A 72,089-nucleotide genomic window follows, 5' to 3' on the forward strand; every position below is an offset into this window, starting at 1 on the left:
TGAAAATAATCCAATACAAGGATAGCACAACACCAACAGAACCCTGGGGTGTTGTATAACATGTTCATGATGACTGTGCCCAAAACATAGGCTAGCAACGCCACTGTAAACAGACTTTCATTGTCCACAATACATGTCAGCACTAACACTTCCATCATGCTTATGCCCAAATACATACCATTATTGCCACTATGGAGCACATTCATGATGGTGATGCCCATTAGTACATGTTCATGATGACTTTATTCATGATCTACACCAGGATGACTCTGTAAAACACTTGTTTATGCATGATATGCACAAATGTGTGGTAGTATTGTCACTCTTAAACATTTTCAAGACGCTACTGAAAATATATTCCACCACTGTCACTGTACATCACAATGAAGTATGTATGTTAAGGATTTCAATCAGGCGACACACACCTTGGTCTAGGCCTCGTATGTAGCACACAACTGAGATGCTTGTCTCCTTATTTTATGCAGATTCAGTTTGAGATGGTACACAACTCTTATCACGTCCCCTTTTCAAATACCCCGGTGCACAATGGACCATGAATCAGGCTGGTTGGTAAAATGCAATATTTATGTATTTTAAAATTCACAAGAAATCAACCTTTTTTAATCTCGGCAGCAATCACCAATGGGGTGATGATTACAATGAGAATGTGAGCAATGCACCAGGTTTAACCTTCTAGTGGAACATATACACAGCACAGCGGAATAGGAACACTTTTTGGTTTAGGAAAGATAGCACCCAAGTTAGAATTTACCCCTGCAATGTTCACTCAACCAACAAATAATACATTCTGAGTAGATAAACAGAAGCAGCCAATAATCAGGAATAGGAAACAGGAGACAGAATCCAAATCTGACATTCCCTCCCCAAATAAGAGAGAAAAACATATTTTAAACCCCTTGCAATGTTATGAAATGATACTCGGAAATGGACAAATAAATAATGAATGTGTGTTAAAATCCTTGAAGCAAATATAATTCCTCACTAAAGCAACAATGCAAAGACACTAACAATCACAAAGAATGGATTACCAAAAGAATACAGTTTGAAAACGAGTAGCAAGTTTAAAACATGTTTCAACAAAATGACACGTGTATCATGACAATGTAAAAGTTGCATTTTTTCAAACAGTTTTTAATAGTAATGTGTGAAATACGCTGATTTGGAGTGCATTTTTGGGCTGGGACAGTGGTCAAAGTGTACAAAAAGAAGTAGTGGAACTATGTTCCCTACTGGCCGGCACCGCTCCCCACAAACCCCATCGCCACACACCCTCCCACACACAATACAAACCCCAAAACACATGCTCCTGCTGTTTAGGAGCACGCTCAGTGCAGTGCACTGAAAGTGAAAGATTCAACTTCTTCCTTCACTTTTATTTTAAAACGAAACCATTCCGGAACGGTTTCTTTTTAAAATAAAAGTATAAGAACTGTAAAACTTAATTAAAAGAAGAAGAGGAGCACCGCTCGTGACCACTCCGGCGCACTTCGACCACTGGCTGGGGGATAGAGGTATATCACAAGGACAATATGAAAGTGAAAATAAGTCTCTAGCTGGTAAATTGGAGGAGTTATACAAGATATAAAAAGTTGCACTTTGATCAAAATGAAGCCGTGAAATAAGAAAGGAAATCAGTTGTGACAAGAACAGTTTTACTTTACAATAGAGTTTTCAGGCTAGGCCACCAAAGATGGACAAAGTAAGAGCCAAGGTTGATTTGCGACTTCAACCCCGCCACCCGAGCGCCCAACCCCTGCGGAAACCAGTCCAATCACTCGAAATCTGACTATGGGTTTAGGATTACATAAGACAAAATGGAAAAGAGATGGCGCTAGCACTAGAAATCAAGGGCTGGGTTGTAAAGATAATTCTGACAGTTTTACAAGTTATCAGGATAAGGATAGGATGACTTAGAGAGTGGGATAAGGACCAAGACAAGACAAGGTATACTATGGATTTCTATGGGTTGGTGATTTATACTCACAGTTCACTTTTGGTTTTGAGATTTTTGGACCGTCAACAGGTTCTGGTCACTACACGGCAGCACGCCTGGCAAACAGCTGGCCAGTTCTGGTCACCGGATGGCAAGGACTGGAATGGCAATTCTGGTCACTGGATACTTAAGGTGAGCTGGATAGCAAGATGGCAGGATGACAGTGGGCATGCAGTTCGTGGGCAGCAAGCCAGGCTGGTTCAGGATGCAAAAGGGACCACAGCTTTCCCCTTTTTAATGGGAGATTAGTGGGTTTTCAGATTTGAGGCCTTGCTGGGAATAGGATCAGCACTACTTGGGTTTGCAGTGGTCTCTGGAGTAGGGTCAGCAATGCTTTGGCCTTGTAGTGGGTTCTGGTATCTGGATGGTGAATGGAACAGGTACGCTGTGCAGGAACTTCAGGAAGAGTGTCTGTCTAGAGTCTTGTCAGGGACTCTTATTTATAATACATAGTGACATCATCAAAGTATATGGCTGGGCAGGGTCTGCTAAACACACCTCTGCCAACTGGATTGGGTAATCAATGTTGGCTGCCTCCCCTAGGATGTGACTCAGTGTAGGAGGTTGCATTTTATAATGTAAAAAGACTTCCCACAGACCTTTTTTGCAAAAATCAGTCATAACAGAATTTACACATTTGTGCATTTGCAGCACCTTAATACATGGCATAATCAGGTTACATATTTTATGTAGAGCATAGCAGTCCAATCCTACAATCTGTGAGAAATTGATTTGTCCTTTTAATTATTTCTGGTCATTTTGAGTATGAAAGATATGGCCTAAAATTCCATAACTTTATACACATATGTGTATTATCATAAGGGATGTAAGTATAAAAATGTGCATTGATAGCATGGATACGTTTCTTATAATCCACAATACTTTGCCATTTCTATTCCCATGGTGTCAGGGAATTCTACAATGTCTTAAATAAAAGCGCATGAAATCAAATTTAAACTGTAGTATTTTCGCATTTTTACAAAGACTTTCTGCAGAGATAAAAGTCTTTAAAGTTTATTTATGAAATGGCAGTCCTTTATCCTGCACTGGACCATTTTGTTTCTTTTTCAGCTACCACCAACTGTCATTTCCTTCAGAGCAAGGTGGGGGTTTTCCAGCAAGAATAATGGTTTATTGCCCCTTATCCACTTTGCAATTTGATGTCCAGAATTTCTATTGAAATAGTCCCCTGCCCAGAATGAAGTCTGATTAGTATGGGAAGTTTCTTTGTCCTGGTCAGTCACAGTTTTCCAACCTAGCAAGTATCACGTTTGTGTCCTAGGAGTTTATGGTGGCTCCCTTCTTTAGGAGAGGCCTTAGCTCTGCAAACTAGAATAATTTGTTTTTGAAAGCTTACAAAATCTAGCCAAATCAGTTTAAAACCTTTAGTTTCTTTTATTTGGTCCTGAATAAAAACAAACAAGCTTGTGGAATAAAAATAGCCCATATGTGTTTCCCAGCAGCCAACACCTTCTCATTGCTAGTGTCAGATCTAATGGGCTTCTTGGCAATGGAATCCTCTAGATCCGTTAAATCCCCCTCCTCCTTCTACTCACCTGATCCTTCTGAAGTAAACTCGACCCTCTTGTCTCTTTTCCCTCTGCAAGCCTTCTTTTTCTGGAAGAGATATGGCCTTCCTCAGAATGAAGCTACCGTGTCACCGGACAATGACGGAGAACAGAGGACCCCCTTCTGAGAATGCCAGAAACAAGAGGAAAAAAGCCAGCGGCTAAAAAAACCTCTTGTATGAAGATTGTTGTAGTTCCGCTGGAGATCGCAGTAGGAACAAAGCAACAAAACCAACAGGGCCTTTGTGGACATGGCGGGGAAAACAAGAAACAGCAGGAGAGCTTCACAAGGTAAGTGTCTGGAAATAACAAACCCAAATCCACTGGGGCACAGAAGAGCAGAGCACCATAAAAAATGGAGCACAAAGGTAAAGATAGATAATACACAGGAGAGTAAGGCACAATGAGAGAGACCAGAAGCAACCGAATTAGAAGGGCGGAAAGCAAAACGAAAAGAACAAGGGACCGTAGCAGGGTTGGCGACAGGAAAGAATAACAGAGACGGGTGAGGGGCAGCTATCAAAAAGGACAGAAGAGCCAGAAAGGAATGAAAGCGGAAGAAAGAAGGCAGCAGCAGCTGCAAGCGGAAAACTAAGGAGCGTTAACCCAAAGCGAAAGCAAACTCTATGGGTTGCAACGCGCAGTCGAAAGAAAGGGTGGAGCTAAAGTAGGAAGCAGAGAGAAAGCGGACAGAAAACTAGACCGTCAAGATGATGGCGTGGGAAACATGCCAGGTAACTCAATGGTGGTGAAAACGCCATGAAGACCACAAGTGCCAAGAAGGCAGGCGTATGACAGCTAGTTACAGACAAGCTTTCTTTCAACATATTACTTTTCCTTTAAAACTGGCATTTATTTTTCTTTGGTTTGCAAAGCCCATTTTACACATGTGGTGAAAAATGCTAGCATTTCCTTTCAAATTCGATTGTGCCATCTGACTTACCAATATTGTCTTGCAGCCATAGTTAGTTTCTTGTGCACAACAGTCTGTACAAGGCAAAGGTCTCCTGGAATGGACATGTGCGCAGAGCTATGATTTCTTTTGCAGGACTCATTCCTTTGACATTTTGTAGCACAACATAAACCGTTTCCCGTGCACGGCAGAAAGTGAAGTTTCTTGGGGCTTTTTTTTCCAGATTTGGCTTAACAAAGCCTGTCATTCAGGGGTTGTTAGGTAGAATTCTCACACACGTGCTAAATTCCCTGTACCTTAGAGCCCTCCAGCTCTTTTGCTATATTTTGGGGCTTTGAACTTTTCATTTTCAATGTGATTTACTTTTGTGTTCTTTGGTTTTGGAGTTTTAAAACAACTCCATAGGCATAATCTTTTTTCTGTGTGTCACACAGCACCTTCAGTGCAGTGGCACAGGGATATCTTTCAGACTTCCCAATGTTTAAATACCTTTTCTGGGACTGACTACTGTCTCCCAGAGCATGTAAAGTTAAATTAACTATACTAGTCTCTTTAAATTTACTGACACAGCGCACACTATCTTCCTATAGAGTGCTGTAGGAGCTGCCTAGCTTCCCCTGAGTCACAACACTCATGTAACACTCAAATATGACCCTTTTCTACTTTAAATGGCTGGTGGCAGTGGTTTAGATCAAACTACCATGATTATTCTGTGACCGTGAACAACGGTAGATAAAAATTGGGTCAGTTGTTCTTCAATGTGGTGCCCCAGACCTTTCTGTAAAAACAGGCTCCGGTCAACTTTTTTGCCATTTCTTTTAGGAAAGGTCCTTCTTGTGTTTGTCTCTGCACACCAAACCAGATTGGGTCCCTTTGTTTGTTGGCCTTTGGCGGGCTTTAGTGCTGAAGCCCTCCTCTGGCGCCAGAGTTTCTGGGGTGGACAGGATGTGAGGGAAGTGCCCGAAACTCCCTGTGCTTAGTCTCCTAGGAGACCTGAATGCACTCTGGCGTGATTGGCTGGCTGGCTTTCCAGCAAGTGGGATACGCATACTTTCAATACTGACAGTTGACAATGAAGAAAAATACTCCCTGTTACATAATTATATTTATAAATCCTCTCAGTTCCCTTCTGGTTCTTCCTTTTCTTATTCTTAGGTTTCAGATGTCTCCTCTATTTGATTCTCTCTCGGCTCCTCAATTTGTTACAAAGTGTGCCTAGGGTGAAAACTCTTTAGCTGATTAATATGGACCCATTCCTCTTCTGTCATTTTGCCTTTGGGGATGCAGATTCTGTAGGCGACAAGTGAAATTTTATCTACAATTTGAAAAGGACCACGGCAACTGGGCAAAAATGTGCACTCTTTGGTCCGGTTCCTTTGGAAATTGTACAAGCAGATCCTGTCTCCTACTTGGTATTCCTCTTTGGTTGTTTTTAGATCATATTGAGTTGTCATGTCCTTTGCAGATATTTCTAGATTTCGCTAAGCGTACGCAAAAGCATGTTGAAGGTGTTTTCTTAGATTCTCAACATACTCATGAGTTGTGGAGGCGTTTATCAGTGTCTGCTCCTGTGTTCTATAGAGCAAATGCTGAGGTAAAACCATCTTTTGTCCAGTCATCAGCTCAAATGGAGAAATCTTAGTTGCAGAAGAAGGTGTAGATCTGATGTCCATCAGTACATGGCCCAACTTGGCCCAGAATCTGCCACAAACCTTTTTAGAATGCTCACAGTGGTTTTAGTGTACCTCTGAACTCCACCACTAGAGGACAGCTGTATGCAATGTGAAGTTTCCTTTTTACCCCAAGTATCTCCCACATCATTGTCATCACTTCGCTGGATAAGTGACTAGCTCTGTCTGACTAAATCCTTTGAGGTAGGCCAAAACACAAGAAGATGTGATTGATCTTCAGGGCAGCTGCTGTTTTGGCCTTGCAATTTGGGTCTGGCAGACATTCCACCCACTTGGTAAACAAGCATGTTATGGTTAACATGTACTTGTTCCCCCTAGAGGAGCGAATCACAGACCTGATGAAATCTACTTGTAAATCTGACCAAGGCAGTGTCACCCCCCTCTTCTGGAGGGGAGCTCGGTGTGTGAGTGATGTTGTCTGAGATTGTACACACACAAGATACCCCTTCAGGTATTGGTTGAGGTCCTGCCCCATGTGTGGCCAGTATGCAACCTCTCGCAAGATTTCTAAAGTAGTGTGAAACCCCCGATGACCGCTGTAGCCGCATCATGGGTGTGACTTAGCATCAGGCTTCGGAATGAGGTAGGGACCACCCACCGGTCAAAGCCAGATATGGATCTCCTTACCAAGAAACCGTCTTGTATTCAGAACATTTTTGAACATTTCATCAACACTCTGAGGTCCTCTTTCCCAATGTATTCAGTATCCATCAGGGGAAAGTTCTCAGAGTCCTCAATGTGTTGATAAAATGTACCAATAATCGGATCCCCTTTTTGTGCCGTGATTAAATCAGAATCTGGGGTCTCCTTACTGCATTGGGCAGTTGAGAGTTAATTGTGAGCGTTTGTCTGGGACCTAGTGATAGCAGTGACCTGGATTTCCCCCAACAGGGACATGATCTCAAGGAGATCTCCCTGGATGGCTCTGGTTTTGGCCAACTGATCCGCTAGGTCGTTTCCAGTTGTGTCTGGTCCCTCTATTCTGGAATGACACTTGATCTTCTTCCAATAGATGGTCATCCCACTAGAGGTGACCATATCATCAATATTTTGGATGAGCTTTCCATGTTTAAGAGGTTTGTTGTTAGCACATAGCATGCCTCTGGTTTTCCAATTAACCAGATGATCCACGAACCCGTTCCGGACATAATCTGAATCAGTGATTATGACCAGTTTGTGGAGTTGGTGTTGGACGGCAGTGAGGATGGTCTGATAAATTGCCACCAACTCTGCATCTGACTACTACGGGAACCGATTTTATACCCAGCGGAGGGTTCCAGGGCATCATTCACTGAGGCATTCCCAACGCCGGCCACCAGTTCCTTTTCCCCGTTATTATCAACATGGTAGGAGAACCTGTCCACACAAACTGTGGGGATTCCCTCGCACTTGTCCTCTCAGTAGACTTGGTGCAGGGAATTCAGGTATGCCTCCATGTTGTCCTGGGTTTTAAGACTTTTGTCCTCGAGACAGTTTTCTCTGGCACAATCATGCAAGTCAGCCAGACCTTGCGCGAGGGGACTCTTCTTGTTTTGGCCATATCTGACCTCCACAGGAAAGCCTTGCATTGACAGAATCCAGGAAGTAATTTGGTAATTACTCACATTTCCGGACTGGATTCTGTCACTTTGGAGGTACTGCAAAGGCTGATGAGAAGTCCCACTATGATGTGTTCCCCCTGGATGAACGAGCGCTAATTTTTCAAAGCCCACACCGTTTCCAGGAGTGCCTTCTCACAGTCGTTGAATTTTTCATCCATAGAGGATAAAGTCTTGCTTGCATAGGAGATGACTTTATTGAACTTGTCATGCTTTTGAAATAATACTGCTGTCAAACAGGTATTTGAGAACCCTGTCTCCAAGAAGAACTCCCTGTTTTTGCCAGGGTTAGCTAGACAAGGCGCTTGTGAGAGGCTTCTTTTGAGTTTCTTTACTGCCTCAGCTTGTTCCAGACTCCACTCCCACTTGACCCCCCCTTCAGCAGGTGGATCAGGGGTCTTGTGACCTATGTGTAATCCTCAATGAACTTCCTACTATGATTAGTCAGTCCAAGGAGGCTTCTTAGCTCAGGCAGTTGTGGGGTCTTTTAGTTTTAGGAGTGCTTCCACTTTCTTCTCCTGGGGACAGAGACCCTCAGGAGTTATTTCATGTCCCAGGAAGTTGACAAAGGTTCTGCACCACTGCTTCTTTTGAAAGGACAGTTTTGTTCCGGTAACCCTCAACTGTGTCAGAACATAACATATTTCCGATATGTGTTCCTCCACAGTTGAGCTTTTTATCAGGACATCATCCACATAGGCCAGGTTACCCGTTTCACCCAAGTCAGACGTGGCCTTATATAAGAAGATGTTGAATTTGTTGCCGGAGTTGATGTATCCAAATGGAGTCCGAGTCCACATGTATTGCTGCCCCCGAAGGTAAAGGCCAGCTTGTATTGGTCCTCCCTACTGACAGGCACAGTCCAGTACCCATTGGTCAGGTCAAGGGCAGTGTATACTTTTGACCCCTGGATCTGGGCCAGCCCCTTGTCAATGTAGGGGAGAGGCCATCGGGACATATGAACCCATTTGTTCAGCTCCCTCAGGTTGGAACAGAGTCTCCACTGGCCGTTCGGTTTTAAAATCCCCAGCACCAGACTATTAAAGGTGCTGTGGACTGGACAAATTATCCCACGGGACTCAAGGTTTTTGATGATTTCCATCAGGGACTCCATGGATGCGAGAGGCAAGTGGTATTGCTTCACAAACACTGGAGTCATTCCAGGATCCGTGGAAATTGTTGTTGTATGGATTTCAGTGCGACCACAGTCATACAAGTCCACCGCAAAGAGATCTTGAAAATCTAATAACATCTGCTTCAACTTTTGCTTTTGCTCCGGAGTCTCACAGGCATCTGCTAGGTTGACTCATTCTTCAACCATTTGCCTGAAGCCTGTAAAGACTTCCAGTTTTGCTATCTTAATGGCCCCCTCCAGCTGGGTGGAGAGGTCCCTGCTTAGAGTTTTGACCTGGACAGAGGGTTTCATGTAGGAGAGACAGTCCTTGTGGGCCTGGAAGATCACCTCACCCTGCCAGATATCTCAGGTCACCTCTTCCTCACTGTAAGGGCAGGAAGAGTACACCAGGAAATTCTCCCCTTGCCAGGTGAAGATCCTGTCTGGTGGTAAGTCATTGTCACTGTTACTGTCAAACCAGTCCTTGGGGATTGGTCCTATCAGTTTATTACCTAGATCCATGGAAAAATGTTGGTCATCAACTGCCATTCCAATAATGGTGTCTGTGCCCAGAGTGATAATCCTAAAGTCGCTGTTATCCATCAATATTGGAATGGTGTTGTGTTGTACATTGAATAATGGTGTTTGGTTTAACCCCAACCCCTGCTGTTGGAGATGGGCATTGAGGTGTACATATGTGTCAGAATTTTGCTTTCCTCTTTTAATTTTTAATTCAAGTGGGAATAATCGTATCCACCCTGGGATGGAGACCTCCTCTCCAATTTGAACTTCAACTGCATACAGCAGCAATTGAGCTGACCAAAATGCTTTTTCTGAATCATCAAAGTCCATGGGATTACCCCCTAGTCGGGACCAGGCTTTGTAATTGATCAGGTCCAAATTAATGGCAAAACGATTGAGAATGTCACTGCCTAAATAAAATACACCTGGGACATCTCTCACGACCCAACAGTTATGTACTATGCTTTTGTTTCCTATAGAAATGTTGAGCATACACCTGCTAGGCAGGAGATGTTTGGAATTAGGAGTGTCAAGGCCCATTTCCCACTTATCGATCAATTTAAATGTGGCAATGGCTAGATCTTATGGAAGCTTGCAGAACATGGTTTCGCTGATGAAGCTCTTACCGTTGTTCACGCACAGCCGGCCGAGAACAGATTCCTTCCACTGATATATCTGAATAGAGATGAACAACTCTTCTCTAATTTTCTGAATGTCAGCTAAACTTTGATCTGGTTTCTCATCACTTTTGACTATGGAATTGGGATTTTCAGATTGTGAATTAGTATAGAATTTCAAAGTATTTCCTTCCAGTGCGGAATACCACTTGAGACTGGAAGGAAGGTTGATTTTCAGGAATGGAGAGGAGTTCCTATCACCAGTTTGTTCTCCTATAGCAATTACTGTCCCGTCAGGTATTTGATTGTTCTGGAAATAAAACTCAATATGATCAGGTTTTTGTTCAAGAATGTGGCATGTGCCATTTAAACTAACATGGTTGACACTCTGCTTTCATTTTATTGGCCTGTTAGTCTGAGTCCAGAGGACCTTGTTCACACAGTCGATTAGGGGGGACAAACTATGCAGGATGTCATTCCCTAGTAGACAGGGTGTGCCCTCTGGAGTCAAAACTATGACTGGGTGTTTCACTTTGGGTCACCCAATTTATATTTCCAACTCTGCAGCCCCCTCGACAGGAATTTCATTCCAATCGAAATTCTGGAGTTGTCCAGGAAAAGGGGTGAGAGGGATCTGTTATCTCTCCCCCTTCCTGAATTTAGCTGATTAAAGGCCCTTTTAGACAGAAGAGTGGCTTGGGGTCCAGTTTCCACCAGTGCCGAAAATGTACACTGCCCTTGCACTTGGACCGGGGCATAAAATCTACCCTCCTTCTCCTCCAGGGGGCAAAGATAATGTGCATTTTGGGCAAGCTGGGTGGTCATTTTCCTTATTTTTGACTCTGACACAGGGGTAGTATGGGGATAATTCTGTGTGGGAGTTTGGGGATCTGAAAGAACAATTTTACATTGAGGTATTTGAGGAGTTTCGGGCTCACCTTTTTCTGATTCTGAGCTACCCCCCCCCCCCTTTTTGGAGGCAGTCAATAGAATTGGTTTGTGAGGTCTGGGATCCCTCTGTTACTATTAGGTTTCCTGGATGCTCATTGTGGGGTTCAAGGATGGACGATTCTAACTCAGTCCCCACATCCACCCAGTCTTCATGTAAATCTCTTAGGACCCATTTTTCTTTGTGAGGAGTTCCCCCGTCCCTGAAGGATAAGATTGTTTTCCCAGAATCCTCTAAGGATTCTTCCCCTTCAAATCGGACACCAACTTCCTCCACAAAATGGACCTTTTTGGGTTCTTTTTTTCTCCTACCCATCCTCTGTTCCTTTGGTTGCAGATTTTCAGGGACAGGAGATTTTGGCTCTGGTTCCTGGGTATCCAGGGGCTTTTCATGATTGAGGAAGGAAGCTTCCTCTAGGGCTTTACACCTCCCTTCCCCTGTGCCTCCTCTGGAACCAGTGAGTTGTCAGGGTTCTCTCCCCATCTTTGTTCTGGGGTACCAGACCCTTGGTTTGTGAGGTTCTGAGCCACCATGTGTATCCGAGGGTTCTCTTGAGCCCTCAACATGCGACCCAGATCCTTCGTAAGGTTTTGGAACTGGCGCTCCAGTTGGAACCCCCGTTCCAGCTGGTACGGGGGTCTCTAGTCAACTCTAGGTGGATCACGGGAAGGGTGACTATCCCTTCTTCCGTAGTACCCTGGATATAGTGGATTTTGGAAACCCTCCACCCTTGGCCTCCCCTCTCCCGGATTGGGTTGTCTAGGTTCCAAAAATCGGGGAATGAAAGGAGGGTTGTTCTGCAGGTTGGGGTTTTGTGAGTATCGGTGGAAGAAACTTAACCCAGCATTTGGGGAATTACTGCCCTCCTGGGGGAAGTTAGGAGGGAAGTTTCCAGGGGCAGTACTTACCTGATTGGATACCCCCTCTTGGGCTGGGCGAGGCTGTACATACCCAGGATTGTTTGGGTGAACTTGTATTCGGGGCTGATATAATCAGGGGAGTTAGGGGTCCCATTTGTGGGATTACCTCCTTGACTGCCACCTGTTTGTGATTGGCCTGAAGGCCTTCTGGGTCTTTGATTTTGCTGATTTTGTGCAGGTATATTTTTAGGCCCGCCCATCTGTTGGTCTAACATTGGGGCAACCTTCACCTCTGCCACGTTATGTCATGATGCCTACTCCCGGAGAACCAGTCCAGGACCAGCGTCCCCGGAAGCAGACAACATGTTCCCGGGGAAAAGACCCGCAACCCCTAGTAGGGGCCCTTTGGACACTGTCCTGGCGCCTTTGGTGCCAGGCTCATTTTGGACCTCAGTCCTGGCGCCATAGGTGCCAGGCTCATAAAGGGAGTGTTTATGTGAACTTACCTGATGCAGACCGTGCTGCCAGATCCAGACCTCTTTGAGGCCTGAAGGGACTATTTTACCCATGGGACTATTTTGCCACTCGGGCGTGGCCGGGGAAGAATACGTACCTGGAACTACTTTGGGGGCTATTTAAGCCAAGCCCAGACAGCAGCTCACGCATCGCGTTGCTCGCTGCAGCGCCGCGTTCCCCTCACCTGTTCACGAGGCATCTCCGTGCTCCTTAGCGACCATCTGCACGATCCGCCACATACCTGCGCCTAAGGGGGAAGAGAAGAACAAAAGGTGAGCAAAAGGAACATATTGAGGAAAGCCAGATTTTCGCCATAAGACTTACCTGATTATTGTTGGGAGAATCTTTCCTCATCTCGGGTCGGCGCCGCTTCTTTGGCAGTACCGTACCCCGGCCCCTATGGGGAAAAAAGACACACGCATTAGTGGGTGAATATAAGGACATTAAAGGAACCACCGATCATAAACTCACCTGAGTTTACCTTCGGCGAATTGTTTCCTCCACGCAAAATCTTCACTCAGCACCTGTGATAAAAGGGATAAGAGACGGACTACTGAATATAAAGGCAAATAGAAAAGGATGCCAACTCTTGAACTTTTACAACAGTATACTTACGGCACCTTGCAAGGAACGTCAAGTAAGCTTGGATCCTCACCAATCCGAACACCAGTGAAGTAACTGGATATAATCGCACCCCTGCACCAGAAGCAGGATGGAGAGCTCGTCCTTTCAAACCTTAAGGTGAGAGTTAACGGGGAATTTCGGAGGTGGGCTGAGGAGAGTGAAAGAGGGAAGTGGGAGGCCGACGCGCTACTCCGCAGGTAGTTAATCCCCTTTCTCCATCTGCAGAAGGATTCTCCTGCGAGTCAGACAAGCGAGATTAGGGGGTCCTGTCCAGTCGGTCTTCCGAGTTCTGTGCATCACCTTAGAAGAGGCCGCAGCAGTCCAGACCTGGTCAGCGTCTCCGTGGGAGTCAGGTGAGCGTTACAGAACGCGAAGCCTTCCTACAATTTCCCACCCAGGCGCTATGGAGACTTCTGAGACTGATCAGTTGGCCCACCTATTGGGGGAATTACGGGCCGAAGTGCATTCCGCTCGTCAGGAGACTAACGCTCTCAGGAGAGAACTAATTGTATCTAAGGAAAGAACTGATGACCTTGCCAGGCAGCTATTGCAAGGTCAGGCTGGACAAACTCCCCTACCAGGTTCAGGGGGTATTCCCGCCCCAGTGGTTTCAAGTAACCCAGTGCAAATTAATCTACCTGGAAATATGCCATTGGCCCCACCTAAACGTTGTGCCGGGGACCCCAAAAGATTTGCCGTATTCATGAATCAATGCCGATTGCACTTCCTCTGCAGACCTGGGGCCTTTCCTAACAACCAAACCAAAGTAGCTTTTGTATTATCATATCTCAGCGGCTGTGCTGCCGATTGGTCAGTTCCACTGGTTACTCAAGATGACCCAATACTCAGGGATTTTCAAGGCTTTCAGACACGCATGGAAAGATGTTTTGCTCGGCACTCTCAGGGACAGGCCCTGGACAACGAACTTCTGTCCCTACGACAGGGTAACCAGGATCTCTTAGCCTATATCGCAACCTTCAATAGGTTGGTTGTGGAGACTGGGTGGCCAGAGGATAAAAGAATCACGTTATTTCATCGAGGTCTACGTGGAGAACTTAAGGATGTCCTGGCCCAAGTTGTAAATCCGCCCCAAGACTGCATGGAAAATATAGACTTAGTGGTCCAATTAGATCACAGGCTTCAAAACAGAAAGGCAGATCGGTCCAAGTTTGAGACACGGGTGTTGGTCAAGACTCACGTTAACCCCAAGGGTGCCGATGTTTCTGAACCTATGCAAATTGGAGGGGTTAAAGGACCTTTAACTCAAAAAGAACGTGAAAGAAGACGGCAGATGCGATTATGTCTTTATTGTGGGGCTTCTGGACACTTTTTACGAGATTGCCCAGTAAAACCGCTCAAGAAGGCGGTAGGAGCCGCGGATAAGAACCATATGGAACCTGATTCGGGAAACGACCACGCCCGACAAGCGTAGGGGTCCGCTTGCAGAGCCTGAAAACTAACTCTCAGACCTCGCACTTCATCATGCCAATGGTCCTCGTAGATCCGGAACAGCCTGGGTGGTTGCATGCAATAAAGGCATACATCGATAGTGGGGCTATAGGAAACTATGTGGATCGTGAATTGGCTTCCAGGATCAACCTCCCTCTTCGTCGTAAAACCAGTAAAGAGGTCATCACCACAGTAGATGGAACCGAAATCGCTTCTGGGCCGGTAACACATTCCACTGCAGAGGTGACACTAGTGGGTCAGGATGGGCATCGGGAGGCTGTTGTGTTTGACGTAATCAAGGCTCCACAGTTTCAGGTAATTCTAGGAATCCCTTGGTTAGAAACACATAATCCTCGAATTGACTGGCGAGCGAAGAGGATAACCTTTCCGGATTGTGCACAAACCTGTTATCCAGGAAATCCAAATATAGGCCTGGCTACAGTAACCCCTGCCACTTTGCAAATACCGCCGGAATTCCAAGAATTTCAAGACGTCTTCCAAAAGGAACAGGCCAACATGTTACCCCCTCACAGGTCGTACGATTGCCAAATCGATCTGATGCCCGGTGCACAACCCCCTTGTAGCAGGATTTATGCTCTTACTGAACCCGAGAATATTCATTTGCGACAATATTTAGATCAGTACCTAGCCAATGGTTTCATTCGCCCGTCAAAGTCTCCTGCATCCTCGGCTTTGTTCTTCGTGCCAAAAAAAGAAGGCAACCTCAGAACTTGTATCGACTACCGTGCATTGAACCAGATAACTGTTAAAAACCATTACCCTTTGCCTCTGATCCCTGAACTTCTTGACCAGGTGAAGGATGCCTGCATATACACCAAGTTAGATCTCCGGGGGGCTTACCATCTGGTGCGAGTAAAGGAAGGCGACGAATGGAAAACTGCCTTCCGCACCAAATATGGACTATTCGAGTACCAGGTGATGCCTTTCGGATTGTGCAACGCACCTGCTGCCTTCCAAAACTTCATGAACGATGTCCTTCAGGAGCTCATCGATGTTTGTGTTGTCATATATATCGATGACATTCTTGTGTACTCCTCTTCGGAATCTGATCACAAAAAGCACGTCAGGGCAGTTCTTGAGAAATTGCGCCAACACAAACTGTTTGCAAAACTTGAAAAGTGTGTTTTCCATACCACAGAAGTCGAGTTTCTTGGTTTCATCCTGACACCTAAAGGAGTCCGAATGGACTCGCGAAAAGTGGATGCCATCCTCAAATGGCCATCGCCTAGCTCTGTGAAAGGCGTTCAAAGCATGCTTGGCTTTGCCAATTTCTATCGCAGATTTATCCCGGAATTTTCACGTATTGTACAACCCATCACTGCACTCTTGAGGAAAAATAAACGCTTCGAATGGTCTGAGGAAGCAGAACAGGCCTTTCAGGAATTAAAAGCTAAATTTACCTCCGCACCTGTATTGAAACACCCGCGTCCAGATCTCCCAATCATAGTCGAAACCGACGCATCCAGCTTAGCCATGGGAGCTGTCCTGTCTCAAAGAGTTCCCGAAACTAACCAACTGCACCCGTAGCATTTTGGTCCAGAAAATTCTCGGCACCTGAGGTCAATTATGCAATCACCGACAAAGAGTTATTAGCCATTAAGTCTGCTTTTAAGGCTTGGAGGCATTATCTTCTTGGCGCTAGACATACCATCACCGTGATCACTGACCACCGGAACTTACAATATTTGAAAACTGCCAAAGCTCAATCATCACGTCAGCTCCGATGGGCTTTGTTTTTTGCTGAATTCGATTTTGTAATTACCTACCGTCCTGGCAGCAAGAATGGCAAAGCGGACGCTCTATCCCGAATAGGAATGGGAGAAACAGATACAAACTCAGAACCTGTACCGATAATTCCCGAACAAAGAATTCTGGGCATGACCTCTTTACAAACACTGGAAGACATTCAAGCTAGAGTTAAACAACTCCTGGACCCTACAGCCTTGCAGGATTGGATTCAAAAGGGGTCTTACTTTACTGTCAATGATGATCTACCTTACTTCCAAGGGCGCTTATTTCTACCACACAAAGAATTACAAGAACTGATTATTTCTCGTTATCATGATACTCTAATAGAGGGGCACCCAAGTATTGCCAAGACGGAAGAAAAGGTTAAACGACAGTTCTGGTGGCCCTCTTGGCGAAAGGACATTAAATTCTTTGTGATGTCCTGTGGTGTTTGTGCCCAAAATAAAGGTAAAAAAAAAAGACCAGCCGGCCTTCTTCAACCCTTAGACATTCCACCGGCACCTTGGCACACCTTGTCGCTGAATTTTATTACGGACCTGCCTCCTTGTTATGGATATAACACTATTCTTGTTATTGTGGATTTATTTTCCAAAATGGCCCACTTCATTCCATTAAAAGGTTTACCTTCAGCTTCCGTCCTAGCCAAGGAATTCCTTGAAAATATTGTTCGTTTACATGGATTCCCGTCCATACTAGTCTCTGACCGGGGAAGCCAATTCATTTCCCATTTTTGGAGAAAGTCTTGTCAGCTGGCACAAATCGACGTAAGATTATCAACCAGCCACCACCCTCAGACCGATGGTCAAACAGAGAGGACTAACCAGACCCTTGAACAATATTTACGGTGTATGTTGCATCAATCTGAAAGTAATTGGAAGGATATTCTTTGGATTGCCGAATATGCATACAATAATTCGGTACATTCTGGAACTGGGCAAAGTCCTTTTTATACCTTATATGGGCATCACCCTCGAACCTCAGATCTTGACTCGCCTCAAAGCCTCGAAATGCCCGCAGTAGACCATCTGCATTCTACAATAACTCAAGCTTTCAAAGAAGCAACTACACATTTACAGCAAGCCAAGAGAAAATACAAGAAGAATTCTGATCTCCATCGAAGTGAGGCACCTCTATACCAAATAGGAGACCAAGTATGGCTGGATACCAGACACTTATCGCTCAAAGGACCTCGAACTTTTAACCCAAAATATTTGGGGCCATACTCAATTACGGCCATAATCAACCCGGTGGCCGTCAAACTCGACCTACCAGCTAATATGCGGATTCACCCTGTTTTTCATGTATCACTTTTGAAACCAGTACAACCTGGAACCCGATTAATCAAGCCACCAGAACCTATCCAAATAAATGGAGAACCTGAATTCGAGGTGAAGAACATTTTAGATTCCAAGGTGTCAAAGTCAAAACTTTTCTATCTAATAGATTGGAAAGGATATGGGCCTCAGGAAAGGTCTTGGGAACCTAGTGACCATGTACATGCACCTCAGTTAATAAAAAAATTCCACCGGAATTTCCCAAACAAACCGAAACCCCCGGAGAGAACAATCTTGGGAGGGGCCTTGGGGGGAGTGCTGTCATGATGCCTACTTTCCGGAGAACCAGTCCAGGACCAGCGTCCCCGGAAGCAGACATCATGTTCCCAGGGAAAAGGCCAGCAACCCCTAGTAGGGGCCCTTTGGACACTGTCCTGGCGCCTTTGGCGCCAGGCTCATTTTGGACCTCAGTCCTGGCGCCATAGGCGCCAGGCTCATAAAGGGAGTGTTTATGTGAACTTACCTGATGCAGACCGTGCTGCCAGATCCAGACCTCTTTGAGGCCTGAAGGGACTATTTTACCTGTGGGACTATTTTGCCACTCGGGCGTGGCCGGGGAAGAATACGTACCTGGAACTACTTTGGGGGCTATTTAAGCCACGCCCAGACAGCAGCTCACGCTTCGCGTTGTTCTGCACCTAGCAGCTGGACGCTCACCGTGTCTGCTCCTGCATCCTGACTCCAGCCACGCCCGCCTCCATCCTGGAACACCTGAAAGGAAAGAAGAGAAGGGAAAAGGTGAACAGTAGAACATTACCTGCTTCTACCCGGAGTCATCACGCCGGCGATCCTAAGGAAAGACATTTATTTTAAAGACGCATCGCGTTGCTCGCTGCAGCGCCGCGTTCCACTCACCTGTTCACGAGGCATCTCCATGCTCCTTAGCGACCATCTGCACGATCCGCCGCATACCTGCGCCTAAGGGGGAAGAGAAGAACAAAAGGTGAGAAAAAGGAACATATTGAGGAAAGCCAGATTTTTGCCATAAGACTTACCTGATTATTGTTGGGAGAATCTTTCCTCATCTCGGGTCGGCGCCACTTCTTCGGCAGTACCATACCCCGGCCCCTATGGGGAAAAAAGACACACGCATTGGTGGGTGAATATAAGGACATTAAAGGAACCACCCATCATAAACTCACCTGAGTTTACCTTCGGCGAATTGTTTCCTCTACGCGAAATCTTCACTCAGCACCTGTGATAAAAGGGATAAGAGATGGACTACTGAATATAAAGGCAAATAGAAAAGGAGGCCAACTCTTGAACTTTTACAACAGTATACTTACGGCACCTTGCCAGGAAAGTCAAGTAAGCTTGGATCCTCACCAATCCGAACACCAGTGAAGTAACTGGATATAATCGCACCCCTGCACCAGAAGCAGGATGGAGAGCTCGTCCGTTCAAACCTTAAGGTGAGAGTTAACGGGGAATTTCGGAGGTGGTCTGAGGAGAGTGAAAGAGGGAAGTGGGAGGCCGACGTGCTACTCCGCAGGTAGTTAATCCCCTTTCTCCATCTGCAGAAGGATTCTCCTGCGAGTCAGACAAGCGAGATTTGGGGTCCTGTCCAGTCGGTCTTCCGAGTTCTGCGCATCACCTTAGAAGAGGCCGCAGCAGTCCAGACCTGGTCAGCGTCTCCGTGGGAGTCAGGTGAGCGTTACACGTTAGCAGCAGCACGGTTGTCGGCTGGTTTTGGGTTTTTGTTCAGATTTTTATTTTCTGCAGGTTTTTGGACCTCATAAATGCGGGTCCCCTGCTCTATGACCCAGTCTAGAGATCTTTTGTCATGTAAATCCCTCACCAGCTGGGTCATAATATACTTTGGGAGTGCATGGAAGAAGGTGGTTACAAACTCCCTGCTATCTGTGCGCACCCTCATAGTGGTTTGTGCAAAGGCGCATTTGAGCTCCTACACAAATTCTCGTGGGGCCAGATCTTCCCCGCACTGCAGATTGTAGGCCGCTTTGCTAGCCTCTTGGGGGTTTCTATGGGTGGAAAAGTGTTTCAAGATGGCCGCCCTGTAGGTGGACCATCATGAATGGTTCTGGTCCTCCACTCCAGCAAAGACGCTGGAGTACTTGGGGGAGAATGTCCATTTTACATACTCTGTGAAGTTTGGGTTGTCTTTCAGATGAAAAGTGTCCATCATCTGCTCATAGAGTTCCAAGTGTTCCCAAACAGAATATTTTGCGTTTTGTGGTAGGGGGTTATGACACTCCTAAGGGCCTTAATCTGCCTAATGGGGTCTTTTGTCATAACTCTCTTAAGTTTATTTGCCTTCTTTGGCCTAGTCACCCGAGTCCACTCGCCCTCAGACTTAGAGGCTCTACTACTTGAGGTCCCCTCATGATCATCTAGGCACTCCCTGATTCTGTGAGCTTGAGAGGGGCTTGCAGAATGGAGGGGCCTAGTTTCTCTATTCCTGTGGTGCTCAGGAGAGTAGTCTTCTGACTCTTCCCTGCTCCCAGGGTTGGCAGGGTATCCCTACCACGGACCTAATTAGATAGAGGTTTTCAGGATGCTCTTTTGGGGCCTCATTTCCTTTGGTTTTTCATCAAATTCAACCAACTGGTCCCTTGGAAGGTAGTATTTCTGTGGGTCTAATTCCCTGACTCTCCCCTCATAGGAGTCTTCCTTGTGAGAGACATCAGCCTTAATGTTTGAATATCTATACGGGGATGCCTGTCCATCAATTTCTGGGGGGCGCTGATCTGTCAGTTCCATCATGCTTGGCCTATTAAATTCTGATGGCTTCATGGCTTCTGGCACATGTGAACCGGCAGCCATGAAGTCAGCAGTGCACAAAGTGTTAAATGGGTTTGAGTACTTAGTTCAGAGGTCCTTATACTATGATCAGAGGTTGCCCTGTGTCTCTCTATCTGTTCAGGGTCCCTCCAGTTAGGATTAAATCTAGCACCCTCTTTCTCCAACCTTGCTAGTTTCTCCTTCTCAGCCCCTACTTCTTGATAAGAAGCAAAGATATTAGCCTTTTGCTCAGCTATCAAGGCTCTACTGGCCTCTATGACCCGCTCTTGCACTGCCACTTATTTGTGGAGCCCATCATTCTTTTCATAGAGGGCCTCATTGTCTCTCTGCGCTTCCTGTATTGTTTGGGAATAATGAGACACTTTCTGTTGCAGGAGACTCACCTCCTGAGTTTTTGCATCTTTGGTTTGGGTGTTCTCTTCCAGAGCACCTTCTACCCGTCTGGCATGCTCCAATAGATTCCCATGCTCTGTTTTGAGTTCATTCAGTTTCTGGAGGGCTAACTCACTTCCCTGTACCTCTATTTTTAATTTGCTTACTTCCTGGCCTAGGGCGTCTTTCTCCTGATTTAGGGTGTCCCTCTGTTCAGCCAGTTCATCCCTTTGTTTCTTGATAGTATTGGATTTCTGGCACTCTTGTTCAAATTCTGCTTGTGATTGGAGGTCTCCCATAATTAATTTGTTATTTTCCTCTTTCAATTTCTCTATCTGATCTTGTAGGGTAACTATCTGCTCCGCACAGGTTCTATTATAATTTATTTGTTTATTTAACTTCCGGTGACTCTCTTAAAGAGAGTCAACCTTTTCCCTACACTCCTCTTTGAATGCCTCTAATTGGGTCTCTTGATCTGCATTATTTTGCTGTTGGGGTGCCAAATCTTCTTTTAATTTTATGACATAATTTCCAGATTCTACCTCCAACTCTTGGCTCTTCTGTAATTTTTGTTCTGCTAAATCTAGATCAGTCTAGATTTTATTTAATAGTTCAACTTGATTCTACACAAGAGTTGTGTTTTCCTTGTGCCTTTCCCGCATCACTCTCATGTGGAGATACATGTAGGCCGTGATTCTGGCAATTCTGATTTGCTCCTCTTTAATTTTTGGGGTCATATATAATTCACTCAAAGCTTGGTGTAATAGGCCACCGTCGTGCCACATATCCAGATTCATGGCAGTGACCTGTTGTGTTATTTCTTGTAGCCAGACTTTTTCATCCTGTTCTGGCCACTCACCTCTAACAAATGGCTTGTGCTGAAGGTGCTCCCTAGCCATATTGATTTCCACTAGGGGCATTTTGGACATCTTCTTTCTTTATTAATTCATTTATTTATGTAAGAGTAACCTGTATTCTATTGCTATTCTGTCTATTTTGGGGTTGATTTTTGTTTTACTTTTAGACACAGGCCTGGTACTTAGAGTATTTGTTTTGGGGAGGTGCTTGTACAGTGTAACCAAGTATTCCCACCACACAAAGTATCACTACCTTGCAGGTTAGTCTGCTGTGTTAGACTGTCATAGGTGGTAACCAAACTCAATCCCAGACTCAAGCCCACAAAGGTGTTAAGGATTTCAATCAGGCGACACACACCTTGGTCTCGGCCTCGTATGTAGCACACAACTGAGATGCTTTTCTCCTTATTTTATGCAGATTCAGTTTGAGATGGTACACAACTCGTATCACACCCCCTTTTCAAATACCCCAGGTCACAATGGACCATGAACCAGGCTGGATGGTCAAATGCAACGTTTTTTTTTAATTTATTTTAAAATTCAAAAGAAATCAACCAATTTTTTATATGGGGCAGCAAACACCAATGGGGTGATAATTACAATGAAAATGTGAGCAATGCACTGGGTTTAACCTTCTAGTGGAACATATACACAGCACAGCGGAATGTGAATACTTTTCGGTTTAGGAAAGCTAGCACCCAAGTTATTTCCCCCTGCAATGTTCCCTCAACCCATAAATAAGCAATTATGAGTGGATAAACAGAAGCAGCGGGTAATCAGGAATAAGAAACAGTAGATAGAATCCAAATCTGACCCTCCCTCCCCAAATAAGAGAGAAAAATGGATTTTAAACCCCTTGCTATGTTATGAAATGATATATGGAAATGGCTGCAATTCGTCTGAAAGAGCAGATGCGATTATGAAAAATCAATACCAAACACATCGAAACAGATGCAACAGTTTTTTGGGGTTATACAATTATGTTAGAGCTTGGATGTGTTATTACAGTACATACACAAGACCACTTCTGCAAGCTTTTAAGAAAAGCACAAGTGGGGAAAAAATAGAACAGACTGATGAGATGGAGGAAGGGTTTGAGGAGCTGAAAAAATGAATTTGCACAGCTCCTGTTTTAAGAATTCCCAATTATGCTGAGGAATTTTATTTGTTATCACACACAAATAGAACAGTCATAACAGCAGTGCTTACGCAGAGAACTACATTGGGGTACAAACCTTTAGCATATTACAGTGGGATTTTAGAACCAGTTATGAGAGGACACTTCCCTTGTGAACAATATTTGGCTGCTGCCATGTTCATGATTGAGAAATCTACACATATTGTCATGGGCTGCTCCATGACTCTCTTCGGCACATTAGCATCCCAAAGAGCTTATGCGATAATGATTTTTAACCCAACGATTAAGATTGAAAAATGCAAAATAGTGAATCTTGCCACGTTTATAAGATTATAAAATGTAAAATATTGAATCTTGCCATGTTTATAGTAGCTCAGCCAATAGAGGAAGGTGAGCATGTTCAGAACTGTGCTAAGTATGTTGAATGTTATGATGATATACCCAGTTTGAAGGAAATGCTTTTGCAGAAAGGGAAATTCTCTTTATTGATGGATCTTCAAAAATTGATCAGCCTAGTGGGGAAAGGCATTCAGGCGCCGCAGCAGTGAGGCATAGATTAAATGGAGAATTTGAAGTTGTAGCAAGTGCAAGGCTACCGTCTCACTTTTCAGCGCAAGCAGCAGTATTAGTAGCACTCAATGTTGTGCTCGAGAAACATGAAGGGCAGGAAGTGACTGTGTACAGTGACTCCGCCTATGTGACGTCAACCATACATTCAGGGTTAGCACGTTGGAAGAGGAGGGGCTACCTCCACGCAGACGGCACTCCAGTGCAACATGCATCCTTACTGGATAGGTTTATTAAGGCACCACAACTCCAAGTGGCCATAGCGATTGTTAAAAAGCAGCGCATACTAAGCAGACAGCTTTTATCTCTTGCAGGAACAAATTTGCTGTCAAAGAAGCCAAAAGGGTTGCATATTCCCCAGACATTTTGAGTTTTTGATACTGAGAGTATTAAAGAAATAGTAGTCGCAACCATGTTAGTGCAAGAAGAGTTTAATACAATTGTCGATAACCCAACTAATGGAGATTCAAGGGAGTGCACCACAGGAAGCACAGGAATTGTGGAAATGAATGGGGTGTTCTTTATCCCCCACAGAAGCATTATGGTGACAAGATAGCACTGGAAAGCCAGTGATGCCAGTAGCATTATTAAAGGTTGCGCTTGAACAGACACATTATCATACACATGTAACTAGGGAGAGTCTTGCTGCTACAATTGCATAAGACTGGGGCATTCCTAATTTGTTGGAGCATGCTGCAATATTTATGGTAAACTTTATTGTGTGTCACAGTTTTATTGCTGGGCATACACTGAGGATGATTAGAGGGGTAATACCATGACCAAATGGTCAGTTTCAGCATTTACATATCGACTATGTCGATATGCTGCAAGTATGTAATGGATGTAACTATCTATTAGTGGTGGTGTGTCCCTTCTCTAGGTGGTTTGAGGCAGGTCCATGTACACACCCTGATGCCACTTGTGCAGCAATGCTTTTAGTGGGCAAAGTGTTCCTGAGGTGGGGTGTGTGTGAAGTGCTGAGATACGATAATAGGCCTCAATTTGTTAATTAACTATTTGAACATACAGAGCTTCTATTGAGTATTAAGCATACGTTTTCTTCTGCTTATCACCTGCAAGCAAAAGGAATATGTGAGAGACTCAATGGCCTCCTTAAAGAATGGATTGCCAACATGAGATTGACTCTGAAGTAGGGATGGCTGTATTGCCTACCCATAGCCTTACATGCCCTTCAGAATCAGCCAGGATCGGATCACCACCTCACCCCGCACGAACTAGCGGCGGGGATTTGAATGAGAATCTAGGTGTAGAAGTGATGCCCAGAGTGTAGCTAAAACTTTAGGTGATGAAATGCATGACTTTATGACATGTATGACCTCTAGCATTTCTTTCATTTCAGATCAGATCAAATCAAGCGCAAGGGGGGTTGATCTCAGAACACAGAAGAAGACAATTCAACAACCAACCCAATTGAACTATCATCGACACCTAAGTTATATTTTGCAGACCTAATACTCATAAAAGAGTTTTACCAGAAGGTGGCATGAGCCACGCTTTAATGGTCTTTTTTGTGTTGAGAATATAACCCCTTCAGCTGAGAAGGTCCAAAAGAGATAAACCTAGACTCCCCTGAGTGACGTAAAGGCCTATAAAGGTGAGACCTGCCCTACCACCGTTGTTGATCCAGAAGCCAGACAAGAATAGGAATTCCAGCATGTGCAGACTTGATTGATAACGAAGAAGAAGGACAATAAAGCAACTGGCGGTTAATACAAATTTTGTATTGAACTGGAATTCAGAGGACACTCCTCATATATATTTTAGCAGAGTGTGCAAAGACTTGCAGAGAATTGAAGGAATTTTGAAATTATCTTTTAGAAATATATCGAAGCATCGGAGTTAAGCCTAAACATCAGTTCTTGATTAGAAATTGGAAACAAAATCAGTATCCAGATTCATTTCTTGGAAAATACCTCTTCTAAGCGGTTTAACATAGGTACTTTATGAACGTGATGTTGACCGACCTGTACTTGCTTTCTTTGTGTTTATACTTCAAGCTTACCCTGTACTTGTGAGAAGAGACGTTGAAATTTGCACTTTCTTACACTATCCTAAAAATGGCCCGTGACAAGAAGAATTCTTATTGCAATTATAGAGCAGATTTTACAGTTGCAAGTATAAAGAAATGTGATGATTGTATTCAAAATGATTAAAGAAGAAAATGGCACGGTTCTAGGTGAAGAACAAGTGCAACGAGTAGTAGGATGGTGCGAGAGATGGATGCCTATGTTCTTATGCATAATATATGCTTGCATGATTATTATCTTTGTCTTTCTATTCCTCATCTGTCATAGTCATTATCATGTTAGCAGTTCCACTGTGGAAGAGATTCCTATGGTTCTTCCTACTATGGCAACTTCTTTTGATATACTTCATGAATGATACATGGCCTGGAATAGACACAAGAGAGATGCAGAGGAAGATAATGAGGGGATAACTGCTTGTCTAGATAACGCAGCACACTTGGGGAATAACATGTGGTAAAAGCACATGAGAAAATTGGGGGAGAGAACATCTAGGTAGAGTTGAGACGTCTGCTCTCTCATCTCTGATGCCATTGATATAATGCGATCTTTCATCATCAGAGAAGTCCCAGAACACGATGCAAGGTGCCTCAGTCATCTTGCAGCATCTATGACTAGAGGATCATTTCAGGGAAGTTGAGCCTCTTCATGATGGAGATCGAAATGGTCATTTCCAATACAGGATGACTATATCAAGACCACACAGATGGAAAAGGAACCTGGATGGAAGAGCAAGATGCTAGTGCATCCTGCAGCAGGACAGGATGAGGTGGTCATCGAAGAGCCGAATAGAATAAACTGCCCTGATGTAACAGAAATAGCTGTATCACCTGTATGCTGTAAGCCAACTCAATTCTTAGTCTATGGACACGTGAATTCAAGAAGGGATGAGAAGAAGGATTTAGGTCCTGTGCAGCTCATCTCTGAAGCCAGAATATGTACAGGAGTTGCAAAGGGTGACCGATGGATGTTTGAAGTCATGGGCTAAACATGCCAAGCTACTGACATGGTTGGAAGATGAATCAGGCCCAATTGTTGTAATCCTGTAGGCTAAGGTGATATTGTACTTCCAAAGACAGGGACAGAATCATGTGGGAAATAACAAGGAATGCAGAACTACAGTTCATGTTTCTAGGATGGGAGAAGGGACAGCTGTCCTCATGGATCGATATTGGACGTGTGTGTCTAGATCCTACATGAAGTTGCCCAAGGATTGGGGTGGAGTGTGCTCCTTGTTTCTCCTCCATGTTCCAGCATTAGTGATTCCTCAGAGTGACCTTAACATTGGAGAATTTCCAAAAGCAGATGCCCATTTGAGAAAAAAGAAGATTGCTTGAACTTCTCAATCGGACCAGAAGAGAAAACTACTTCTCAGCCAAATCAATAAAAGCATAGGACTCCATTCCTTATGAACACGGGTTGTTCAGCAAGACAGCCTCAATATTTATGACTTTATTCATGCCTGGGATTCAAACAATGGCCAACGCTAAGTGGTTGCATATTATGAGAAGGGTGCTTCTACAATCAATACCACCATAAAGGGATTCAATGCTATCAAGGAAGAGCTGAGGCCAACATCGTAGCACCTGAAGGAACAAAGTCCCTGTATCCAAAAAATCATAAGAAATATGTGGGACGATGGGTCTATCGTAATCCAAATGGATAATGCAACTACATGACCTGGAGTGTATATGTGCATGTAAAATTAGCCAGCACCCTGAGGGGGGTGATGAAAATTTGGACTCCGAAGAAGCACTTCTTCAAGACAAAATATCAAGATGTGGAGACAATTGAGGAGGTGGTCGAGGACTTGACCAGAGGAGGGAATGTAGAGGAGAAGTTACATGCCTCTGCAGTGAACCCCACCCCCCTACCTCCTATATGTTGTAAGCATGAAATTATACCATGTTTGACACCAGCAGTTGTGCCAATACCACAGCGGACATATGAAAGAAGGTATAAACTGAGAAAACCCTATTTAATGTATTCCGGAAGAGACGACAATCTGAGCGAGGAACTCCCTGAAGGAAAACGAAAAGGAGCAAAGAGAGAAGCAAGTGATGTCACAAGAAACATGCGTGACGCCCCGAGAATACTGGCTCAAGAGAATGCATGAATCTTACAGAAACTGATGACAAAGTTAAAAATTGAGAAAACGTTCATGTTTGAATAGAAGATTGTATGTGTAAGAAGTGCTGCAGAAAATCAACCATTCAATAACTGTACAGATACTGAAACACAAGTAGACAAATTGGTCAAAGAATCTGGCTATAGGCAGTGAATAGATTGCAGGAAATGCTGCCATTGTATAGGAGCTGGACATTGTTGTCATGAATTTGGTAAGCCCAGACCCATGGAGAGGAAAGGCTGAGAATTGTGTTGCAGCAAGTGTAAGCTGAGATCGTATAAGCGCCGGGCAACGCTGTCTGGCTTGGTATCAAAACTGAAGCGGCCATGGTCGGTCGTCAATTCTTGAAAGCAGTGAATGTGCAAAGGATGAATCATCCCTTGTTAATGTGCAAAGAAAGACCAAGAGTGCCAAGTTGTATTCATTTAAGACGTTAAAATGCTGCAAAATTGACCAAATAATGGTCTACTGTCACGTGAGCCAAAGATGGAAATAGAGTTGATTTTGGAGTCCTTGAACAACGATAGTGAGAGCCTGCACTCCCATATATTCCCACAGACAAGGATACTTTTCAAGGACAAGTTCAAAGACAATCTTCATGACAGAAGGCATGAGTGGTGAGAGATGTTGGGCTAATTGGGTGGGGAGGTAAAGTCAAGTCCACCTCCTGGCACCTGGGTCTGAGCTTACGTGCCGCTAATTGAACCGAATGTTCCAGAAATGGCACAGGCGTGACAACCAATTGTGAAGGGCCATATAACGAATGGCCTTATAGTGTGAAGACCAACGATCAACTGTGTACTTAATAGTGTTGAAGATTACGTGTTTTAGAGTTAGGCATGAGTTGTCCACCTGAGAGTGACCACCCAATCACAATCCTAGTCCCTATAGAAAGTATATTTAGATGTTTCCGTCAGCCAATCCTAACCTTTGAAACGCTGTCTATTATTTTCCACGTAGTATGTCACTTCTGCCATATTTTTCTTTTATACAAGGATGTTTTTTATGAGAAAATCGTTGAGCTCCTTAGCAAACATCCATTGATTTCCATTGTAAGATCTGTGTTTTAGATAATTGTTAATAAAACAGTAACTTTGCCATCTTCCTGAGTTGGTGTAATTACTCTGAGATCCCATACATTGCATGCACGATATTAAAGGGCCCTAAGCATACCAGCTCTTGGAATGAGGGTTAACGCTTTATTAAGTTGCTGCAGGATGCAATGCAATGTGATGCTCTATGACAGGGTCTTCTATGACATAGAAGCTGGTTAAGAGGTTGGACATCTAGAATACTGTTGTCAGTAAGGCACAGGAGCACAATTCAAAGTTGTTGAGCATGTCACTTTGATGTTTATTGAAAGTTGCTTATTGGTTGTATGAGCAGCTTGTAGCAGTATGAAGTAGATAATCACAGACGTAATAAAACCAGTTGTCAAGGTCTCTGAAGCCTTGCCAGGGGGATGTTATGATGCTTCCGGGGTCGTTGTGGGGGCCAACATAGCAGCATGTGGAGACAAACAAATGGCAACCTGAAAAATGTCAAAGGGTCTCAACATGAAATCAGTTTCACGCTCTGAAACACTTGTGTATGAGCGCGATACAAATAAAATATCATATCATATCAGTTGTCAAGGTCTCTGAAGAATTGCCAGGGGGTTGCAAAGCTGCCACTGGCAGCATTGTTGGGGCCAATATTGCTATGTTACTATTTTGCTGCTGCATGTGGATACATACAACAGGCAACTTAAAATATTTCGAATTGTCTTCATGCCTCAGGTGTGGTGTGGATGACAGGTGCTGGGAAGCATGTGAGGAAGGACATTGCAGGAGCTGGGCCCTGGTGAAACACTTCTTACCACCAGTAAAAACACTATTGCTGGTGGTCCTGGAGTAGCAGTGCAAGTGAGTCTTGGGTAGTCCTGCGGGCAGTAGGGTGGGGTAGGCAGGCACCTCAACACAAGAAATGTTGCATGCTGGCAAGACAGGGACTGGTACTGGCAAACCATTCATTTCAACCCACAAAAACAGCTTTGGACCCTGGAACGCAGCCAAACTTCAACAAGGTAGGATCAAACTGTTGAGCCAGTGCTCTGGAAGCCTGAGGCTTAAGCCATTCCTATGTCTTAATACAAGTCTACAAAGACATTCCATAGACATTGAAAAAGCATATACATATCGTATATGCCACACTCAATCAGCATCAAACTCCATTCAGGGTTTGGTTATAAAATAATGCATGGGACTCTATAGACAAAGGGCAGTCAGGCTCCACCCTTCTGAAAGGATCACGTGTCTACTCACATCCGATTTCTGGGCCTCATTCTGAGTTTGCCGGTATCCTGGCGGTAGAGCCAGCATACCAGCAAATGTAGATACCGTTTCCGGCACGCCATCGGATTACAGGTGCTGGAGCGACGGCTTAAATCCCAATTCATGGAGTCCTATAAGTAATGATGACATTTTGCTGCCAGTAGGTCACCTGGCATACCTCTAGCAGGAGATAACCCAGGTGTCCAACCGGCAAACCCGGAGTCGGCCAGGCCGGTAAAGTGCTGGTATACATGAATACCGGCACTTTTGTACCGGACTGGCCAATTCAGAAAGTGTCCTCTGTTCCATTTCTCGAGCTCGCCACACTCGTATTCCCGTCTGTAGACTATTAGCGCCACCAAGTGGTCAAACGTAACACGCATTCCCTGGCCGTAACAGGTAAAAAAATGTTTTGCCACAATCGTTTTAAAGAGAGGGAGTCATGCAGCAGCCACGCCTCATGCGACGGTGTGAAATGGATGTGATATAATACTGTCTAATGGCGTGAGTGCGCTTATTGTTTCTGGCACATTCCTATACACCTTAAACATGAAGTGGGGATTTTGTGACACAATCGTGATATCGAGGGATGCCATTATTTTCGCCTGAATGTTGCATATATCTTCTCCAGTTATTAGGGCATATGGTCATTTGGAACTAAAACGCTGGACTTGCAGCTCTTACGTACACCCCAGAAAGCACGGTGTGAAATAATGTGTTCGTCCAATACCAGATGAAGCACCGTCAAGCCGTGCACGTCATATTTGTGTTTTGCATAAGCAACCATATGCATACGTCAACTTTATGCTACGCAATTCCTTCGAAGTTGTTTGCATGTTTTGTAATAAAAATTATACCCAATAAAATAATTAAACGGGAATCAATCGTCAAGATTATGCTCTTTTTGTATACAACGTCTCACCTTTCTGCAGATTCTCGTTGTACTGTTTGTTACCTGGATTCGAAGATTTTCGTTTGTAATGAAATAATCACATTTGGCAGCGTTATGCAGCAAGTAAACAGCATGTTTTAACATCCTGAAGAAGGCAGATTCGGGTGCCACTTTTATAATCCTGCAAATCATAACACTGCACCTGTTTAAGCACATTTAAATCCAACTCGTCGGGCTCTCTAGGTCTTGAGAGAAACACTAAAGGTGTGCTTATGCCCAGGACCCGCTGGCGCGCGGCTCCCGGCAGCTGGGCGCAGGGTCTCCCTGTCCCGCGCGATCGCACTTCCCCCTGTCATGTCTAATCAGCCTAGCAGAGCGCACGCCGTAGCGCGTCACGCTCTCTGTGATTGACAGGACGCCACCACGACGCCCCTTGGGGGACGGTCCTCTGCGCTCCAAACACAAGCGCTCGCCGCGCCGTTGCGCCGCCCGTAACGCGACGTCACGCGAGATTGTTCGAGCGCGGTTTATAAAGCCTGGGATTGAGCGTCTGTGAGGGCAGATTCGGGAGCTGAGTTTGCCGAGCGGCAGCAGTGAAGCTGGGTGTCAAGTCGCGTTGCGGGGGAAAAAAGTTGGCAACAGACACAAGAAGCTCAAACCGTGGATGTAGCCAAGAAAAAAAAACAGTCGCACGAAGAGAGTAAAGACGGTGCATCGGGATGATCGGGGAATATCGAAATAGAAACAAAATCGAACAGTAGCAGTGGGAAAGGACTACGCTGTTCTGGCTGAGATACGAAACAGCTGGGCTGGAGCCAAGGCACTGGATTTGCAGCTGCTTGTCTTGCTTTAAATGGGTTTACACCACCAGGCTCTGAGTACCAGCACTTCTTGTTTTTCAAAGGGCGTGCGTTGGCACTTCTCTGCTGGGACTGGGATACGGTAACCTGCGCTCTGGGGTTTCAACCCCTAGAACTGGCTACATGCAAGGCAGCAGCTTGGGAGATCATAACTTCTGGAGGAGAAGATCTCTTGGGTTTGGCAGCAATCTACAGACATGGGGTCCCCCATGGGAGCGACCACCTTCGCCAGCACGCTAGGCAACGTGAGCGCCACAGGAAACGTGTCCACCGGCCCGGCAAAGCCTGGGGATGCCTGGATGGTGGGCATTGGCATCATCATGTCAGTTATCGTGCTGATCATCGTCTTTGGAAACGTGCTGGTCATAACCGCCATCGCGCGCTTCCAGCGGCTGCAGACAGTCACCAACTACTTCATCACCTCACTAGCCTGTGCCGACCTGCTCATGGGGCTGGCCGTGGTGCCTTTCGGTGCCAGCTCCATCATGCTGAACATGTGGGAGTTTGGCAACTTCTGGTGCGAGTTCTGGACCTCACTCGACATCCTATGTGTCACAGCCAGCATCGAGACGCTGTGTGTCATCGCTGTGGACAGGTACTTTGCCATCACCTCCCCGTTCAGGTACCAGAGCCTGCTGACCAAGTGCAAGGCGAGAATTGTCATATTGCTGGTCTGGGTGGTCTCAGCCCTGACCTCCTTTTTGCCCATCCATATGCACTGGTACCGGACAGACGAGGATGAGGCATTGCATTGTTACAAGGAGGTGACCTGCTGTGGCTTTTTCACCAACCAGGCGTATGCTATCACCTCGTCCATAATCTCATTCTACCTGCCCCTGGTAGTCATGGTCTTTGTCTACTCCAGGGTCTTTCAAGAGGCCAAAAAACAGCTCCGGAAGATTGATAAGTGCGAGGGCAGGTTTCACGCCCAAAACAACAACCAGCAGGACCAAAACGGCAAGGGAGGGACGAGGAGGGCCTCCAAGTTCTGCTTGAAGGAGCACAAGGCACTCAAGACCCTTGGCATCATCATGGGGACCTTTACCCTCTGCTGGCTGCCCTTCTTCATTGTCAACATTGTGCATGTGATCCAGAAGAACCTGGTGCCTGTGCACATTTACACCTTCCTGAACTGGGTTGGCTATGTCAACTCGGCGTTCAACCCGTTGATCTACTGCCGGAGCCCGGACTTCAGGTACGCCTTCCAGGAGTTGCTGTGCCTGCGGCGCTCCGCCTCCAAGCTCTACACCAACGGCTACTACCAGAGCAATGGCAACAGCGGCTGCAACGACGAGCAGGATGTCTACCAGTCAGCCAAGGAGAAGACCTTGGAAGTGGTCTTTGAGGAGGCTGGCAACGCCAGCGAGGCCTTGTTAAACTCTGTGGGGGTTCTCCCCAATGGCTGTGGGGGGGAATCCCAGCAGGGCACCCACCACACGCACCCCGAGGATTCCCCTTTGTAGGACATATTGACAGTGGATCACCATACCCCTCAGTGGCCCCAAGCAAACTCAATGTAAGATGACTATACAGTATCTATAAATATATAAATATATATTTTGCACTAGGGCTGTGCCCTGATTTTGGAGAATGTACAGAGTTGTTAAAAGTGTTTTTTTTATTATTATTGTATGTGTGCATTGGATTCTCGGTTCCTCTTACAGAGGGCGTGTTGAAAATGCTTCTCAGTGAAAAAATGCAGCTTTTTGTTGCTGTTGCTTTTCTTAAATATAAACATCTACCTCAGTGATCTGCAAATGTATACCCAGAGTTGTGGTCTTTTTCTATAACCTGCTGGCCTATCACCTCCACTCAGTGGGTACATGCAGTCGTGACGGCGCTCTGCAGATGTCACGGCAGTGTGTGGGTTTCTTGGAGCTATAAGGGCCTTGTTTCGATCGGTTTCCCTAAACAGCATAGGACTGAGCCCAGAGTCTTCACTACAGCTGACTACATGAGTTAAGTTCATAATGTCCAGTTTCATAGGTCTATTGGAGGGGTGGGGAGAGAGAAGGCGGTGGTGGGAACATGCCGCAGAATCCTGAGGGAGAAAACTTGCCTAAGTTTAGCCTATGGGATGGCCGTGTTCCTTCAAGATTCTGTTATTTTTAGAAGTTCATTTTGCCAAGGAAAGGCACAGCCGTGGAATCGAGATTGCATTAATTCAATTCCTCAATACCGTCTTTTATGCTGTGGTAGAAAACGCCAGCTTGTTTCGCCAGACTGTGACCTGCATCTAAAACGTGTGTTTTTACTAATGAATATTAATATGTTCTCAGAAATGTAAGCCATCTGTAAAAGGCGAGACCGTGTTATTCAATCCAACACAAAATCGCCTCTCTCTTCCCACGTTTTGAAATGTGGATATTCACGCAGCGCCCCTCGCGCACTGTGTTTTGCAATGCAGCCCGACATGGCGGCGAGGTCGGCTGTCGAACCGTTGGCATGTTTCAGGGGGCGTTTGAAACTGCTCCCAGTGAAATTATAGTTTAATATTCTGTTTAGTGTGCTGTCTCCTAAACTGCCCTGTGTGCCTAGCTCACTGAAGCAAATCCTTGCGAAGAGGGAGGTGGAGTTTCGGCAACAGGGACTGGGCTTCTGCGGTGGGGTGGGGGTTAGGGGGTGATAGGGTTAATTTGAGTTCAACTCCTTTTTGTCCACAAGGTCCAAAAGTCAGTGTTTCGTCTCTCGGTTGTGTAATGATTGCCCGCTGTCTAAATATTCCACCCCCTGCCCCCTCCCTCCCTTAGCTCCCTTGGGCAGGGGGTTCTTCTGTGCTGTTAACCTGCTTTTAAATAGATCTGAAAGATTAGCTCACCCCTGTCCTCCCACTCCCGCCAATCAATGTCAGTCGATAGGAGTCGAAGGCAGGCATGGGTAGGCAGTTTAGCGGGGGGTTGGGGTCACTTACTTCTATTTTAATTTTATTTTGGGCGTTTTGTAATACGCCAATTCCGACCCCTGCAGGATATTGCGGAAGGAAATGTAAAATGTTTCGGCATAAATGCAAATTTTTCGGCATAAAATTACATTTCTTGCAGCATTTTTGAGGCTCATTTTTTGACAGGAGGGTGTGAGATTGGCACATTTCAGGAAAGAGGCAGTATGCAGGGCAACATTGTACGCAATATCCTGGTTGGTCTGAATTTTAAACAAAAACACTGGTAAAGGTTTAAGTGCCAGAAGGTCTTGGGGGAGTCGGGGAAGTTGCCCCAATACTATAGGTGCCCACTGATTGATGGAGATCCATTTGGAGTTGCCTTTCGGGCACTGGCCGGTGGGACGAGCCACAGTCTCGTGTGCACCAGGTTTTTCAGGCCATAGGGGGCAGTTTAATCCCTTATCGTAGTGCACGGTTCACCGAGTTTGACCAATGCCATCCTCCGCCGTTTTCACAAAACGTGCACCTCGTGTAGTACTCAAAAAGTTTCTCACAAAGGTAGGAAACGTCTTTGTTATTGGGGGGCACATCTTTTTGAGCCTCGGGCCTCATTTTTGCCCCAGTCCTACCTTGCTTTGAGGTGTAGACTCAGGAACAACCACGATACTTTGGCGGGTGCCCCTGCCACCTTTGAAAGCACACACGATTCCTTTTGCTACAGTGGCAGTCCCATGGTAGTCCGGGGACGGGGGGGGGCACACTGATACCGGCAGGATATAAGCACGCCGGACCAACCCACCCTCGCCACCTTTGTTGGGGGAACCCCTGGATAGAGGAGCGCTATGGAAGTGCTGTGAAGTGTACACGCTGCGTGGGACCCTCACTTATTAGTAATCGCCAGTATTTACATGTGCACAGAAAGTCGAGGGAAACATGCACGGCTGGTGATAGAAAGAGTTTATGGGAAAACATAAGGGACCAGATGAACGATATTCTCTAAGAGCCTCAGCAGACACTGGGTCTGATTTACAAACATGTTTTCAATGGGACTTTCCCATGTTAAACTTTTGTGTAAATCAGGCCCACTGTCTTTTTGACAGCTGTTTCAGCAAGACGCTTGCGGGCGGGGACATACGAGAGAGACATGGTAAGCCTGTTGTGAAGCAGGGGTGTCTGAGGCAGTGCTGTCACACACAGCACTGCCAGGCGAAGATCCGGGGTGTTCGTGGTGGTGCCCCGGATGGACTTGATACCCACCTAGTTCGCTTTACTGTTCAAATCCACTCGAAAACAACGTTGACAAGAACAGGCGGGCTTTAAACTCTGGTTACATTGCTGGTGTTTGAGCCACCCGGTCTAGGTTCTTTCTCCCCGTCATGGGTGTGAGTGAGATCGTGGGCATGCCACGTAATCTTCCGGGCTCAATCTACATAGGTGACAGAGCTTCGGCAATAGGCGTCATATAATAACATAATAACGCACAGTGTCCACGCTCTGTTCCGCCGTGCGACTCCTTGCCTGGTCCTCAGCTTTTTGCGAGCCTTGGCTTTTATGTTAATCCCCCCCCCACATACAGAATTCTTTGAGATATAGTTTTGACCCACTCTGACGTACTTGGCGTTGGAGTGGGCGAACACTATATATCTCAAAGATAATCCCAGCATGTGAGGCGCGCACCGCCCGTGACAGCTAGGTTGGGTTAATGGTGCGTGCTGTAGCAGTCTCCTCGGGGACAGCATTTTGTGAGGGAGGATTGCGTGGCAGTTAACGCCCCCACCCCCAGACCGGATCCGCGGCTCAGTGGTTTGCCAGCCGACTGGGTTAGCAGCCTCCATTGATAGGAGAGGACCGGTGTCGTGGTGAGTCAGGAGTAGTCAACAGGCTGGCAGCGTTGGCACCGCCATGCGGCGAAGCTGAATCGAGGCCTGGGTGCTCTTTACGGACATACGCAGTATGTGGTAGCAGTCCTATATAAACAACCACATAAAACCTGTTTGGCAATGGGCTAAAAACAAAAAAAAGTAAGCTAAAGCCGGTGTTCCGCGAGGCAGCCGGCGCTTTTATGTGCAGGCAGCGTGAATAGCGCCACCTGGCGTAACCTGGTAGAGCCAGCATCAGGGCGCTTGCAGGGCAGCAAAGCGACGCGCAGTCCTAACCAGAGAGGCTGCGTATATATAGGTCGGGGCGTATATATATATAGGGCGGGGGCGGGGGGTTGTGTAGCGTCCGCTCTTGTGTTGTATGCGCGACGTTGAATTGGTATTCTGACGAGGCTCACTTTTTGAATAGTTTCGTCCGTATCCGCGGTTGAAAAGCACTGCTGTTAGTTCCGGCAAAAATGATATCACCTGTTGCTGAACATGCAAAGTTGCATGCAGCGGATTCGGCGCAGGCCTTTTTTTTAATTTTTATCCTGAGCGCACACGCTGAGTACTCCACGTGAGGAGGGCGGCTCCTTCGGCGAAGAGAACAGGTCCGGGCAAGGAGCGCGCGGGTTTAGGGCCCTGACGCGGCGCGTGAGGCGGCGTGCTGCGTACTGAACCAGGAAGCCACAGCCATTTCATTCACTCCAAGAACCCCCATCACCGCCATGAAAGATTGTCACTGCTGGCTTAAATATACAGAGCACATTTTGAGAAGTGTTTACCGTTTTAGAAGCCAAACGGCTCCAAACAGGGACGGTGGCCTCAATGTCACTTCTTATTGGGACTTGTCGTCTTACGTTTACCGTAGAATAAGCTAAACTACAGGACGCAGCAAACAAGCATGCACTGTCTTGTGTTACACTATAGAGTGTCCGGTGCATTCCTATGACATAGGCGGTGTGTGTGTGTGGAGCTCACGTTGCGCTCCATGTGAGTCTCGCGGTGCTTTAGACAGAGAGCGTTGTGTGGACCCCAGAAGGATGAGGTTGAGGGCACCCGCCGGTATCCCATCCACAAGGAGGCACAGTACAGACCCATCAGTCAGGTGCACGTTGGAACACCTGAAACTTTGAGCTGTGTAGCCCAGTGGTTTTCAGACTGCCGGACTGGCCCCATTGGGACGACCCAGAGGTGGCGCCGGTGGGGGTAGGCAGGCTCTTTTAAAAGCTATGGGGATGGCGGCTGCTTTTAATAGCACATATAAGGACTTTTTGCTTTTGGTGGGCTCCCGCCAATTTCACTTTTTTCTCGTGGGTGGGTGTGGGGGAAGGGGGCGCTGGGGTGTTCAGCATAACACAGCTTGCTAACCCATGGTGTAATCCTTCAATATTTGACAGCCCACGTTGCTACAAGCCAACTGCATACACCTGTCCCGTCAATTGCACATACATGACTCGTAATAGTAACAGCAAGGAATCACTTTCAGAGGGATGGGTAAGGGTTGTTAGCGGGGGTGACTGATGCCGTGGGGGCCAGCTGGCAAGTCATGATAGCACTAAAGGCAGGAAAAGAGAGTTAACTGCATGGGAAGAGCAGCAAAGAGCGGAGGACCCCAACGCGGTTCTTTGTGATCCATTGGACCCACGGCTGTAAGTGCTATACCTCAGAAGTCTTCTTTCCTGCTGGAACATGCACAGCCCGTGGTCTATTCGGCGTGCATTCCTCAGAGCTGGAACACGCCGCTCTGCTTGGCCTTGTAAACAGGCTGCTAGTGTCAGGCCTGCGACCGGCGGAGCAGGGACCAGATTAGAAGGCCCCGTGCCCCCGCGGCGCTCTACATATCCTGAAATGGACCGCTCAATAAGCAGACCCCGGGCAAATGAACCCTCTGCAAGGGCCTTGCACGCAGCCATGAATCAGAGAGAAAAACAGCTGCGTGAGGAGAGAAGCAAAGGGGGCTGCCCTGCTCCCTGGGCTGCCGCCATTCTCTGAAATCGTCACACCTTTGCTTTTGATAGCCCCATTTCTGTTTTCTAAAACGAAGTTTGTTTTATCTCGTAGTCGTCGCACGCATTATTTAAAAAAAAATGATATTAATGACAATAAGAAAGCATAGAAACATGGGCAAGTATGTGTACTAAAATCGTCACTAACAGTAATTGGTGAAGACCTGGAATCCATCATTGCCCGAGGGAATTTCTCTGCGAAGCTTCCATTCCAGGAGTTATCATCTCATATGCACCTTTCTTTGATGTTCATTCATAAGGTGCCCTCTGTGAGAAAGAGTCACTGTGCGACAAAAGCCGAACAGCCATGTGTCAGTCATGCTCTGGCCAGCCACGTGGCCCAGCACAAACCCCCAATGCAAACATCTTGGGAGGATAGCTCAGATGCAACGCGCTCGCCTTGGAAGCAAAATGACGCGCAGCAACGCAGGTGAGCAACACAGGTTCGATCCCCTGGTCTGTGCTTAGAAACCGCCAGGTATTAAGCGTGTTTTAAATACCCAATTATAATATTATAACCCCCACCCCCATATATATGTGTGCCAGGAAATGTGTTGGCAGAATTTCAAACAAGTGGGCCCTCGAGCAAAGAGGCCTGTGATGGGGCATGAACAGAGATTCCATCCTGAATAACCTCACAGCTACTTGGCGTGAATTATCTCTTCACTCTTATTAATAGCATCGATTGGAAATATGCACAAATGTGGGAGCCCCTCGACTGAGACCCAACAAAACCAAGTACTCTGTTCCATCGGTTGTTTCCCATTCAGGAGCCCCTCACCATGTGTTGCCTCACTGTGCCTTTGACAGAGGAGGAATATCAATTTGCATAGCACTCTGTTAGTCAAGCAGCGAAATGCCAAGCAATTCTCCGCTGAACAAGAGTGCCATCAGCCACCCCAGACACGTGTTTCAGCCTCGTTGGGCATCATCAGTGAAGAGCAAGAGAGCCAGGCTGGCACACGTGTCTGCAGTTGCTGATGGTACTCTGGTTCACAGGAGAATTGCCCAACACTTGGGCGCAGGACTGCCCTCGCCTTGTGGGTGGGACCAGCCTGAGATGCAAACCGATTTCTCCTCTGTGGGTTACAGCGGGCTAAGGCGTGTTTGCAGATCCTGCTCAGTGGGAACCAACCGAGAGAACAGGTGTCCGTGACCATTCTCAGCAGAGGCGATCCCACATTTTTTGCATGCTTAGTTCGAAATATGTTTAAATAGTCCCATAGTTCAAAGGCCCGCCCATAGTGCCCTGAAACCAAGCGATTCTGAACCAATAAGTGGATACATTTCCCAAAAGAATATTTGCTTTTTTTCTGCCATGCTGAAAATGTTCTTAATTTCCAAGTTTCCCGCAATGATCTTTGAAGAAAGGGCGCCACATTTCGGGCTGTGCACGTGCACCCTCTGGCCATGAGATCTTTCGACTGTTTTATTTATACTCTCATGTCACCTGGACTATATAATTGAGGGGTAACCTGTAAGAAAATGGGGAGATCTCCCGCCTAGCCCGTAGGGCTGGTGAAGAGTCTGTCACATTTCGGGCCCAAATCTAACATTTAGAGCTCCTGGAGACGGGGTAGCGGTTCGTCTTTGAATGAATGTAGCGTCACATGTCGCTGACTGCCCCAGCCTCTCTGCTTCCGACAGGTGAGCGTGACTTGCTATGTTGCGTAGCATTTATAAAATGCCCAGTAAGCCATTTTTGCCTCTCCTTGGCACTGTGGTGGTCCTCAGTAATTAGCAGAGTCGCTCTGTTGTGTGCTGCTTGCCCAGGGGTGCTGGGGGGGGGGGGTTGGTTGGGCTTTTTAACTTTCCCCAATTCACCAGCTCTTTAGGGTGTCTGGGTGCCACCACAGAGTGGTGTTGGCTTTCTCTAAGGAGGGGTAACCATTTGCGGGGGGCAGGGTTGTATCTGGGGGCATGTGTTCGATTTCCCAATCTTAATCTCTCCTAGTATATTTGAGGCGATATAAACCGTGCTTCTCGCTAGTGTCAGTTTTTTTTTCTCCATTGAGATGATATGATAAGTTATTTATAACGCGCCTAATACCCAGAGGTTTCTAAGCGCGGACCCGCGGATCGAACCTATGGTGCTCCTTGTCGTCTTGCTTGCAAGGTGATCACGTTGCCCCTGAGCTATCCTCCCGAGACATTATCTGAGACCACAAGATGTTGGGTCCTGCAACCTTTTTCTGAGAGCTATGTTCATAGACAGTAGGGAAGCTTGCTATGTAGCCAAGTGTGTGTGTGTGTTGGTGACTGATTGCGAGAAGTGTCGGATGGGCGGGTCTTGTAAACTCTCCAACACCCATGAGTGAGTTGACAGTTGACTCCTGATCTCTGCATCTTTTCTGGGTGTGTCAGGAGATGTGGGGTTGTGTGTCAAGGTTTACCAGTTGGGAGCAGAGGGTGGCGAGGTTACTGGGCTCTGCCAGTGTGTGTTGACAGATGCTCTGGTTGGGGCTGGGAGTGTCCCTGGCATTCTTGTAGATAGTTGCATGAGTGTGTGAAGCACCGCAATTCGACTACATTACGCCAGATTCGCAAAATGGCAAACATGATCCCACCAGATTCGGCATAATAGAAATGAAAAGGCCATCCTTGAGTGACCACACGTTTTCCCAGTGCACCGAGATGAACTTCTGAGCTACGGAGAGCTTTGTCCCCGTTTACCTTTGTTTTGGCTTTGAACTGACCCTAGATGCAGAGGCGTAGCCAGGATTGTCTAGCAATTGGGGCCTGATCCTAATGTAGTTGGGCCCACTGCACTGACAAAAATATCTGTAAATCTGTAAATATCTGTAAATTCCCACACAGCGCTGCTGAGTGGGCATTTACAGATTTTGGGTGGGCCTTGCCCCTCAGGCCATACCCTGCCTACGCCTCTGCCTACGCCTATGCCTAGATGTCTGCACACTCAGCACTCAGAGGGTGATTGGGAGCAGTAGGTGTCCTGGAAGAGGTGTGACTGATGAGTGATTAGAAAATGATTGGGCACATAAAGCTTCATGGTGTTTAAAATATTGATTGTTTTCGTGTTTCCTTTCAGTCATTCAGAATGCAGAAACAATGCTTCAACCATAAAATTTAAATTTTTATTTTATTTTAAATATATATATATATATGTTCAATTAAATAATCTCTAGTTAAGTATCAGTTAAGGTAATCAATGTATCGCAACAAAACCCTAGAAATTCATCTGAAGCCACCTTAACTTCGAACCCCCAATTGAGTAGTGGTTTGATATGGTATGATATTCCCAGGGAGGGCATCAGGGCCTTTCAACATTTTCAGTTCAAAGGGCCTCAGGCCACGGGGGAGCCCCCAGAAACGGCCCCAATCTTGGCAGTCAGCAGTCTTATGACACAGCAACCTTTAATTTTGGACTTTTAAATTGTGCGCTTTGCGCTGCGCACATTGTGAGCTGCATTTGTTTGAGCCCTTTAGCGCGTTGGCATCTGACCCAGTGGTACCTTTTTACTCTACATTAAGCCCTTCTCACAACGCGGGGACTAATCACAAAATCGCCAGTGAGCAGGGAGCTGAAAAACTAAGCATCCTTTTCAGGAGACTTACTGTTTCAGCTCCCTGCTGGCTGGCTTGTGATAATCGACGACTGTTGGCCCCATTCTCCATTACGATATCTGCCTCCCATGGGAGGCTCAGCCTTTTGTTCTCCGCTCTAAGCAAGGAGGGGCTGTGCAACCATCATGTTGAATTGGGCCCCTAGACCCTCTTCACCCGGCCCTGGATAGTCCCATGGTGCATGTGTAGAGCTATGTTCTGACTTCTTGTTCTGAAGGCCAAGAGAGGCCCTCACTTCATCCCCTATGCCAGAATTACGTAAAAAATAAGACAAGGACCTGTTGCGCTGCGCAACCGTCTTGATGTGTTATGTGTCCAAGGTGCCCTGCCTCACCTGTACTGATCTTTCGGAGGAGAGCAGCTCTGCTCGGGCCGTGGGGAGACATCGACCTGCCTGGAAAGGTTGCCATTCGGCCCTAGGCTCGTTGCCCTCTGGACTGCATAGTGCAAATACCAAGTGGTTGCTTTCGAGGTGGCATTCTGGCTTGTCATGCATGCGCGTGTCCTGCAATGTCCAGAAATAGCACCCGCGCGCTGAGGTTAACAGCTTCCAGACCGCCATGTCAAGGTCGCCTTAGAAGGTTTCCTTAGTTGGCAAAGGAAGGGCGACGACAGGAAAGAATGCTCCACCCTACAGTGTTGTCCTCCCGATACACTTTCTGAGGCGAACCAACAATTAATTGATACTATAGGCAGCCGTGCAGATTTTTTTGCAGGGTTTCAAAATGGCGCCCTCTCAATCTGCCTTGCATCCCACAGGTGGTTGTGCGGCTCCATCTTTTACACCAGTTCTTCTGAAGTTGTGCGTCTGGAAGCATACCAGCTTTGGACAAGGGTGGACTGGCGACCAAAAGAGGTCCTAGAAATAATGTTAAAAGTGGCCCAAAATTACACATTTTCAGCATGCCCGACCCTTTTCCTATGTGAAATTTTGGAAATAAAATAGGTCACCAAACAAAAGAGGTCCTGGGTTCAGAAGGCTACCGTGAAATCTCCAGAGTTCACTACAGGCCAGTCCAGCCCTGGCTTTGGGTGTGGTGTAAAGTCATCAGCAGTTGGCGTAGGAGGAATGTGTGTGTATGAAGCAAAACACAACGTATTTGTGCAGTTCTATTTAACATGAATTTTTGATGGGAATTATTATATACAAACTATGCTTTTTTTCGAATTCTACTACCTACTGTCTGAGCATATTAAGTATCATCCCTTTCATTTGTTTACATTTTAAAATGAACAGGAACGCTCCTGTCGTTTGAAAGGTGTTGGGTGTAGATAGGGAAAAAGCAACCTAGGTCACACTCTGTCTATGCCTGGGTTACCAGCCATGATAGCTAAACTGCAGTTATAATCACCGCACAGGCCCAACAAAGCAATCCTCATTTTATCAACAATGGAAAACGGAGCCCATCCTCCTAGGATCGTTCCAATGATTTGCAGAAAATAGACGGATCCCCGCAGCGAGTAGTTTAACTTGCAGAGCTATGTGGCCAGCTCAAGACTGCCCCCCTTGCAAATGAGGCTTCAGCTTCCAAGACTCATGCCTTGGCAGTCAGACTGCAAGGGGCGGAGGGTGTTGCGTGTCCGGTGGTTCACATTTCAACCCCCACCCTCCCATCCCCGCAGGTGGTCTTCTCATTTCAGCAGGACTGGAAAAGGGGCCTGGCTGTGCAGTGGAGGCTCCTCGGCAGTCCCGCCCTATCCCCCCACTGTCTTTCTGTCAAGGGTCAGCAGCCGGCGGGGAATGACACTAATAAAGCGTGTGTCAGTCCATGTCAATCGACAGCAGAGCAAATAGAATCCTCGAGCAGGGTTCCCATCGTTGCCTTTTGAAGGGCAAGCGCCGAGCAGCAGGAAACAGCCGGGTATCGAGTTGTTTCTGATGGGTTCATTGCCCTTAGAATGCATACATACACACACGCGGCCTCATTCCCATAGCAAATCCTTGGAATCCCTGAGGTGAATACACAAAACACGCAACACTGACTGATCTGAATGACACGACATCAGGGTTTTGCACAAGGGGAGGGAAGAAGTAGATCTATCCAATGTCACAGCAAGAAAATGGGCCTGAAATATTGAACAGCACACAAGGAACAATTATTATTATGTCATTTATTGAGTGCAGACCTTGCTTCGACAAGCAACAGAGCACTTTTCAGAGGTAACAATAGAACAGATATAGAGGGAGGTGGGAAGGATACAGAGGGAAACAGAGGAGGGGTATAGCTGTACTGTGTGCCGGGGAGGAGAGATGCGGGCGGCATTTAGCAAGTCAGGTGGTGCAGAGGGCGACGCGAGAGCCTAGGTGTTGAGGCAGAGAGATTCCTGGAAGAGGTGTGTCTTGAGTTCTTTTCTGAATTTTAGGAGAGTGGATGCGAGTCTGATGCTGACGGAAGGAGGTTCCATAGACTTGGGGTGTAGGCACAGACTGCTTGTTTTCCGATCCTTTCCTTTTTTGCAGCGGTGGATTTCAAGTCTGCAAGTGTCCTGGCTTCTGGTGGTGGCAGGCTGCCGGAGATGCTGATTTTCTCCGTGAGATAGCTGCGTGACTTGAGGGCGACTGCCTTATACATACCCTACTATATTCCTACTATTATCATGAGCTAGGGGTTCTGGTAAATGTTGCGTTAGTTTCAGTGTTTCCAGAGTAAATAAGAAAGGATGGGCTTTCCAAGATTGGTCACAGATGTTTTTAGAGACCAGACACATTCAGGGATCACGTTGGCCTAGACATATCTGGCATTATGATGACATCTAACACGCATTTCCATTGCTGCACATGGTTTTCACGCAAACTTGTAAAATGTGGCACCTGTCCAAGACTAAGGTGGCACTGGAAAAGGACAGAGGTGTGAAGGTTTGTGGACTACTCTGACTCCCTTTACATTTGGTTGAAGTCCTACGTTAAGTGAAAGCCGCCGGATAGACTCTGGGCCAATGCTATTTAACCAGTACACCCAATGCCCAAGGGATCAGAAGGACCCTCCGGGTGGAGATCTCACCAGGGTTTTAAAGGGATGGTCTAGTAAAAATTTTTATTTAAAAAATAGGCCACATAAAAAAAAAATACTAGCATCCTCCGTTTTAAAACTTCCTATGTAAAATTTTGAGCTATTCAAGCTCAAAATTCGAAAAAGCAAGCACAGGGGCGCAGCCATTTTGTGAAATGGAGGCCCTCCTGTGCTGGCTTTTGCTTTTGCGGCACTAATGAAGGAAAAGCTAGCCAGCTGTAGTAAACAAAGTCTACCGCTGGGTGGCTTTCCCTTCATTAGTGCGGGACTCGGAGGACGCGGACCGGAGACCAGAGCAGGAAAGCTGCAGCTGAATCTCGGTAAGTGCTATTTATTTTTTTTACAAAAAATAAGCACTAGCTGCGTTTTTTTTTCTAAGTTTTCCGGGCTGGAGGAGCCCGGAAAACTTAGAAATAAAACCGCAGCTTTAAAAACGTTGTATTTATGTTTGCGGTCGTTTTTTAAGCGACCGCAAACATAAATACAACGTTATTGTGTCGGAAAACGCTGCGGTTTTTCTTTCCAAGTTTCTCAGGCTCCTCCGGCTCGGAGGAGCCTGAGAAACTTGGAAAGAAAAACCACAGCGTTTTCCGACACAACCGCGTGTGTTTCTGCCTGCTGTGGCTATCACTTTGGGTCTCCGGAGCACCGGAGACCCAAAGTGATAGCCACAGCAGGCAGAAACACATGCCGTTATGTTTACATGTCGCATAGTGTTTCTACCTGCAGCTGATTTCCCATTTGGGGCTCTCGGGCTCCGTGGGGAGCCCGAGAGCCCCAAATGGAAAAGCAGATTCAGGCAGACAACGTAGCATTTCCCATTTGGGGCTCTCGGGCTCCCTAAGGGGCTCCCTCCGGTCCGCGTCCTCCGAGTCCCGGCACTAATGAAGGGAAAGCCACCCAGCGGTAGACTTTGTTTACTACAGCTGGCTGGCTTTTCCTTCATTAGTGCTGCAAAAGCAAAAGCCAGCACAGGAGGGCCTCCATTTCCAAAATGGCTGCGCCCCTGTGCTTGCTTTTTCGAATTTTGAGCTTGAATAGCTCAAACTTTTACATAGGAAGTTTTAAAACGGAGGATGCTAGTATTTTTTTTAATGTGGCCTATCTATTTTTTAAATAATTTTTTTTACTAGACCATCCCTTTAAGGATATGTGGAGAATGAGTTGCTAAACGTTTCATCAGTTTGACACCATGCTCTGTCTTTGTCCAAGGGCACACATGATGTGTTGTGTACTTTACTACCTTGTAATTCCATTGATGGGGCTAATGTTGTGTTGGAGCCATGTGTGCATGTGCACAACTTGAAAGCTGCTTAGGAGAGGTTGCATGTCGAGGAGCACGCGGCACTGGTTATTATATATGAAGAGTCCTTGGACTTCCTTACCATATAGGACAGATGTGGAGGATTTTCTGCACTCTTGAAAGTTTCCTGGCTCTCTTGCAAGCTTCCCGATCCTAATATTCCCTCAAATATCACTAAATTCGATCCATCGATTGCCAGATCTCCTTGGAGCCAACCTAACTTGTTTGAAGGAAGTGAGGGAGTGAGGGTGCCCATAAAGACAGCTGATCACCGGCTCGAACTTTAGAAATGCACGAAAGTCAGGCATGGAAGCATGGAAGCTTTCACTGTCATGGGAACAACATCCCCTCCAATGAAGACTCTCCCCACCTTGCTTGCCTTTCAGAAAGAGAGCTCAAAGAGCCCTTCCCTCCCCATCCCTGACTTCATCCTGGCTCTGCCGGATCTTCCATGAAGAAGTTTGGTGACGATCCAACCTTTTCCCATAGCAGAACAGAGGTATATAATGGCCTCAGAGATCATGAATGTGCACCGACATTATGCTTAATATTTCATTTATGAAACCCCCTTGGGTGAGTTGTGGTTGTGTGTAAGATCTGTTGGAGCCACTCAGTTCACTTGAAAGTTAATAAGTCAAATGCTTTCCTGTTTATGGAGGATATTATGATCTCCCTTACAATATATCTGAAGATCTTCCTTGTCCTTGTCACTGCTCCAAGACCCATTTCTCCTCCAACGCTAAGTCCTTCCCTGAGTCTCTTTCCTGCTCTAAAGTCCAGCCCTGACCAGAGACCGAACCCTGCCCCAACTCCCATTCTCCTCCGATTCCCAACCCAGGCACCCCTAGTTCTCCTCTGGATTGTATCTGCCCTCATGGGGTTTAAAACTTGGACATGCAACGTACCGAACCGGTACACAGCAAGAACCTATGCCAAGTAACCAATCATGGACAGAGGGGAAAAAAGCATGGAGTGTCATACATATATAGAAATCAGATGCCTCCATGTGCATCCCTTCATCTACTCCGATTGCTGACTTTGTTAGCAACAGGAAGCAGTAGTGTAGCGATCTCTTTGTGCTGGCCACATTAGACCAGGTCTTCTTTTGGCTCTCGCCTCTTCAGGTAAATGTGTCCATCAAGAGAGGGGGCAAGCAAAGAAATGTAGACGGCCTATGTGCAGACACTGCGACTGAAGAGGGGGCCATTGCCTGCCTGGGATCACTCTGCCAAGGACTTCCTTCACACTGTTCCCTGAGCATGTTTGGCTCACTTTCCCCGCCACCCCTCTTCAAACCGCACTCTCTTCTTTACATGCTCCTTCCCTGTACCCTCCCCTTTCTCATTTTTCTCCATCGCTCTTTCATGGACTAGGCAGGGTGCCAGGGGGGGCTAATTCATGGAACTTTTAGCGCACTGCAAAGTGACTTTGCACTACCAACGAACACTCTGATACACAGAGTGGTCCAAAGTGGATTTTTGCAGTGCAGAGTGATTTTTCTCTGCTCAGTGAATCAAAGTGTTTGTTGATAGTGCAAAGTGACTTTGCACCGCGCTGAAAGTTCCATGAATCAGGCCCTGAGTGTGGCCCTGAGTGTTTTAAGCATAATACATTAAATCTCCCTGCATGTATACAAGTATACACTCTCCTGTGTCTCCCCCACACAATTCTGTTCTATACCACCTCTCACCTATAGACATCCTCTTACGCTTGCCCAAATCACCCCAGAAGGTCGCACGGCGCTTCCTTGCTCCTGTAGCCAGGTTTCTGCTTTATAAGCATCTGTAGGCAAATTGCATTATGCGTTATATTTTACGTACATTCTCCACCTGAATTTTCTTAGTAGGGCAACCCTAAAATTGGGTGATCTGGGAGTAAGACCCCGGCTCTTTGAGGAGTTCTCTCACAATGTATTTGCTATGCACTACAGAGCCATTATCTAGGCCCGATGCTGATAGTGATCAGCTGTGCGTGAAACTTGCATGTCACCGCCGCCCACTGGGGCGCTTATGAACGTAAGGGAGTTGCTAAGAGTAAGGCAATGAGCTGTAATTGCTGCGCGAGATGATGTGTAATCACCCACCTTTCTGTGCGCCAGCATCAATTCACGAAGGTTCCTGGTTTTGTCTGGATGCAAAGTAAGGAACCAGTGCAGCATTTCGGCTGGATTTGCCCAGATGCAACAAAAATGGTTTCTCCTGATCCAGGTTCTGAGGAAACCAAAATACATGCCCGAGCCATCATATGACACGGTACCTGCAACGATCAGCTGTTCCAAGCACCATGAGGCTAAGTTCTGAGCTCAGAAGAGCTCTGCTCCATGTTGTCTTTTCATGTTGTCTTTGTTCTTTGTGATCGGATTCACATGCGACCTGCGAGTGTGTAACGTGGTGTGCTTATAGGCTGTAGCATGCCCCGTCAGAGGTGCAATTATTGGGTGGCATAAATGGTGGAGGGGCATAACGCTGCAAGCTATTGGAAAATTGTCTACGAGCATGTGATGGTACCATGCATTTTCTTTCTCTTTGTTTCTGAGTCTTGAGAGTGCAGTTGTAAAACCGAAGTCTATTTAGTATGCACCCATTATTTGCATGTTGGTAATTGTAGGCTTACATTCAGTATGGGGAAATATAGTTACCATCGTACTGTGCTCACCATGTTACTGTGACAATGTATGTATTGCCAGGTTAATTTATTATTTGATTTGTGGACCTTTCAAGTCATCCATATAAAACAGAGTATTATTTGAGACCTGTGCTTTTTACACTTTTTAAAAGAGTATCATTTGCTTGTCTTGGTACCAACCCTATCCCTAACCCGTTACACCAGCCACACCTCCTTACGCCCAACCCTGACAGGCAGTGGGCCCGTAAAGCAATTACATTTGTTTTTACTTGAACTGCATGGAACCTCGATCTTGGGGTAACAGAGGGTTTCTATTGTCTGTTCCTTCCAACACTCTGAAGAAAATTCAAACATGATTTGTGAGTCACTTGCATTAACAAGGCCAAGCAAACATTCTGGAGTGAAAAGAAGTTCCAGGCCGAGCCCTTCACATCTAGTTCCCACACTTTGGGCATATGTGCCACCCGCCCAAAAGTCCCCTTCTCGTCAGCCAAGTCTTGCCAGGCGCTTAATCACCTTCTCCCAACCAGACCCTAATGAGCAAGGATGTCAAAGTGCAGCGTTACATTTCCATGTTCTCCTGACTTGTATAAAGTGCACTCCATACATCTGTGCTTTGTCTTCAAATTCCATTCTAGGGAAAACATCTAGAAAATTAGGAGTAAAATGAAAGGTGCACTACATGTATTCCTGGCTCACTTACGATTGCCTGACTAAATAGTGGATAATGCTAATTTTCTGATATAACAGCTTCTAACACATTCATTTTAGTTCATATATTGATTACAACCCAAGGTCCTTATTTTAGATTATGCCTGTATTTTAATTGGTTTGAAAGCTAATTTATCCATTGCAGCACCTTCAGTGAAAGACATCACCTTTCTCCACTTTCCAATGCCAACGGAGCTCTCCTCTTTTCTCTTTCTGCTCAACTCCTCACTCCCTCACCCATGGCTTGCAACGTTAGGGTTCTCTTTGAAATTGACCTAAAAGCTCTGCCAGATCATCACAGGCACTACCAACGCAACCAGACCTAACCTCCTAAACATTAGAAACATGTGCCCATACCTCATCCACCACTCAACGAAATCCCTTGGTTCCACTCTTCTGCTCAGTAACCTGGATTACTGGGTGGCTCTTTGTCTTTGTTGACCTCTCTACTCTTATGCTTCACTCAACAAGGTCCTCAACTTTGCAACATGTGCCCTTGTCAACCTCCCCAGAGACTCTACAGCCTCCATCATCACAACGCTGAATGTCTCTCCATGCACAATCACTCTGATTAAAGGTCTGCTACCACCTATAGAGCCATCCCTGGTCTTGCCCCCTCTGCCTCGCTAAATGCATGTCCCTCTACTCTTCCCCTCCAACTCCCTGCTCCAAATCTCTTTGCAACACCACACCCCTCCTCCTGCTTTCGCTGCTTTGCCTACTTAAACACAAAAAAAAATTTCTCTCGGGAAGATAGCTCATGGGCAACGTACTCGCCTTGGAAGCAAGACACAGAGAAACACAGGTCCGATCCCCGGGTCCACGCTTAGAAACCTCTGGGTTTTAAGCGCGTTATAAATACCTATCATGTCTATAATATTTCTGTGGAACTCTTCAAAATGAAGCTCAAATTCGACATGCTAGAAATGCAAGTAGACCCATCAGTCCCACAACCCACCAGCCACCCCCTGCCTTCTGCCCTCGTGTCTACTATATGAAATGTGTAAATATGGGAACGCTAGTCTCAGGCCTCGGTTTAAAAATATGATGTCCTCCAGGCGTTCCTGCTCTGGCAGATTCAGCACCCGGTTGACTTAATTACATCCAATAATGCTCTTATATAAAGGAACCTTATTTTAGAGCTGCCCCTTCTCTCTTTCAGTGCCTACTTCATAAGTCATTTCGGTTCATAAATAAATAAATGTAAATACAAACATGTTCGTTGCTACTATGTTTTTAAATTGCCATTTCTCACTGCATATGGTATGCCGATCATTTACCCACTCAGGCCTTTAAGTGGGCCAGGACTAGCCCAGGTTCAGCCCCGGCAGCTTTCCAAAATTGCACATGAGCAGGGATTCTGCCAGGGCTCCTCTTACTGACTTTCTGCCCTGATTTCTACATGTAGGTCTTTGAAAAGATGACGGACAATACTGCTCTTTGCCAGTAGATGTCAGTATCAGCAATGCATAGAATCACAACATCAGTTAAAGACATTTGTAATGAGGTAGTTTGCTATCTCAGAACATGAATCCTATTATAGAAAATACATTATTTGATTTTTTCAACGCATTATGTTAAAGTATTGTCATTACCATGCTTTCATTAAATGAATACATAATAATTATGGATTGTTCTAAACAACTGCGGGGTGGCATGATGCATTGACTTATTTTTATTTGATATTATTTTTGATTATGTATTTGAATATCTTCAGTCCACTTTTGTATTGCACCTTAAATATACTTTAACACACTTCTAAACATAGGTCAAATTAGACGGGCCACATGTCTTACTCCAATTATAGCGCTGCACACAAACTTCAATGTTAGGGCAACGAGTGACTTCCAACGGCTTAACACTGATTTCTTTTGCAAAATAGAACACCTGTGAAACCAGGATCTTCCTGAATGTGGCACTGAATGCGAGCCTACGTGTTCACAGAACATGAAAGATGAGAAGGGGGAATTAATGCTAAAATCTTAATACCTTACATCCTAATCATAAATCAGAATCAGCAGTGCTTTAAGTGGGACAAAGCATTGCAGTGGGGTGTGTGGTGGTGGAGGGGTAAATAAGGAGCTTGGTCTCAGCGTTGGGCATTGCCTAAATTTTAATGGGTGTGCATTGCCAGAAAATGCCAAACATACAGGCAGTTACAGAATTATCTGGTCGTATTCAATGTCAGAAAAGTATTTAACTTTATAACTAAGGGCCTGATTCAAGGAACAGTGTGCAGAAATCCTGCAACTCCTGTGCGCCGAGAACATTACTGCACAAAGAAGTTTTTTCTGCATGATACGTGTATTCATGGATTCGTTCGTGCAAATTTACCATATACTCAAGTCACGACGGGAATGCATTTGACACGCCCGCATGCAAATCAGAAACAGCCACTTTTGCGTGCTCTCCAGGTATGCATACATGCCACCACAAAACAGTGTGTGGGGTCCTCCGAAAGCAGGCCTGCCTCTCGGGAACCCTGCGTCGCGTAACCCGTAACTGTTACCGGCACCCTGACAACATGCCTACAATTTATCTTCACTCGAGTAAAACTCAGAAAATCTGCATGTGAAGTCCCTTAAACTGTTCCTGGCCCGCTACACTGCATACGCGCACCCCTAAGTTAGATCGGATCACCCAGCTGTATGCACGCACCCCTAAATCTGACACCCGACCATACCTCTGCGTGGTAATTTCTATGCGCAAGTTTCTGTACGCCTGCCATCGGACGGTGGATAGTATGATGGCTTTGTGTGGCCATTTCCCTGCTGGGAGGTTGCCAGGACGGATCCCTGAATACGTTTTGTTCCGCATAATAGTTGTCGCGCCATGGACTGCCTGTGGGCCGTCCCCCAGTAATGCCTACATTTTTGCACATTCTTCCCCATTTTCTGTGTTCTGCCCCCTTCCCTGCCCTCTGTGCAAGCCATGCCCATGCTCTGCATGGTGTCTCGCACAAGGCACTCATCCCCTCTCAGAGCCACGCCGAGCGGCCAAAAAATCCACGCAAGTCCAAGGAAAGTCCTGCGCATTTGATTCCATGAATCGACGAACGGGATTACGCACCCAGTTTGGCGCTCAAATTCTCTATTTTTTGCGAAAATATTTCCATGAATCGGGCCTTAAGTCTGTTGTAGCTGAGCCTGTATTCTTTAAAGCGAGATTGGTATATCGTGTTATTAAGATGAACAGTGCTGATGACCAGTGAGTGATGTGACGGGGCCCAACAGCATGTGTTAGCTCACTCTCCATGTATTACGGTCGCCCAGCTCACCACGGAGAACCCTGCTTTGTTTGCTGCTGGTCGCAATTAATCACTGCAAGTTTGGTTCGGAGCAGCAAGCAGTGAATCGGCCCAGCCCCTGCAATCCATCACTGCAGGGTGCAGTTGTTTCGGGTGAGGGGAGAAAAACGTCAACCGGGTCATCGCCAATAAATGGAAAGTACGTGCATCTCACATTTTAGCCACACGATGCCGAGGGGTGTGTTTACAGAACATTATTTAAGACATTGTTATTGATGGTTTGAGGGAAGCGTGGCAGAACCCCGGCTCTAAGTCAGTTTTTTGAGACTGCCAGGGCTCCACCCCACCAGCCCTGACCACTTAAAGTCCTACTAATCAGACTAAGCAGACTGCACTCACAACAGAAACCACACAGTGGCATCCATGCGCCTTAAAAGCCCTTGACATTAACTTAACCGTCAGAGCCTACATTCAGCACAGCCACCCCAGGGTGACCCCTCAAACACGTGATCACCATCTATTAAATAGACTGAGTGAGGTTTTGGGTTGGCTGAGGGGTGCATTTTCTATTTGAGACACGTTAGGCTTCTGAATCCTTGTGGCCTCAGGGTCTATCGTGGGTAGGCTTTCGTGTGGTATATGTGTATTAAATGTGCCCAAGGGCACACAATCACAATGACCGCTACTTGTTCAGTTAGTGCCAGACGATTTGCTCTGCACTGGAATCGGTCTCCTTTTACCCATAATGCAACTCTCGCTCATGGTTCCTGCTTTCATTAATGACTGAGGGATGGACACCCGAGGAATTGATGAACTGGTGACACACTGGTGAAAGAGGAACGTAGCTATCTGTGTGTTTCAATTTAAGGCTAACCTCTCACCTTTGCTTTCTGCCCTTCTGTATCTGCAGTGCTCCTGGAGCTGTGTCGGTCAGTCGGCGTTCCCCGCTTTCACTGATCAAGTGCAGCTGTTAGCGATCACAGAGCGGCAACGTCCTCTGTCAATACGCGGCCTCCAGCTGTGAGCGTGGAATGAGAAGGCAAACCAGAACGGGCTATTTTCCCGGCCACTTCCATGCTTGACCGATCACCCGCCTCAGCCCTTTTCCGGGCCGACAACCCCCAAGTTGACACCTGCCCTGCTTCTATCACACGTTCCCAGGCTGCCCAGTCCTCCCACACTGTTCCAGCAGCCTACTGACTTCCACTTCATTCTCCCTGCCCCTCTCTCCTCCCCACACTCTCCCATCAGACTCCCTGCCTCCCTTCACGATCCACTCACCATCCAGTCTCTTCGACATAGAACATCAACCCGAGAGTCTGATTATGACTTTGTAGTTTTTAAATTTCTTTTTTTTCCGGCAGCCTTTCTTCACTCTGCGCAGTCGCAGAGATGCACATTCTTTGACCTCCCCTTAGCAAATCATTCTTCCATTTTAGAATAAATAAGACAATTTCCTCTTCATCTATTTTCCCCATCAGTCCAAAATGCAAGTATTAACACATAGCCAGAAGAAGAGTCAGACTCGAAGTAATGAGGATTACTGGTAAGTAATTAGGCTAATATGGCATCTGCAGAGGTCGAAGAGAGCATGAACTACTGGGAACTGAATTGCACTACTTTTCTTTCCTTTTACTATTAACAGTTCCTCTACTTGTTACAGCCATTTTCACCATTCTGCAATGGTTGTTTTTTTGAAATAAAGGCACTCCTCTTGTTGTAGCGCTCTACAGCAGTTGCAGCTCAGCCTCCCTGGACTCTAGCTGGCTTTATCTTACCCAGGGGAAAGTGGAGAAGGTCCTGCTAAAACCCTTTATCCTTGCTATTTTTGGAACATTTGTCAAGGGTTTTATCTCAGGTTAAATGCTTAGACATTATATTTGATAAAGATCCAAGCCATTCACAAGGGATGCTATTTTAATATCAGGTGCCCACATGGGATTATCCGTTCATGTCACAGGGCAAGCGTACAGTTGTTTTAGGCTCCTGAGCGACTGACCACTGGAACTATCATAGGGCAAACCTTTGGGCTACTTCAAAGAAATGTGTTAGCCGACTGCAGAGTACAACATTCATCTTAAAATGTCCTGCATCATCTTCAAATGCACCCAGATGGCTGTTCCTACTACCGTAAAGATAGCATCACACGGCACACCCCAGGATGGCCTATTTAGTCTTTGGGGGAGCACAGACTCTTCCGCTCTTGTACTCTCTTCAGACGTGAGGCAATGCAACATGTTCAATCTTGACATCCAGGCTTTGGTATAAATGATCAAATATAATTCATGATACTATACATTTTTCTAGTTTCAGGTCTCTGTGGAAGCTGCATGGTTTCAGGTAGGTGTTTTTCTAGTTTCAGGTCTCTGTGGAAGCTGCATGGTTTCAGGTAGGTGTTTTCAGTCTGGGTTCCAGCAGATTTAAGTGCAGCGGGAAGAAGCGACTTATTTCAAAATATATGTTTCAACTTACTGGCTGAGAATAAATGCAAAACAATTTGGGGGATGTCTCCCTTTTGCCAATTTCACCCACTTGGCTGTTATGTACCCCAGCTGTAACCCCTGGACAGATGTGTCACACCACACTCTCCCCTAGCCTGTTGTGCGCTGGAGTCCCAGTTCACTACTTTCTTTTTGTATTGAAGTGCATTGAATTGGTGGACAGTGAAGAGAATAGCGGGGGGAGGCAGAGGGGCGTGGTGAGGGCAAGCCATGCTATGTTTAATACCAACAGTGTGGCTTTACATTTCATTGCTTTTATGCTGTCAGACTGTATCACATTGTGAGCTTCCATTTCTCCGAAGTATGTAAAGTGCAGAACCTTTGCAAGAGCAAATAATTCTGTTCCTTCACACTGAATCTGTTGGTTGTCTCCTTAATCATCAGCCTGGCTTCAGAGCTGCCAGCGGTACGGAAACTGCTCTCCTGAACATCTGTGAAGACCTGGTCTCCAACCTTGATTCCAACACCCCCTGTGTCCTCATCTTACTTGATCTCTCCTCTGCCTTTGACATGGTGAACCATGACATCCTGCTCAACCATCTCTGTGATAACCTGGGGATCACTGGTCAGGCCCTGGTGTGGCTGACTTCTTCTCTATCTGACTGGTCCTTCTAGGTTCAACTCGGGTCCTTCCTCTCCTCTATCTCTACGTCTGCCTGTGGTTATTCCCCAGAGTTCTAACCTCTCTCCCTGGCTGTTCAACCAATACCTGGCATTTCTTGCCCACTGCATTGCCATGCTCTGCCACAACTTCCAGTGCTATGCGGTTGACACTCAGCTCATTTTCAGGCTACCCTCAGCCACCTTTTCTCCCTCTCTCATCGCAGATTGTCTGTCTGCTATCCAGGAGTGGTGTGCCGTCAATGATCTCTGCCTTAATGCCAGTAAGACAGAGAAACTCCTCATTGGCACACCTGCTCCCTCCTTTCTTGTCACTCTCTGGCCGGCCTCTCTTGGCCCTCTTCCTGCTCCCACCTGTGAAGCTAAAAACCTCAGGGTCATCTTCGAATCCACACTCTCCTTCTCTCCTCACATCTCTGACGTCTCAAAGAAGTCACACTACCAGCTGCACCTCCTCAGAGGTATTCTTCCTTTCCTCTCCTTCCCCCAGAATCTCATTGTCTCCAGAGCTCTGGTTCTCTCTAGGCTGGACCATTGCAATAGCCTCTTTCTAAATCTGCCTGCTAGTACTCTCTGCCCTCTGCAACTCATCCAGAACAGGACTGCGAGACTTGTCCTTGGCCTCAAGCCCAGGGATCATATCTTTCCAGGTCTGAAATCACTGCACTGGCTCCAAGGATTAAGTTAGAATCCCTCAACATTGTCCGCAAGCCCTTCTGGGTCCTTGGACTCAATACCTTAAACTCTCTCTTCCTAAATATCTTCCTTCTCGAGCTCTTCGCTTAGCCGCCTCCAACTCCCTGAGGATCAGTTGCTTCTCCAAGCAATGAGTTGATGGTAGATCTCTTTCTTTGGCTGGGGCCTCCCTCTGGAACAGCCTCTCTGAAACTTGAGGAGAATCATCTCTGGTTCTGGAAGCACCTCAAAAGAGTTCTCTTTGCTTCTACTTTTCTCCTCCTCCCCCTTGCTGACCTCCTGGCTGAAGCTGAAACTGCACTGGTTACCTGGCCACCCTCTTATCTCAGGCCCAGGACCCTCCCTCGTCAGTCACACACACCTGCGCTGCCTTCCTCACAACCCCCACACCTGGGGAATGTTTTTCTGTATTCCCACAGTCCCAATACCAGCACTTGACACCAGATGTCTGCACTTACCCTTGCACTTGCCACCTGCTGAACGTACTTATTTATTCTATTATCCCATGTACTGTATTGTCCCCTCCTTCCCTTCCCCAAACTGTCCCCTTCCGCCTTCCCATACACTTGCACAATCTGAATGACACCTGGCCTAGCAGGATCGCTGTCTGTCTTCCCTCTGTTCCCCCTCCCTTGCCTCATTATGCCTTGAAACGCTTGTGTATATGTGCGTTATAAATGCCCTATCATATCATATCATATCAAATCACAGCAAAGGAAAGAGGTAGTGTGGCTCTCTCTCTTTTCCCATGTCAATTGCAAAGAAATTCTTTACAGTATCCTGGCGTGTCCATGAACTCACAGTAGATGCAAAAGCACTACCAAAGAGTCATGGGGAAAAATGTCCAGTGATTTATAGAACCACATTTTTAACTAGAAAGAAAAAAAAATTGCACACGTGTGAATTTGCTTTTGGAAAATAAGCAAACATGTTGTTTAAAGATGAATGTCAAATGCACAGAAATATTATTGTATATGGGGGTGCAGGGGCTGTAAAGCCATGTACCTTATCCTCTTTTCCCCCACAAAGATTTCAATCAGCCTGGCTGAGGCCCAGGAATTTCAGACAAACCCGTTTGGCAGTAAGGCTTGTCTCCCACCTTTCGCACCTACCTACAGTGAACTGATGCTGCAAGGACATTGCTGGGACTGACAGTGTGATAATTACTGGTTCTGCTAGACTGGCAGGCAGGACTGCCCGAATTGACAAATGCCGGGAGTGAAGCGCAGTGTTGACCCAGAGGTGTGATTTCCTGCAGCACCCATTTCCCAAGATGTCCTTTGAGCAAGCTGACCCAGGAGGAAGACAATTTGGCTGTTGCATTGCAGGACCGGCCACACATTGACTATTCCAGCTCATTGACTTATAAACTGTTGTACATTAAGACATTTTTCCCAGCATCCTAAATAAGCAATTATTCAAAATTATGACAGTATGTTATGGGATTTATGGACAAGCATAAAGAGACCAAGGGCATGTTTCTGGCACTTGGTGAACTGTAATGGCAGGATAAATGCATTTCGGGGTGAATCATAAATGGCACACACATGAAACTTAGTGAAAAGATAGGAAATATTGGTGGGGATGTGTGTAGCTATTTGCAGAATTTAAAATATTACACTGTTCATGAAAATGACAAAATTGTGCCAAAAGCATATGCAACATCAAAAAGGGTTGGCAATCGGTTTGTCCCATTCTCTGTGTCATATGGAATCTGAATATCTATTTTTCATGACAATGGATAGTGTAAGTCTGATGTTTTGATCCATGACTCATTTTTGTCAATAAATAGGCTTGCAAAGAAAGTCATAAATGCACACACATAAAATGATGTAACTTCCCCTGAACCAAACAGCTCAGGCAAAGGAGGGGACACTGGGAGACTGCCTTATCCCCGTAGAGGGGTACGTCCTGCACATTCCCCCACCTCCCCAGGTTGTAAACCAATGATGTAATTCTGGCTATTTAAGGGGGAGACAGGGGAAACAAGGGATATTCAGACTCAAAAACCAGAACCAGAGGCAGCTAATTCCATCCAGGCAGAACAACCCATCCAGATCAAGGCAGAACCACCCATCCAGATCCAGACATACACAAGCATCCAGAGAGAAAGGAGGAAAGGCAGCTGATCCCCTCTAGGAGAGCCCAGTGACCAGACCTTTCCGAGCTGACCCATGCCGCTGTCCACTGTGACCAGACCGTGCCCAGCTAATACCAATCAGGAGAGCCCAGCTGTCACAGTGACCAGATCTCTTGGCACACTGTCCCAGTGACCAGATCCCTTGGCCCTGCTGTACAGAGACCTTGCTGGCTCTCCAAAGTCCCAAACGCAAGCTTACCTTGTACGTATCACATCACCCAGTACCCAAAAACTGCATATCCCTCTCTTTTAAATTTGCATCCCATATAAAATCCCATTGAAAGTCCCATATTGCATATCCCTCTCTTTTTAACTTGCATCCCATAGAAAACCCCACTGAAAGTCGCATATTGCATACCCCTGTCTTTTGAATCCTGCATCTCTTAGAAAATCCTATTGAAAATCCCAAATTGCTAGTATCACCTGTTCACCTTTTTCATAGGAGAATCTGTGTTAGTCTATGTCCGTTAGCGCATTCCTTTTCTAATTCTTGCAGTTATCTGAAAGATAATGCAGAACAAATGATGCGGATGAAGTGGATGGAACAGATGGAATGCACAGAACGTAGGGGGTACATGAAACGGATGGAGTGCATGGAATGGAAAGAATGCATCGCATGGAATGGATAGAGTGGATGGAATGGATGGAATGGATGGAGGGGTTGGAACGGATGGAGTTGATGGAATGGATGGAACGGATGAAGTGCACGAAACAGATAGAGTACATGGAATAATCAAATTAATGGACTGGATCGAATGAATGGAATGGATGGAAAGGATGGAATGCATGGAACGGATGGAATGCATGGAACGGATGGAGAGCGTGGAATGGATGGAGTGCATGGGATGGATGGAGTGCGTGGGACGGATGGGGTGCATGGGACGGATGAAGTGCGTGGGACGGTTGGAATGCGTGGGACGCAAGGAGTGCATGGGACGGATGAAGTATGTGGAATGGATGAAGTACGTGGAACAGATCAAGTACGTGGAACGGATGAAGTGGGAGGAACGAATGAAGTAGATGAAACGGATGAAGTAAATGGATCGGATAAAGTGGATGGACCACAATGAGTGGACGGATCTGATGGTGTGGTGGATTGGACGCAGTGGATGGATCAAATGGAAAGCATGGAGCGGAAGGAACACATGGAGCGGATGGAACGCATGGAGCGGATCATACAGATAGAGTAGATAGAACGTTTAGAGTAGTTGGAACGGGTAGAATGGATGGAATGGATAGAATGGATGGAACGGATATAATGGATGGAACAGATATAGTAGATGGAACGGATGAGCAGTTTATACAGATGAATGATCGAATGATGGAATGAATGGAAAGACTAACAAACTAAATGATGAATCAGAGGAAATGTATGAACAGACAAAGCTGATTGAATGGACTGAGTGAATAAAACGGACAGAAGAAATGGTTCAGATGTGCGCTCAGTCCCATGCACCTTCCTGAAAACCACCATATCACATCACCACGCTTACTCTCTCCTATACACCACCACTCATCTAGAACACAGCAATACTATGACACATTCTGTATAGCTGTTCTCATACTAACACCCACCACATAATCCTCATCATCCTAATTAAACACATCCAGCTCAGCACACCCACTAGCATATGCGTCCCCTCAGGCCTAACGCAGCCAGAAATCAGTCTGGGTATCAACCGACCAGAAGTAACACATATTTCTGACCTCCCAACCACCACACTTACCGCTAAGAAGCAGCTATCACACAAATGCCACAAAAGCTACACACATATCCGGTGCACCCACGCACCTTACGACTCTCTCGCTCTCTCTACTGACTTGAACTATGGTTCCCAAGGGCGTTCAACCTACCAGCACCTTGAGAGCATACCAATGATACATAAGGTGCTATTTTAAATGCAAAGTAACATAACATAACATAACACTTGTGTAAGTCCCTAGTATTATTAGGAGTAAATCAATTAATTTCCCCATTGAAAATTCACATTAATTATTGTTGCCTTTCGAAAGCAACAATTTTGTCAAGTGTTTTTACTAATCATAGCCATTAAAATATAGGGCCTCATTACACGGATGGCGGAGAACCATGGCGCTATTAGCGCCATGGTTCATGCCGGTAAAATACCGGCACCGCCTTGGAGGAAAGGGGAATTATCGCCCCATTCCAAGGTTGGCTGGGCGGTAATTCCCCCTTCCACCATTGTCTTTCCCCATTCCCATTTTTGACCCATAGGGCATAATGGGAATCGGGAAGGCGCTAATTACGGTACTGCAAATTGCGGTACCGTAATTAGCGCCCTGGGTCCCTTTGCGGGTTGGTTTTTAACGCCTGCAAAAAGCAGGCGTTAAATCCCCCAACCCGCAAAGGGACCTCGTAGTAAGGCGGTAAGGATTTACCAGTACCAGTATTTTACCGCCATCCGTGTAATGAGGCCCATAGTCTCTACAGAAATAGTCTAGTGCAGCAAAAACCGAATGTGCATGTGCATTGTGCTTTTTCATAAATTCTGATTTGCATTTCCCATAGAAAAACCCACACTATCATCCTATGAGAGTCGTCCCTTTCCCTCAGAATCCTATCTGCTATGGGCCTGTGCCTCTGATCTACAAAACCGATTTTCAATTTTGACAGTTCAGCCCTTCTCTGTGATGCCTGTCCTCACAAGTTCTGTGTAGAAAAGAATTGCCATTCTGCCATGTGTGTTTCTTTTGCATCCTATTTTCTTTCCAAAATCGATTTTCTCATCTGTGTTCACATTGGTTAGTGCCCTGCTCAGTAGCCTGTAAGCTCCCTTATCACTAAAGTGCAGCCACACACATTTCTGCCCTAGCTATCCCGCTGCAATTGTAAACTGATGCACAAATAATAAGTAAAACCTGAGTATGCCATTTTGCTCTTATATAAGGTTTTCTATTTTGTTTCTGGCCTCCCATCTTGGGGTGGTGGGCTGGATTCACATTTCGATTGTTCTCTTTTCCTACTGTCTCATTGCCACTACTTTCCATTCACAAAGAATTTTGTTAGCAGGTGTTTGGGGGAAGTGTTGCAGGGGGAGTGCATAACCTGTGTTCCATCTTTCAATCTGAAAAGTGATTTTGCTTCTGTTTTCTATTAAAAGTGTATGTAGATTATGTTAAGAATTTGAATGAACTGTGTGGTAGGATTGTTGCATTTGTATTGCCACAACAGTGGTGGTGGTTGCCCTATTATTTGATTTTGCTCTGATTTTTCCTTGAATCCTAAATTAATAAATATTTAATTGTTATACACCAGCCTGGTTCACAGTCCATTGCGACACAGGGTGTTTGTTAAGGTGGGTGTGAGATGGGTTGATGGCCTTCTCAATAAAGAACCTTGGGTTCAAATCAAAATACAAAGCGTTTATATTGTGCGCCACATTCATTGTCAGTGGAAGAAGTTCCTGGTTGGAGTGTGCCGAGTCATAAAATCTGTTACACAGTGGGGGTTTGTGCGATTATTGAGGTAAGTATTTCCACCCGTAACAGCTTAACACAGCAGGCTAACACAGTAAAGGTATTGATACTTTTGGTGGTTAAAAAACTGTGTTACACTGTAAAAGCGCCACTCCAAAAATTACACCCTATGTATCAGGCCTGTTTAAAAATAAGTAAAATTAACCCTAAATTGCGCAAGAGCAAGGTACAGATTGTCCTTGCATAGATAATTAAGTAAAGGAAGAACACTTTTCATAATGACCACAGTGGAGATTAACATGGCTAGTCAACACCTCCTGTCCAAACTATTCATTAGAGGAGAATGGGCAGAGCAGCAGCAGGAAGCATGGCTACCCAGGATGATGCAACAGATGTGTGGAAGGACAGTGGCCAGTTACATCAAGGAAGGAAAGGAAGGAAAAAAAGAGGCCAGTGTTTGTTTGTCTCTGTAGCATGAAATGCAAGGTAGCATGACTTACAATCAATAACATATGCTCATATGTGTGGTCAAAGAATAGCACATTTCTCTATTGGAACATGATAGAATTGCGGTAACCAGTGTGGATCTAATATGTTGCCTGGCGTTCTATCGCTTTGACGGGAACTCGATAGCATGCAGGATATGCACGAGAAACGTTGACAGTTTCAGCAATATTGAGGACCACAGCCACCCTGTAGCTGTTGTGGTTGATACTTTATTTTCCAATTGCTGCACAGCCAATTTACAGATATGTTCATAGCTCTGGATTACCAGCCTATGCTTGAAACCCTGGTCCAGTAATTACTGTGAATCTACTTCTGTGCTACTCCATGTGATAGCTTTCAGTTATTGGGATAAAAATGATATTCCTCCTAAGCCCCCTGCAAGACTATTGAATTGTATGCAGTGTGAGGTACAAGGTACACGACAAGGAGGTGTAGCAATTGTTAAGAACTGCTATCACCCAAACACTTTTATACCATTCTACCCCCAATGAGTTTCCACCTAACTCAATACTACGACAGATATGGAAAGAAACATGTTGGGTTTATGTGTTTTTATTCGGGAATCATGATTTAATAATTATAGTTACCAACCAGATTTGTACAGTTGGATAACTTTTATATTTAGCAGTATTTTTCTCCTTTGGAGCATTTAGTTCAACCTTGTTATGAGTGTATGTTTTTTCGATGCCTTTTTTGATTTATAATTGTTCCAGTCATTATTGATTGGGTGATACTCTACCTAAATCTTGGTTTGGTATGGTTAAGCAGAGAGTATGGCGAGTGTATGCGACTGTGTCTGAGGTGTGTGCAGTTCTTTTTCTATTTTCTTCACTATTTTTCATACTTTGTTTATCACAGAGTTTTGGTGATTGTGTATGTTTGTATTTTTTAGTATACCACATTTATGTTTGATATATCGTGCTAAAAACTGCAAGTTTTTAAGCTCCCATCAGGGATTTTTATAAAGATTAAATACATTTGTATATAATATTTGGAGGATATGAATTGAATTCTTGCATGTTCCAGTAGAGAAATGTGCTGTTCTTTGACCAGACATATGAGCATATGTTATTGATTGTAAGTCGAGCTACCTTGCATTTCATACTACAGAGACACACAAACTCCAGTCTCTTTTTTTCCTTTATTTATTGGTGCTGACCAGGTACGACTGGAGTTCTGACATACCTGGTGTCCCCATTCTTTTGTTTTTTGTGTGCCTGTTACATCAAGCCTTTAATGAGTTTTACATGACTCAGAATATTAAAGAAGAACAGCTTAAAATTGCCCCACTCACTGCCTAAATATACCTCCACATGGTGGATATGGAAGAAAAATACCAAGAAAGTATAACCTTTGCAGAAAACCAGTCTGACCTCCTATGCCAAACCCAGAGTGAATTAAAGCAGCTAGAAGAAATAATGTAAGAGTGCCAAAATTCCGAATCAGAGTTGAGAAATCTCATCAAACAGTTAAAAGAGGAGTTGGCAGTACAACAACAAACTAATTCAGAACAGGAGGCCCAATTAATGACATTAAAAGAGGAGTACCAAGAAGGAGTTGATTCTCTAAGAGAGTCAACTAAAATTAAACTCACAAGTGGTATACAATATAAACTGCTTAGGGGACATGGTTGCATTGCAAAATCAGATCAAGCTATTGGAAGAAGAGAATAGTAAGTTAATCCTTAAAGCAGTTCATTCCCAAACAAAATTGACCAAGAATGCCAGACGTTAGGCACCATAAAGCAACAAAGGGATGACCTGGCTAAACAGAGAGGCACACTGTATCAGGAAAAAAATGCCCTATACCATGAAGTGTGCAAATTAAAAACAGACCTACAGAAAAGAGAGTCAGACCTCCAGGAACTGACTGAACTAGAAGTAGAATATGAGAATGTAATGGGGCATAAGAGACAAGTGAAAGTGAAGAGACCACCCAAGCCAAAAATGTGCAGAGACAGGAAATGCATCCCCTGCAACAAAAATGCTCTGAGTGTTCCCAGGCAATACAAGAAGCACAAAAAGACAATGAGACCCTTTGTGATGAGAACAGGGGACTTCAGAGCCAGGTAGCAGCCCAAAAGAAGGTAATAGCGGTCAGTCAAGCCCTGATAGCAGACCAAAAGTCCCAGGCCTTTGCCAACTGTCAAGAGGAAGGGACTGAAAAGGAAAAACTTGGGAAGTTAGAACAAGAGTGTGCTAGGTTGAATCACAACTAGAGGGACCGCAAACAAGTAGAGGGTACAGGGCCACCCCTGATCACAGTGTGATGCCCTCTTTACCAAGGGCCTCAAAACCATTTATCACCTTGTATGCACAAGACATGGCTCAACTTCATGTCCACAAGTTCACATGAGCCAGAAACAATGAGTCACCCATACTTAAATAGGCCTAGCAGGATTGAGCCGACCGGTCAGTGTCAATCAGAGACTGATGGATGGGAATCCTTGTTCAGGTTAAAAAATGTCATGGATGATGGACCTGACCAGGAAAGCTACTATAATGAGAAAATCAGGGAGCTAGACTTGCAGAAACATCAGCTACAAAGGAGCCACTTGGTTCGCTTTGCAGAGAAAAAGGAGTCTGAGTTGAGGCCCCAAAATAATATTTTGAAAGCCTCTACCCAATCAGGGAGGTGGGGTGAGTTCTACACCAAACCTGGAAACTGGGAGGAGTCAGAAGACTACACCCCTGTTGGAAAGAGGGAGTCCAAGGGGAGTAACCTAGAGAGCCCAAAGTACAACCGGGGAGATGAGACTAGGCCCCATCATTCTGGGGGAAACTCCAGAGCTCAAAGAATTAGGGAGCACCTAGAGAATAGGAATGGAACATCAAATAGCAGCAGCTCTGAGTCTGAGGGCGAATGGACTCAGGTGCTGTGACAAAAGAAGTCTAAAAAACGGAAGAGGACTCTGGTGAAAAAAACCCATTAAACAGATTAAAGCTATTAGAATTTTCATGACATTGTACCATAAGAATGCTAAATCTTCTGTCTGGGAGCATCTGGAGCTATATGAACAGATGCCATCTTTTGACATTAAAAATGACCAGAATTGTATAGAATTCATAAAATAGACATTCTCTCCAGAGTACTCCAGCTTCTTTGCTGGGCTGGAAGACCAAAACCATTCATGGTGGTCCAACTACAAGGCGGACATCTTGAAGCACTGCTCCATGCACAGAAACCCCCAGGAGTACCTCAAGGCGACCTACAATCGGCAGTGTGGAGAAAATCAGGCCCCAAGAGAATTTGTTGAGTCATTTGCGCAAACTACTAGGGCGGTGCGCACAAATAGTAGGGAATTTAGAAATACCTATTTTCATGTACTCCCAAAATACATCATGACCCAGTGGTGAGGGATTTCCATGATGACAGTACCCTGGACTGGGTAATAGAGCTAGATACTCGGATCTATGAGGTCCAAAAACCCACAGAAAACAAAAATACAACCAAAAACCCCAAACAAACCAACACCCCCGCTGCTGCCAAGATGGCGGAGGTAAAGGTTACCCCCATTTTGGACCTAGAAATGGGGTGCCTAAAAATACACCTTCCCAAAACCAACCAAATTAGCAGCAGTGAAGACCCTCGGACCAATCACAATCAGGTGGGAGTCAAGTAGGGTACCCCATGAATTTGCCCCCTATTTCTGCCAATTACATCAGCCCTAGATATAAGGGTAACAGACCAATCTTGGGGTATGTGTGTACTCCCCCTGCCCACGGGGGATCCAATCAGGTGAGTATGGCCCCAGGAAACTTCCCTCCCAACTTTCTTCAGGAAGGCAGTGATCTTCCAAATTCTGGTTTAAGTTTCTTCCCCAGGTACCCTCCAAGCCCCAACATCCAGGACAGGGCTCCTTACTCTTCCCGTTTTCAGGAGTCTAGACCACCCAATCTGGGAAAGGGTATGCCAAGGGTGGAGGGCTACCAGGGAAAACCCCAGTTCCGAGGCTACTCTGGAGATAAGGGATAGTTACCCTTCCCAAGAGCAACCCAGAGTTGATTCAAGACCCCCGTACCAGCCGTAGCAGGTGTCCCAACTGGAGCGCCAGGTCCAGAACCTATCTCAAGATCTGACTTGCATGTTGAGGGCTCAGCAGAACCCACAGATGAACATGGCGGCTTCCAGAGGAGGAGGCACTGGAGTAGCTTCCTTCCTCACGCATGAAAAGCCCCTAGACACCCTGGAACCGAAACTTAAATCCCCTGCCCCCGAAAATCTGCAACCCAGGGAACAGAGGGTGAGTAGGTGAAACAAAGAGACCAAAAAGAAACATTTTGTGGAGGAAGTCAGTGTCCTCCAGTTTGAAGGGGAAGGATCCTTGGAGAATTCTGGGAATAAAGTCTTCTCCTTCAAGGATGGGGGAATTCCTCCCAAAGAAAATGGGTCCCAAAAGACCCTAACCCAGACTGGGTAGGTGTGGGGACTGATTCAGAATCGCCCATCCCTAAACCCCTGAATTGTCATCCAGAGAACATAAAGATAAATGAGGGATCCTCCCTGCAAACCAGTTCTAGTGACCATCTACACATAAACAGGGACAGCACAGAGCTAAGGGAAAAAAGGGTATTCCGAAATCCCACCTACTTCACAATGGCAAATTTTCTTTACAGATTCCCGAACTACGACACAGAAAACTGTCCAAAACCCCACTGTGATGGAGTCCAAAATAAAGAAACTACCACCCCAGCTTGCCCAAAATGCCCATTTCCTTTGCCCCTTGGAGGAGAAAGAAGGTAGGTTCTATGCCCACGTCTGAGTGCAAAGGCAATGTGCATTTTTTGCACTGGTTGACACTGGATCCCAAGCCACTATTCTGTCCAAAAGGGCCTTTGAGCAGCTAAATTCATGAAGGGGGGAGAGACACCAGATTCCTCTCACCCCTCTTTCTGGACAACTCCAAAACTTTGACGGGAATGAAATTGGAATGAAATTCCCATTGAGGGGACTGCGGATCTGGAGATTAAAATTGGGCGACACAAGGTGAAACACCCGGTCATAGTCGTGACTCCAGAGGGAACCCCCTGTCCATTAGGAAACAACCTCCTTCGGAGGTTGTCCCCCCTGATAGACTGTGTGAACAAGGTCCTCTGGATTCAGGCTCACCGGCCAATAAAATTAAAACAAAGCATCAACTATGTCGGTTTAAAAGGCATATGCCACATGGTTGAACAATGATATTGCCAAATTGAGTTCCATTTTCAAAACAATCAAATACCTGACATTACTGTAATTGCTGTAGGACAACAAACTGGTGATTGGAACTCCTCTCCATTCCTGAAAATCAAGCTTCCTTCCAGTTTCAAGCGGCATTCCACACTGGAAGGAAATACCTTGACATTTTTACCGATTTCCAATTTGAAAATCCAGGTCCCATGATAGAAAGTGATGAAAAACAAGCTCAAAGCTTGGCTGATATTCAGAAAATTGGTGAACAGTTGTTGCTCCCTATTCAGGTAAATGAGGGGAGTGAATCTGTTCTCACCAGAGTATGCTTGAATAATGGAAAAAGCTTCCTCAGCGAAGCGTTGTTCAGGAAACTCCCAAAAGATCCAACCATTCCAACATTTAAATTAGTTGATAAGCGGGAAATGGGCCTGGACACTCCCAATTCCAAACATCTCCTGCCTAGCAGGTGTATGCTAAAAATGTCCATAGGTGATAAAAGCATAGAGCATGACTGTTGGGTCGTGCGTGATGTCCCCTCTGCATTCTATCTAGACAGTGACATTCTCAATCGGTTCACAATTAATGTCGATCTCATAAATTACAAAGCCTGGTACCGACTAGGGGGCCACCCTATGGGCTTTGATGATTCTGAAAAGGCATTTCAGTCAGTGCAATTGCTACCATATGCAGTTGAAATTAAAATTGGAGAGGAGGTCACCATCCCAGGCCTGACCCGACAATTTCCACTTTAATTAAAAATTAAGAGAGGACAGAAACTCCAAAACCTGGATGCTTATGTACACCTCAATTCCCATCTCCAAGAGCAGGGGTTGGGGTTGAACCCGACACCATTAGTGGACTTAGAACACAACACCATTCCACTATTGGTGGATTACAGTGACCCTAGGAGTATCACTTTGGGTGCAGACACCTTTATTGGAATGACGGTTGATGACAAGCATTTTTCCATGGATTTAGGGAATTAAATCATAGGACTAATCCCCAATGACGGCTATGACTGTGATGATGACATACCGCCAGAAAAGATCTTTATCCAGCAAGGGGGTCATTTCTTGGTGAACTCTTCCTGCCCATATGGGAGGGGGGAGAGATGACCTGTGACATCAGGAAGGATGAGGTGATATTTCAGGTCCATAATGACTGCCTCCCTTACCTGAATCCCTCTGTCCAGGTCCACACCCTCACCAGAGATCCCTCGACACAGCTGGAGGAGACCGCTAAGATCGCAAAACTTGAGGTCTTCCCAGGCTTCAGACAGATGGTTGAAGAACAGGTCAACCTCGCTGATGCCGGTGAGACCAAGGAACAAAAGCAACAATTGAAACAGGTGTTTTTAGTTTTTCAAGATATCTTTGATGTGGACTCGTATGACTGTTGTCGCACTGAGATACATTCTACCACAATTCCCACAGACCCTGGAATGACTCCTGTATTTGTGAAGCAGTACCGGTTGCCCCTTGCATCTATGGAGTCCCTTACAGTGATCATAAAAACCCTAGAGTCCCGTGGGAGTCCAGTCCACAGTACCTTTAATAATCTGTTACTGGGGATTTTAAAACCAAATGGCCAATGGAGACTTTGTGCAGACCTAAGGGAGCTGAACAGATGGGTCCACATGTCCCGATGGCCTCTTCCCTATATTGACCAGGGACTGGCCCAGATCCAGGGGTCAAAGGCGTACACCGCCACTGACCTGACCAATGGATACTAGACAGTACCCATCAGTCGGAAGGACCAGTACAAGCTAGCCTTCACCTTCGGGGGGCAGCAGTACAGATGGACCCGAGCTCCCTTCGGATATATAAACTCTGGCTATTAATTAAACATCTTTCTACATAAGGCCATGCCCGACTTGGCTGAAAGGGGCAACCTGTCCTGTGTGTAGGACCCGTGTAAACCTCTTGGGACATGAAATCACCCCTAAGGGTCTCTGTTCCCAGGCAAAGAAAGTTGAAGCGCTGCTAAAACTAAAAGACCCCACAACTCTGCGTGAACTAAGGAGCCTTCTTGGACTGACAAATTACAGTAAGAAGTTAATTGAGGATTACGCAGATGTCACCGGGTCCCTGGTCCATTTGTTAAAAGGGGGGCTCAAGTGGGAGTGGGGCCTAGAACAAGCCAAGGCAATGAAACAACTCAAAAGAAGCCTCTCACAAGTGACTTGTCTAGCTTACCCTGTCAAAAACAAGTTCTTCTTAGAGACGGAGGTCTCAAATACATGCTTAATAGCAGTATTATATCAAAAGTATGATAAGGTCAATATAGTAATCTCCTATGCGAGTAAGACTTTATCTTCTGTTGAGGAAAAATTCAATGATTGTGAGAAGGCACTCCGGGCAACCGTGTGGGCATTGAAAAATGACTGCCCGTTCATCCAGGGGGAGCACTTAATTGTGGAGACTCTGCGCCAGCCTTTGCAATACCTCCAAAGTGACAGAATCCAGGCAGGAAATGGGAGTAATTCCAGAATTACGTCCTGAATTCTTTCCATGCAAGGCTTTCCTGTGGAGGTCAGATATGGCCAAATCAAGAAGAGTCCGCTCGCGCAAGGATTGGCTGACTTGCATGATTGTGCCCAAGAAAACTGTCTCAAGGACGAAAGTCTCAAAACCCAAGACAACATGGAGGCATAACTGAATTCCCTGCACAAAGTCTATGAAGAAGACACGTTCAAGGGGATGCGCACACTTAATGCGGAAAGGTGCTCATACCATGTTGACAACAACGGGGAAAAGGAACTGGTTGCCGGCATTGGGAATGCCTGGGTGGATGATCCCAGAAGCCCTCTGCTGGGTACAAGATCGGTCCGTGCAGTAGTCCGTTGGCACAGATGATGGCAGTTCACCAGGCCATCCTCTCTGCCATGCAACACCGACTCCACAAACTGGTCATAATCACTGATTCAGATTATGTTCAGAACTAGTTTGTGGAGCACCTGATTAATTGGAAAACCAGAGGCATGCTGTGTGCAAACAATAAACCATTCAAGCATGGCAAACTCATACAAAATATTGATGATCTGGTCACCTCTAATGGGATGACCATCTATTGGAAAAAGATTAAGGGTCATTCCAAAATAGAGGGACCAGACAAAACTGGAAATTACCTGGCTGATCAGTTGGCCAAAACCGAAGCCATCCAGGGGGATCTCCTTGAGATAGCGTCCCTGCTGGGGGAAATGCAGGTCACTGCTGTAACCAGGTCCCAAACATTTTCCCACAATTAACTCTCAACTGCCCAGTGGAGTAAGGCAACCCCAGACACTGATTTAATCACTGCACAAAAAGGGGATCTGATTATTGGGCAATGTTACCAACAAATTGAGGACCCTGTGAACTATCCTCTGATGGAAACCAATTACATTGGGAAAGAGGATCTCCAGGTGTTGATGAATTTTCCCAAAATGTTCTGAATCCAAGACAGGTTGTTGGTAAGGAGATCCATCTCTGGGTGTGACCAGTGAGTGGTACCTACCCCATTCCAAAGCCTGTTTCTAAGTCACACCCATGACACAGCCACAACCGGTTATTGGGGGTTTCACACTACTTTAGAAATCTTGCAGGAGGTCACATACTAGCCACAAATGGGGCATGATCTAGACCAATATTTGAAGGGGTTTCTTGTGTGTGCCCAATTTCAGCCAAGTTCACTCACACACCCAGCTCCCCTCCAGAAGAGGGGGATGACACTGCCTTGGTCAGATTTACAAGTAGATTTTTGCGGGGCCGTGATTCGCTCCTCTAGGGGAAACAAGTACATGTGAACACTAACATGCTTGTTCACCAAATGGGTGGAATGTCTCTCGTCTCCAAATTGCAAGGAAAACAGCAGCTGCCCTGATGATCAACCACATCTTCTCACGTTTTGGCCTTCCGCAAAGCATTGAGTCATACCGAGGAGGACACTTCACCAGTGAAGTGAGGAGGAAGATCTGGGAGATACTTGGGATGAAGAGAAAAATCCATATTGCATACCACTCCAGTGGGGAGTTCAGAGGTACAATAAAACCATTGTGAGCTTTCTTAATCATTTTTTGGTGGACTCTGGGCCAAGTTGGAACATCCGATTACCGCTTGTCCTGATAGCCATCACATCTACACCATCTTCTGAAACTAAAATGTCTCCATTTGAGCTAATGACTGGACCAAAAATGATGCTATCTCAATATCTGCTCTATAGAACACAAGAGCAGAGACTGATTAATGATATGATATGATATGGCATTTGTAACGCGCCTATACACAAGTGTTTCAAGGCGCGACGAGGCAGGGGGGAACAAGGGGAGA

At 45.8% G+C, this 72,089-nt stretch overlaps 1 protein-coding gene across 1 annotated transcript; it reads left to right on the forward strand.

Annotated features, from left to right (window-relative positions):
* Nucleotides 1–31,167: 31,167 nt before the first annotated feature.
* On the forward strand, nt 31,168–33,235 carry ADRB2 (adrenoceptor beta 2). The gene has a single exon (XM_069651385.1). The coding sequence runs from the start codon at nt 31,671–31,673 to the stop codon at nt 32,934–32,936; it is 1,266 nt and encodes a 421-aa protein (XP_069507486.1). The 5' UTR covers nt 31,168–31,670; the 3' UTR covers nt 32,937–33,235.
* Nucleotides 33,236–72,089: the final 38,854 nt, after the last annotated feature.

This window comes from Ambystoma mexicanum, chromosome 3p (assembly GCF_040938575.1).
Source record: "Ambystoma mexicanum isolate Mex_15411 chromosome 3p, UKY_AmexF1_1, whole genome shotgun sequence".
Classification (NCBI taxonomy): Eukaryota; Metazoa; Chordata; class Amphibia; order Caudata; family Ambystomatidae; genus Ambystoma; species Ambystoma mexicanum.

Bases quoted from the DNA above. Each gene is read 5' to 3' on its own strand.
- ADRB2 (XM_069651385.1), top strand. From the start codon at position 31,671: ATGGGGTCCCCCATGGGAGCGACCACCTTCGCCAGCACGCTAGGCAAC.